The 72,089-nt window shown below is 43.0% G+C and overlaps 1 pseudogene; it reads right to left on the minus strand.

Moving 5' to 3' along the window:
• Positions 1-4,648: 4,648 nt before the first annotated feature.
• LOC119299616 lies at positions 4,649-24,918 on the minus strand (annotated as a pseudogene).
• Positions 24,919-72,089: the final 47,171 nt, after the last annotated feature.

The raw sequence follows: 72,089 nt of genomic DNA on the forward strand, positions 1-72,089 counted from the left end.
CGTCTCTCTCCTTCGCAAATCACAGGCCTTGTGTCGGACGCCTTGCTGCGCAGCAAAACCCCTCTCCCCCCTCCTACACACACATGTATCCAGCAGGAGGGCTAGTTACAGGTGTCAATCCCACCATGAGTTGTAATCACCACTGGACCACAGCGAAGTAGCCATGCATTGCAACCAGTTATCCCCTGCAACATCGGCGATGCTCGTTGAAGCACCCGATGGTCTCACGTATTTTTATCATCGGAGGCGGCTTTGTAGTATTGGTGCTCATCGAAGCCCCCAGTGGTCTTAATTACTCCTTGTAGCTCCAAGAGAGGCTTTGCAACATTGTTGATCCCAGCAATACAAACGCTGCTCGTTCCCTACTAGATATGTAATCTTTGCCGACTATGAAATAAATAGCCCAAGGTCATTGAAGAATTCACAACTAGCTGAGTGTTGCCCAATTTCTGTATAGTTCAAGTCAGAACCAAGGCTATGAGCATTGGCGCTGATGGGCAGGAGAAATAGCCACCAACTTGAAGTGTACACATAGTTCTTCGCCATATTGTTGGATGGTGTTTGTACTTAGCCAACGGGTAGTAAGGAATGCACTGTTATGCCATGTTATACCGACAATGTATTCATAACGCATGCTTATCTTATGAAATAACTGACAACCAAAACACCAATGGGCACAACTAAGTCTAGGTTTGTAGTTATAGGTGAGGATTTTTTGCAATAGTCGACCATGTGGTAACAACACTCGTTTACTTTGACATGATGGCTATAGTTCGTGGAAATAGCCAACCATGAAAATGTGGTAAGGGAAAGCCGATTGGTATTCTACAATGACATCTTCTTGTTTTTACCGGCGGTGTATATTAACTGGCGGCAGGGCCACATATGTACGCGACAATGATCATGAATAGTCTATTGTATTTTTTTCTAGGGGGGGGGGGGGGCTCCCCGGCCTCTGCATTAGAACGATGCATACAACCAACTTTATAAATAAGTAAATATGTTCAACAAGGTCTTAAAGTCTCAAACGAAAGTAAAGGAAAGCTCACAAAGAGCCAAAGGGCCAATAACAAAACTAGCCAAAAAAGCCACAACCGGCTGGCATAAGAAAGATAGGTAAACTAATTGCCTATCCTATTACAAGACCGCCAACCAAACTGGTTGAAAATATCCCGTCCTACCATTTCCCACCGGATAGATCCAGTAACCAAAAGCCCTTGGCCTCCGTCGGAGTGAGTAGCGACCACATACGGATCAACGCAGTGGCTCGGAAAATAACCTGCGAAAAATGAATATTGTTGTTATGTTAAAAACCAAATCATTTCTGCAGTTTCAGACTGCCCATAATAAAGCACATACTCCTACGTGAATGTGTCTCGCTGTTTCGGACTCTATCCCGTTAAGCCACATTCCAAATAACGTACTGACAGAACTCGGAGGAGTAATATTAAAGGCAATGTGGACCGTCCGTCATAGAACTTTGGCCAATGAGCAATCAAGAAAAAAGTGTTTGATGGTTTCATCCCGATCACAGAAACTACACCTAGTAGGTTCTGTCCAGTTACGCTTGGCCAAATTGTTCTTGGTTAAGATGACTTGTTTATGTACAAACCACATAAACACTTTAATTTTCAAAGGAACTTTGATTGCCCAAACATATTTGGAACTGGGAATAGAGCTTGAATTGATAACATCAAGATACATTGATTTAATTGTAAACTCTCCAGACCTAGTAAGCTTCCAGCGTAATTTATCGGGTTGTTGAGACAGCTGAACCTCCATCAGTCTACTCACTAGATGGAGCCACTCTTCCCAACGATTACCGACTAGCGTCCTCCTGAACTGAATATTAAGGGGAATGGATTGAAGTACCGTTGCAACGAAAGCATCACGTCGTTGAACAATATGATACAGAGACGGGTATTGAAGTGCAAGTGGGGTCTCTCCGAGCCAAGTATCCTCCCAGAATCGTGTGGTAGCACCATTGCCGATAATAAACTTTGTCTTATTAAAAAAGACTACTTTTACTCTGATAAGCCCTTTCCAAAAAGGTGAGTCAGTCGGCCTCGCTGTCATCTGGGACAAAGTTTTGGACTGAAGATACATGCTACGAAGGATCTGCGCCCAAGTGGCATCAGTCTCGACAGATAACTTCGACAACCACTTGCTGAGAAGACATCTGTTCTTGACCTCAAAATTCTCAGACCCCCTTGGTCTTTCGGTCGACAGATAATATCCCACTTGGCGAGTTTGTACTTTCTTTTTAGTTCATCGCTCTGCCAGAAGAATCGGGATCGATAAAATTCTAGTCTTTTTCTAACTCCAACTGGGACTTCGGAGAAAGACAAGAGAAACATAGGCATACTCATGAGAACCGAATTTATCAGAATTAATCGGCCTCCGTATGACATAAGCTTTCCCTTCTAGCAACTCAGTTTCTTTTCAAAGCAATCCTCAATACACTTCCACTCTCTGTTTATTAGCTTGCGATGATGAATTGGTATACCTAAATATGTAAAAGGTAAAGTCCCCAATTCGCACCCAAACAATTGTAGATAAGCCTCGTGTTCCTCATTAGCTCTTTCAAAACAGAAAGTTCGCTTTTGTGAAAGTTAATCTTTAACCCAGTCAATTGTTCAAATAAGCATAACACCAGCTTCATATTTTTCGCTTTTGCCAAGTCATGCTCCATAAAGATGATCGCGTCATCAGCGTACTGTAGAATAGACACACCTTCATCAACTAGATGAGGCACCAATCCACCCACCTAACCAGCCTCCTTAGCCCTTCCTATCAGGATTGCCAACATATCAACTAAAATGTTGAACAAAATAGGAGACGTCGGATCCCCTTGTCTCGGGCCCTTATGTGTCTGGAAATAATGACCCATGTCGTCATTCACTTTAATTCCAACACTCCTTTTTTGCGTGAATGATTCGACCTGGAGTCGCCAGGCTTCATCAAACCCTTACACATACGCAAGGCCTGTTGAAGGAAAGGCCATTTGACTTTATCGTACGCTTTCTCGAAATCCATCTTAAAAACAACTCCATCTAGTTTTTTGTGTGAATTTCGTGGAGCGTTTCATGAAGGACCACAACCCCTTCTAGGATGTTTCTGTCCGGCATGAAAGCAGTTTGGTAATGCTGCACCACAGAATGCGCAATCTGTGTGAGCCTATTAGTCCCAACCTTGGTAAAAATTTTGAAACTAACATTAAGAAGATAGATCGGCCTGAACTGCTCAATTCTCACAACCTCTGTTTTCTTAGGAAGCAATGTTATTGTTCCAAAATTCAAGTGAAATAACTGTAGCTGTTCAGAGAAACACAACCTCTGTTTTCTTAGGAAGCAATGTTATTGTTCCAAAATTTAAGTGAAATAACTGAAGCTGTTTAGAGAATAAATCATGGAATATTGGTAGCAAATCCCCCTTAATAATATGCCAATACTTTTTATAGAATTCTGCCGGAAAACCATCCGGCCCTGAAGCCTTATTGTTTTTCATCTGCGTAATGGCTTCAAACACCTCTTTCTCAGAAAACAGGGCAATAAAAATATCATTCTCATCAGCAGTAAGTTGAGGCACATCCTCAATTCTGGACTCATCTAGGGACACACAATTATCCACCGAAGGCCCAAACAACTGCTTGTAGTATTCGGTTATGTATAATTTTAGGTTATCCTGTCCTAAAATCGTTTCTTCATCTTGTTCAAGCTGAAAAATTCTCTTCTTTCTGTGCTTGCCATTAGCGATCAAGTGAAAGAATTGAGTGTTCGCGTCCCCCTGGACAACTTTGCGAACCTTAGCCCGCAGCGCCCACTTTAATTCCTCTTCACGGAGAAGCTCTTTCGACCTCATCTCCGCCTCCAGTTTAGCATGAAGCTCCGTGGCTTGCAGAATTGTGGACTCGGCTTTCAAATCTAGGGACTGAATAAGTGTAAGGAGCCTTTTCTTTTCGACCTTATAAATCCCACTAAGATGCTTAGCCCACCCATGCAAAAAACTTCTCAAATGCCTTATCTTATTCTGCCAGCGCTCAACCGAAGTCCTACCTCCTGCATCCTTAACCCATTCCATGGCTACCAAATCCAAGAAGCTCGTTAGGACTCAATCCAGTTTTTCAAATGTCGGATTTGGCAAAGCATTAGCCCAAGTAAATTCTCTACCCGAAAGCTCTACCTCTCTTAGATCCAAGCTTTCGATAATGATATTAAACATAAACGACCACCTGTCATCGAAATTATCATTGTTCTTTTCCTCTCTCTTCCTAATGATATTCAAATCACCCCCAACCAGAATCGGGAGTTGCTCAGAGCCGCTGTTCCTAACAAGATTCGCCAAGAACTCTGGTTTGAGCTCAGGCTGTATAAACTAACATATGCTTAACAAGGGAAATATGCTAATTAAGATTAAAATTCAGACATGCTTATCCGGTACAAGCATTTATGCTTTTCAATGCAAACAACATTACAACTCTTTTCATAAGCACACGAGGGTTAAAACCACATGACAAATGGCCTGAATATATTTTTATCCATACATCAAAGTTTGTGTGTAACCGATGATTATTCTGAGGATGGAGAGGGAGTCAATCCAACATTAATCAGAACACACAATAAACAAGTAACCGTCCAAATAACACAACTCATTTTGGGATGTCGGCTGGTGGGAGTACGCCCTTGAGGAAAGAGTAGAGAAGAACAAGCGCTCTCTTTGGCTGGTAACTAGGAACCAGATGGCCAGCACCCCTCACTGATGCAAACGTGAAGCCTCCCTTGTACTGCTGAACATAGCCTCCAACCTAAATCCACCACTACCCCATTAATTTCATCACAGGATCAAGCACACATCATATCGAATTTACTTGGCTTTTTCCGATGTCCATTTCTGAACACCCAGCAATTACCTCGCTGTCTGGGGTGTACCAAGGGCGCCATGGCTTCGTGATGGGTAGGTTGAGATCGTTGACGGAGTACCTCGTCGCGGTAATGGGGCACACATCATCCATATCCCCACTGAAGAAATCGTGGTTGTTCTAGTTAGAAACCTGAAGCGTAGCTACTTTATTCTGCTCAATGCTCAATGTGTGCATGCATATATATAGTACCTATAGAGCCATACACTTAACCCACGTTTGACTAGCCTTCTGATGGTTGGCACCATGGAAACTGGGCCGTCGTTATAGTCCAAGTCTGGGCTGAAAGAAATGAAGTTGCGTAGTGCAAATTAGTTAGACCGGGCGTTGCGCTCAAAGGAAAAGAAAAAAAAAAGATTGGGAAGACGTGCTCTGTAGCAGGTATTGTGTGTAATATACAGTACTTTTTTTGCGCGCGGTAAGTACTATACAGTACTTACCTGCAAGCTGTCCAACTTGTGTTGGCCCGGGCGTGCAGAGCTTGTTGCACCTCGCCATTGTTGAGGTAAGCCAGGACGTAGTGGTCGATGCACGGATCGTAGCCAGCCAGCTGATAAACCATAATTTATAAAGACGTACTGTGAATGGTCAAAGATTTTTTTCCTTCATTCTTATAGCTATCTTATGTAGCTGTTCGAGTAGTAGAAATGTTTGCATTGCTGCCCATAGAAATGTTTTATTTTCATTGGGAAAAAATGATCGAGACTAGCCGATCAACGGTGTGATCTTACGTAGCCGGACGAGTGGTACGAGTGGTACGTGCCGTCACGTTCCGACTTGAGGCAGATCGGGGCGTATATGTTGTGGAGATCGATGTTGCCTATCCGGGGCTTGCGCGACGCCACGAAGCACTGCCAGTCGTCTTTCGAGGTGAAGGTGCAGTTTTCACGGATATTGGCCCACCCCTCGTCGGAGATCACCCCGTGGTTCCATAAGAACTCGAGGCTCCCCTTGTCGTTCATGAAATCGTCAAGGTACGGATTGCCGACCTACATATATATAACGTGACGAGAAATGGATATAAGTGTGTAATAAGTTGCGGGACAAAAGGAGGTGAATCAAACTAGGCACTAGTACTTACCAAGATGCCGCGGAGGTTTATGAGAGTGGCGCCGTAGAGCTCGTTCATGTATTCGATCACGGTGGCGAGCTGCGGCACGTAGTGGCCGCCGTAGCTCTCTCCGGCGATGTAGAAGTCGCGGCCCTTGTACTCCGGGAACCGCTCCAGCCATTTGAGCAGGAAGACGAACGCGTCCTTGGCGGTTCTCGGGTCGCCAACGTTGTCGTTATTGTTCGGGTTGTTGCTCGCGTAGGAGAACCCCACGCCGGCCGGTGACTCCAGGAAGATCACGTTAGCCACTGCACATAGTAATCTTCTCAGTTCAGTATAAAACAATGATCAGTGATATCTACTCCGCTCAGAAGACAGTTCGACTTAGACACTTACGGTTGTTCCAGGCATGCTTGTTCCTGCTCAGGGTCTTGCCGTCGGGGTTCACTCGGAACGGGCCGAGCTCCGTCATGGCGCCGTACCCGAGCGACGAGCACCCGGGCCCACCGTTGAGCCAGAGGAGGAGCGGCTTGGAGGCCGCCTCGTAGGGGGCCTCGACGAAGTAGTAAAAGAGCTCCCGGCCGTGCTTCTCGCTCACCGTGACGTAGCCGGAGTACTGGTCGAAGTTGACCCGCGGCGGCTGGCCGGGCAGCGCAGCGATCTTGTCGGCCGCCTTGGCGCCCAGAGGTGGGAACGGAAATTGCGTTGGCAGGTGGCTGAAGCTGCTGGCGTCGGCCCATGGGTCGGTTTCCTCGGGCACGTTCGCACTACTGGCCCTTAAAGCTTGCCTCTTCTTGGCCGTGGACAAGATGAACTTCCTGAGCTGGTCCTCCTGGGAGGCATCTGCAAGTGATGCGCCCAGCAGAACCAGCAGCAGGAAGAAGGTAGTCCCAACCATCTCGCCTGTGACTTTGTGATCTTGTGAAAGATCAATCTGCCTGTCGAGGTGTATATATGGAGTAGGAAAATGCATATTACTCCTAGGTGAGTAACTGAGATCCGATAAACAACGGTCTGAATAGAAGCATGCAGCTCGGATTCTCCAAGGCTGTTGGCTAGCTATACTTGCCGGGTTTGGATTCCCCGATGGTAATTTTTGAGTTTACATGGCGCGAACGGTCAGGTGAGACGATGATAGCTAACCATGGAGTACATCGGAAGGACCCAACTCTAGCGGTGGGTTAAGAATGCCGGCCGGCGGAAGCAAATTTTAACACAATGGGCTTACTGACAATTTACTTCGATTAAGACCAAGATGGAAATGGTAAATGTTCGCTTAGAAAAATGATGTTTTAAGTTCCAGGCTTCCAGATGTGAACGCACTTGATTACGTCATAACATTCCTTTGGACGCATACCATAGCCAAACTGGGAAGAGTAGGTATGTTTAGAGCATTTCTAATCGATGCCCTAAATATCTTTAGAAGAGCAAAATGAGGAGTTCACCACACCTAGCCGAACTCTCAAATGTTTAGGGTATCTTCGACACCGACTCTCAAACCGCCTGCATACGTCTGGATCACGCTGTCCGGGCCATGGAAGCCATTCAATGCGGGCTTATGTTGATCCGCAGGGCGGACCGGACGCATTTTCTCCCACAAACTTGAGACAAATGTGGAGGGCTTTGTGGGCGTCCAGACAGTACCAACATCCGCTTTTTACCACCCCGACCACCCAAACCCCTCCTCCCTTGGCCGCACGCATTTCCGTCCGGCGCCGGGTGCCCGCATTCATGTCGTTGTAGAGCGCACCTGCACATTGAAGACGGCTCAGGGCGGACGCGACCTCTCACCGCTTCCGTCATTGAAGCGGCGCACCGGTCGAGGATGTTGCACGCGACGCGCCTCTGGTGTCCGCGCCTATTCAATGCTGGTGACGTGTTACTAGACAGGACGGATATCTACCACGCCCGCTCAATGCCCCGTTCGTCTGTATGCCGCCGTTAAGCAGGCTCGTCGGCCGAGAAACCAACTCTGACGCTGTGCATTGACGCACCCGGACGCCTGGTCTCACCGAAATCCGGAACTTAAAGGCGGCCACACCTGGCTAACTTCACGCCACAACACAAGCCTCTCCACATCCTTAACCCTTGTGCCGTATCCGCCATGACTGCAGTCAGCGAAGCTCTGTGGGAGACCCCCCTCCACGGAGATGAAGCACGAAGTGGCCGCCCTTTGGGCCGCCTGGCAGAGCGGCCGTGCTAGGCGGATCGAGGCTGACTTGCCTGCCAGCTCGCCTGAGGTCTCCGACGACGAGGATGACCCCACGATGAAGACGGGGTCCAACGACACGGCACCAGAACCCGGGCCTGTGCACGTTGGCTTCACCATGGAGCAGGCGCACGCGCACTACAACGCCGCCAGGGCGCCTATGTCGGCGTTCCAGCAGGCGCAAGAGAAACACTGGTACAACCTGTTTCTCCTGCAGTAGCATCGGCTGGCAGAGGGCCAGATCGATGGCGAGCATGCGAGCGAGGAGGCCGTGGCGGCCTTGGCCCCGGTGAACCCCAACTTCGTCGCGAAGTAGCTTGCGATCAACGAGACCGTCTGCGCTAAAGCCGCAGCTCGCCAGGAAGCAGCCGCCGCGGAGGCGCAACTGCAGGCGATCGCAGAGGAGAACAACGTCAGCTGCGCCTCCTACATGCCGCCAAAGAACTATCAAGCGGCCCGGTGGGACGACGACAACGCTGGCGCCACCATTTCCACCGTGGACCTCACGTCCACCAGTGACGGACAGGGTGTAGACTCCTTCGAGAATAAGTAGGACACGGGAGGTGGCACGCCCTGGTGTACCATGTGGGCCGGTCTGTCTTCGGTGTTCTACTCTTACTTGCCGAAGACCGCACCTTCACTTCATAGTTCTTATCACCGGTGCTCATGAAGACGACAGATGAAGGAGGCGGTCCCAGAAAGAGAATAACAAGGGCTTGGACGCCGGCGCCCATCATAGTTTTTTCTTTGTTCTAAATGTTAGAAGTGTCATGCAAATCCGCCGTGTTTGCATGAATGTCGTCCATTAATATAAATTATATCCGAACTTGAATGAAATCCGATCATGTTTGCACGAATTTCGTCCACTTCGTTTGGATGGTAATTGAAATGTATGCAAGCAGCGTTGGATGATGTTTTTTTGCATCCGTGTCCGTGGACTGGTCCTCTCTATCCAGAAACGGATGTGGAAAGAAATTTGCGGATGCGAACTGTTCCCCTTTTGTGTGTTGTTCGTGCCTGGTGTATTAACCGGATGCGTGTGTGGTCTGCAGCGGCCGGTGTGCATGCGCATTGTCATACACTCAGGCGTGGTGGTGTGTGCTATATGTGCCTCCGTTCCGGCCTCCCATCACCGTCCCAAGCGCCTCTTCTAACCCGTTGTTATCTCTGTCCTAGTCGCTGGAAGGAAGAAGGAAGAAGATGGACAAAAACTTCCATGTAGAGTCAGTTTGTTTGAGGGGTTAAATTTCAGGGTTTAGTTAGGTCTGACCACTATTTAACTCCTTAAATTATAAGGAGTTAAAGTTTAGGGGATTGGTTGAAGATGCTCTTGTGATTCGTGTTATTAGTACAAGTGTTTGTAGATATAATATCGAGAACTAACATATAGTTGGTTGATCCAAAATTTCTTTGTACTCCAACACACTACCCCTATTTTATCATATGTCTCATTAGAGCGGATTATCATTTAAGTAGGAAGTGAAGTTTACATCAATAACGAGGTGTAAGTGGTGGTTTTTTTCAATCTTTATGTCCCGTGACTCTGGTCTTTAGTAGGCACTACCTGAGTGTATAAATGTGTTGGTGGTGGTGTTGTGTGTGGTGTGTCTACCTTCTGCTTGATGTTTCTCAAAGATACTCCCTCTATCCTACGATATAAGACGTTTTTGCAAGCTATGTTAACTTCCATAAACGTGAATATAATGTTGATCAACACATCATATTGTGAACTAAAAAACAACATAAATATCAGCGGTGGCGTCCACAATACATCATTCCTTGATCATGTACATGAGTATAAGTATCTAGTTGGGCAACAAAAGGAACTCGTCGATAGACTTTGATGGCGTATGTGAGTTCAGGCAGGGTGTTTATGTAACTTAAATGTCTTGCTTTAGCTTACTGCATCCCTACTTCTTTTAAGGAGATCAAAAGATTGGGGGTGCCTACCATCCCTCTCTTCCATACAGTTTCATGTGACCTTCATGAACACATATTTTTATTCTTCTTCATAAGAAGAGAAAATTTCTTATTTGGCCCTTCCATTATTTGCCCTAAAATCTTTTTCCTCTTTTTTTGACACTAGAACTTCATTTTGTTCCATCAAAGACATTTTGTCACTTTTGGCCACTAATACCACTAGATGACTTGTTGCGTTGAACACATTTTGTTAGTTTTGGCCACTCATACCACTAGATGACCTGTTGCGTTGAACCCATTTTATTGGAGACCCACTAGGATGTATTTTAATTCACCCTTTTCTCCCAACGATTTCATAATTGGGCGTTGAACCCATTTTATTGGAGACCCACTAGGACGTATTTGCAAATATTTTTCAGGATTCTATCTTTGCCAGTATCCCTCCGTGAATTGGGATGATCTGAACATTTTCCTGGCAAACAAATCTCGGGCAATAAGAAATGTTTCACAATGTTAACAATGAGCACAATAAAAGATGAGGATGGACAAGAATCATGTTTTTTTCACCCGTAGCCACAATGATGACTTTTGTGACTCAGATTCAACAAGACTTCTATTGGGGGGTAATGAAATTCCCTTAGGATCCCACCCAGTCCTATATGGTAGCAACATAGTGAAAATTCATACTAAATCAAATAAACACAATTAGACAAGTCCATGCTAACAGGCATGGTAAAAAAGTAAAAGAATGAGATAATAAATGAAAGACAATGTCAAAGTAGAAGCCCCATGAAGAAAAAAACATTTATGTTGAGGAATTCTTGCTAGTCCACTATGGACCATGTGCCATCTCCTCATCCTTATCCCTCCATGGACTAGTTGGTCTACACGTATAACTATGTACCCCTCTTTCCTATTACCTCATAAGGTAGCATTGGTCTTTTTCAAGGACCGCTGACATATAGAAACCCCTAAGGGTAAGGGGTAGAGGCTCATTCATCTAAAACTCATTACAAGAGGAGGAGGGGGGGGGGCTAGTCTCTTGACATCCGAGAAGTTCCATATAGCCTGGAGTCGAGAATCAAGACTAGCGGTCGCCTCAGAAGGCTCGATCTAATCTCGACATAACATCCTTCATGTCATAGGAGTAGGCCACACTCCAACAAGGTGACCAAACCTATTTAAAACATATCAAACTGTCCATCTTGTCGGTGTATGACGACCTTCACTACAAGTCCATGTACACGCACCCCTAATAATCTTTGTTGTGATTATGTTATTATGATAGCCCCTACTCTCCTATTGTCCCGAGACAACAATACTATATAAACTTGAATATGCCTAACAAATGGAGATACACTATGATTAAAATTCAAACATGTTTACCTGGGACAAGCTATGATATGCTAATACTTTTATTATCTTCAATATGAACAAAATTGCAACTCTTTTCATCATCACACGAGGGTTAAACCCTTAGACATACGCATGGATACATTGTTATCCATATCTTGAAAGGTGTAAGCAACGATTTATTGTGAGGCTGGAGGGAGTCAATCCAACATTAACGAAAATACACTTAGACATGTGAGTATCCAAATAGCCCAATTCAGTTGGGGATATCAGCAGGTGGTAGCGTGCCCTTGAGGAAAGAGTAGAGGAGCAGAAGTGCTCTCTTTGGCTCTTAGTACCATATGTTTCTGCTCATCCATTAATTACCTCATTGTCTGGGGTGTACCAAGGGCGCCATGGCTTCGTGATGGGTAGGTTGCGATCGTTGACAGAGTACCTCATCGAGGTAATCGAGCATATGGAGTCCATATCGCCACTGGAGGAAAGGTGCTCATTCAAGTTAGAAACCTCATGCTTGCTTTATTCTACTCAATGCTCACTTGCTCAGTGTTCAATTCATGCATGAAATTGGAATGGAATATAGATATCACATTTACAGTACCTGAAGATCCATACGCTTAACCCACATTTGACTAGCCTTCTGATGGTTAGCACCATGGAAACTGGGCCGTCGTTATAGCCCAAGTCTAAGCTGAAAGAAAAGAAGGATCGTAGTGCAAATTAGATTGGGGTGTTGCACTGTTGCGCTCAAGAGCAAGAACAAAAATAAAATGGGGTGAAGTGCTCTGTAGCAGCAGAGCATTAGAGTGTGGCGTTGCAAAGACCGGGCTCCATGGAGCTCGTTTTGCCAAAAAATTAAATATATTTAAAAGTTTCAAAAAATGTAAAAAAAATCTGCAAATGCATATGCATATTCTTCAAGTATGTATAAAATTTTATTAAATAATTTGATTATTTGCGTCCTACACACAAAAGACAAATATCTGACACAAATACTGCAAAGAAAAAGCCTATTTTAATCCGTGTATTTGTCTCGTTTGTGTACATCACATATGAATATATACATTCATGAAATTTTATACATGTATACTACAAGTATATATCTACATGAAAACTATTTTTCAGATTTTTTCAAGATGTGGAAAAGATATTTTTACTGAAAAAATAAAGAGCTCAATGGAGCTCGGCCTCTGCGGGCACTTTCCACAGAGCATTATGCATATAGACTACATATAACTTACTTGCAACCTGACCAACTTGTGTTTGTCCGGGCATGCCGAGCTTCTTGCACCTCGCCATTGTTCAGGTAAGCGTCGACGTAGTGGTCCATGCACGGATCGTAGCCAGCCAGCTGACAAATCAAAATGGCAAAAACTGTGACCATGGCCAATTATTATTATTATTATTATTATTATTATTATTATTATTATTATTATTATTATTATTATTATTATTATTATTATTATTATTATTATTATTATCATCATCATTGTTGTTGTTGTTGTTATTATTATTATTATTATTATTATTATTATTATTATTATTATTATTAGCAGCAGCAGCAGCAGTAGTAGTAGTGTTGCGAAAAACTGTGATCTAGTTATCTTATGTAGCTCCTGGAGTGATAGGTGCCGTCACGTTCCGACTGAAGGCAGATCGGGGCGTATATGTGTTGGGGAACGCAGCAGAATTTTAAAATTTTCTATGCATCACAAAGATCAATCTATGGAGTCATCTAGCAAGGAGGGAGAGGGGAGTGCATCTACATACCCTTGTAGATAGCGAGCGGAAGCGTTCAAGAGAACGGGGTTGATGGAGTCGTACTCGTCGTGATCCAAATCACCGATGACCGAGCGCCGAACGGACGACACCTCCGCGTTCAACACACGTACGGTTGGGGAAGACGTCTCCTCCTTCTTGATCCAGCAAGGGGAAGGAGAGGTTGATGGAGATCCAGCAGCACGACGGCATGGTGGTGGAAGCAGCGGTGATCTCGGTAGGGCTTCGCCAAGCTAACGAGAGGGAGAGGTGTTATGAGGGTAGAGGGAGGCGCCAGGGACTTGGGTGTGGCTGCCCTCCCTCCCTTCACTATATATAGGGCCCCTAGGGGGGGCGCCGGCCCTAGGAGATCCCATCTCTAAGGGGGGGGAGGGGGCGGCCAAGGGGGGACTTGCCCCCCCAAGTTAGGTGGGGCGCCCCTACCCCTAGGGTTTCCAACCCTAGGCGCAAGGGGAGGCCCATGGGGGGCGCACCAGCCCACCAGGGGCTGGTTCCCCTCCCACTTCAGCCCATGGGGCCCTCCGGGAGAGATGGCCCCACCCGGTGGACCCCCGGGACCCTTCCGGTGGTCCCGGTACAATACCGATTACCCCCGAAACTTTCCCGATGGCCGAAACTAGACTTCCAATATATAAATCTTCACCTCCGGACCATTCCGGAACTCCTCGTGACGTCCGGGATCTCATCCAGGACTCCGAACAACTTTCGGGTTACCGCATACTAATATCTCTACAACCCTAGCGTCGCTGAACCTTAAGTGTGTAGACCCTACGGGTTCGGGAAACACGCAGACATGACCGAAACGACTCTCCGGTCAATAACCAACAGCGGGATCTGGATACCCATGTTGGCTCCCACATGTTCCATGATGATCTCATCGGATGAACCACGATGTCGAGGATTCAATCAATTCCGTATTCAATTCCCTTTGTCAATCGGTACGTTACTTGCCCGAGATTCAATCATCGGTATCCCAATACCTCGTTCAATCTCGTTACCGGCAAGTCACTTTACTCATACCATAATGCATGATCCCGTGACCAAACACTTGGTCACATTGAGCTCATTATGATGATGCATTATCGAGTGGGCCCAGAGATACCTCTCCGTCATACAGAGTGACAAATTCCAATGTCAATCCGTGTCAACCCAACAGATACTTTCGGGGATACCTGTAGTATACCTTTATAGTCACCCAGTTACGTTGTGACGTTTGGTACACCCAAAGCACTCCTACGGCATCCGGGAGTTACACGATCTCATGGTCTAAGGAAATGATACTTGACATTGAAAAAGCTCTAGCAAACGAACTACATGATCTTGTGCTATGCTTAGGATTGGGTCTTGTCCATCACATCATTCTCCTAATGATGTGATCCCGTTATCAATGACATCCAATGTCCATAGTCAGGAAACCATGACTATCTGTTGATCAACGAGCTATTTAACTAGAGGCTCACTAGGGACATGTTATGGTCTATGTATTCACACATGTATTATGATTTCCGGATAACACAATTATAGCATGAATAATAGACAATTATCATGAACAAGGAAATATAATAATAATCATTTTATTATTGCCTCTAGGGCATATTTCCAACAGTCTCCCACTTGCACTAGAGTCAATAATCTAGTTACATTGTGATGAATCGAACACCCATAGAGTTCTGGTGTTGATCATGTTTTGCTCGTGGAAGAGGTTTAGTTAACGGATCTGCGACATTCAGATCCGTATGTACTTTGCAAATATCTATGTCTCCATCTTGAACATTTTCACGAATGGAGTTGAAGCGACGCTTGATGTGCCTGGTCTTCTTGTGAAACCTGGGCTCCTTGGCAAGGGCAATAGCTCTAGTGTTGTCACAGAAGAGAGTGATCGGCCCCGGCGCATTGGGTATGACTCCTAGGTCGGTGATGAACTCCTTCATCCAGATTGCTTCATGCGCTGCCTCCGAGGCTGCCGTGTACTCCGCTTCACATGTAGATCCCGCCACGACGCTTTGCTTGCAACTGCACCAGCTTACTGCCCCAGCATTCAAAATATACACGTATCCGGTTTGTGACTTAGAGTCATACAGATCTGTGTCGAAGCTAGCGTCGACGTAACCCTTTACGATGAGCTCCTCATCACCTCCATATACGAGAAACATATCCTTAGTCCTTTTCAGGTACTTCAGGATGTTATTGATCGCTGTCCAGTGTTCTATGTCGGGATTACTTTGGTACCTTCCTACCAAACTCACGGCAAGGTTTACATTAGGTCTGGTACACAGCATGGTATACATGATAGACCCTATGGCTGAGGCATAGGGGACGACACTCATCTTTTCTCTATCTTCTGCCGTGGCCGGACATTGAGCGGAGCTCAATTTCACACCTTGCAACACAGGCAAGAACCCCTTCTTGGACTAATCCATATTGAACTTCTTCAACATCTTATCAAGGTATGTGCTTTGTGAAAGACCTATGAGGCGTCTCGATCTATCTCTATAGATCTTGATGCCTAATATGTAAGCAACTTCTCCAAGGTCCTTCATTGAAAAACACTTATTCAAGTAGGCCTTAATACTGTCCAAAAGTTCTATATCATTTCCCATCAAAAGTATGTCATCCACATATAATATGAGAAATGCTACAGAGCTCCCACTCACTTTCTTGTAAACGCAAGCTTCTCCATAAGTCTACATAAACCCAAATGCTTTGATCATTTCGTTAAAGTGAATGTTCCAACTCCGAGATGCTTGCACCAGCCCGTAGATGGAGCGCTGGAGCTTGCATACCTTGTTAGCATTCTTAGGATCGACAAAACCTTCCGGCTGCATCATATACAATTCTTCCTTAAGAAAGCCATTAAGGAATGCCATTTTGACGTCCATTTGCCATATCTCATAATCATAGTATGCGGCAATTGCTAACATGATTCAGACGGACTTCAGCTTCGCTACGGGTGAGAAGGTCTCATCGTAGTCAACCCCTTGAACTTGTCGATAACCCTTAGCGACAAGTCGAGCCTTATAGATGGTAACATTACCATCTGCATCCGTCTTCTTCTTAAAGATCCATTTATTCTCTATCGCTCGCCGATCATCGGCCAAGTCTGTCAAATTCCATACTTTGTTTTCATACATGGATCCTATCTCGGATTGCATGGCTTCAAGCCATTTGTTGGAATCTGGGCCCGCCATTGCTTCTTCATAGCTCGAAGGTTCACCGTTGTTTAACAACATGATTTCCAGGACAGGGTTGCCATACCATTCTGGTGTGGAACGTGTCCTTGTGGACCTTCGAAGTTCAGTAGCAACTTGATCCGAAGTACCTTGATCATCATCACTAACTTCCTCTCTAGTCGGTGCAGGCACCACAGGAACATCTTCCTGAGCTGCGCTACTTTCCGGTTCAAGAGGCAGTACTTCATCGAGTTCTCCTTTCCTCCCACTTACTTCTCTCGAGAGAAACTCTTTCTCCAGAAAGGACCCGTTCTTGGCAAAAAAAGATTTTGCCTTCGGATCTGAGGTAGAAGGTATACCCAATGGTTTCCTTAGGGTATCCTATGAAGAAGCATTTTTTCCTGGTTGAAGTTTCTTGACATAAGCATCGCATCCCCAAACTTTTAGAAATGACAGCTTAGGTTTCTTACCAAACCATAATTCATACGGGGTCGTCTCAACGGATTTAGACGGTGACCTATTTAAAGTGAATGTAGCTGTCTCTAGAGCGTATCCCCAAAATGATAGCGGTAAATCAGTGAGTGACATCATAGATCTCACCATATCCAATAGAGTGCGATTACGATGTTCGGACACACCGTTACGCTGAGGTGTTCCAGGCGGCGTGAGTTGTGAAACGATTCCACATTTCCTTAAGTGCGTACCAAATTCGTGACTTAAATATTCTTCCCCACGATCTGATCGTAAGAATTTTATCTTTCGGTCACGTTGATTCTCTACCTCATTCTGAAATTCCTTGAACTTTTCAAAGGTCTTAGACTTGTGTTTCATCAAATAGACATACCCATATCTACTTAAGTCATTAGTGAGAGTGAGAACATAACGATACCCACCACGAGCCTCAATGCTCATTGGACCGCACACATCAGTATGTATAATTTCCAATAAGTTGGTTGCTCGATACATTGTTCAGGAGAACGGAGTCTTGGTCATTTTACCCATGAGGCATGGTTCGTACGTGTCAAATGATTCGAAATCAAGAGACTCCAAAAGTCCATCTGTATGGAGCTTCTTCATGCGTTTGACACCGATGTGACCAAGGCGGCAGTGCCACAGATATGTGGGACTATCATTATTAATCTTACATCTTTTGGTATTCACACTATGAATATGTGTAACATCACATTCGAGATTCATTAAGAATAAACCATTGACCAGCGGGGCATGACCATAAAACATATCTCTCATATAAATAGAACAACCATTATTCTCGGATTTAAATGAGTAGCCATCTCGTGTTAAACGAGATCCAGATACAATGTTCATGCTCAAAGCTGGCACTAAATAACAATTATTGAGGTTTAAAACTAATCTCATAGGTAAATGTAGAGGTAGCGTGCCGACGGCGATCACATCGACCTTGGAACCATTCCCGACGCGCATCGTCACCTCGTCCTTCGCCAGTCTCCGCTTATTCCATAGCTCCTGTTTTGAGTTACAAATATGAGCAACCGCACCGGTATCAAATACCCAGGAGCTACTACGAGTACTGGTAAGGTACACATCAATTACATGTATATCACATATACCTTTAGTGTTGCCGGCCTTCTTGTCCGCTAAGTATTTGGAGCAGTTCCGCTTCCAGTGTCCCTTTCCCTTGCAATAAAAGCACTCAGTCTCAGGTTTGGGTCCATTCTTTGGCTTCTTCCCGGCAACTGATTTACCGGCCGCGGCAACTCCCTTGCCGTCCTTCTTGAAGTTCTTCTTACCCTTGCCTTTCTTGAAACTAGTGGTTTTATTGACCATCAACACTTGATGTTCCTTTTTATTTCCACCACCGTTGATTTCAGCATTGAAAATACTTCAGGAATAGTTTTCACCATCCCCTACATATTGTAGTTCATCACAAGGCTCTTGTAGCTAGGTGGGAGTGACTGAAGGATTCTTTTAATGACCGCCTCGTCCGGGAGGTTAATGTCTAGCTGGGACAAGCGGTTGTGCAACCCAGGCATTTTGAGTATGTGCTCACTGACAGAACTATTTTCCTCCATCTTACAACTGTAGAACTTGTCAGAGACTTCATATCTCTCGACCTGGGCATGAGCTTGGAAAACCATTTTTAGCTCTTCGAACATCTCATATGCTCCATGTTTCTCAAAACGCCTTTGGAGCCCCGGTTCTAAGCTGTAAAGCATGCTGCACTGAACAAGGGGGTAATCATCAGCAGGCAACTGCCAAGCGTTCATAACGTCTTGGTTCTCTAGGATGGGTGCTGCACCTAGCGGCGCTTCTAGGACATATGCTTGCTTGGCAGCTATGAGGATGATCCTCAGGTTCCGGACCCAGTCCGTATAGTTGCTGCCATCATATTTCAGCTTGGTTTTCTCTAGGAACGCGTTGAAGTTGAGGTTGACATGAGCGTTGGCCATTTGATCTACAAGACATTTTGCAAAGGTTTTTAGACTAAGTTCATGATAATCAAGTTCATCTAATCAAATTATTTAATGAACTCCCACTCAGACAGACATCCCTCTAGTCATCTAAGTGATACATGATCCGAGTCAACTAGGCCGTGTCCGATCATCACGTGAGACGGACTAGTCATCATCGGTGAACATCTTCATGTTGATCGTATCTTCTATACGACTCATGTTCGACCTTTCGGTCTTCCGTGTTCCGAGGCCATGTCTGTACATGCTAGGCTCGTCAAGTCAACCTAAGTGTATTGCGTGTGTAAATTTGGCTTACACCCGTTGTATTCGAACGTTAGAATCTATCACACCCGATCATCACATGGTGCTTCGAAACAACGAACCTTCGCAACGGTGCACGGTTAGGGGGAACACTTTCTTGAAATTATTGTGAGGGATCATCTTATTTAAGCTACCGTCGTTCTAAGCAAATAAGATGTAAAACATGATAAACATCACATGCAATCAAATAGTGACATGATATGGCCAATATCATTTTGCTCCTTTTGATCTCCATCTTCGGGGCGCCATTATCATCATCGTCACCGGCATGACACCATGATCTCCATCATCATGATCTCCATCATCATGTCTTCATGAAGTTGTCTCGTCATCTATTACTTCTACTACTATGGCTAACGGTTTAGCAATAAAGTAAAGTAATTACATGACGTTTATGTTGGCACGCAAGTCATAAATAAATTAAGACAACTCCTATGGCTCCTGCCGGTTGTCATACTCATCGACATGCAAGTCGTGATTCCTATTACAAGAACATGATCAATCTCATACATCACATATATCATTCATCACATCCTTTTGGCCATATCACATCACACGGCACATGCTGCAAAAACAAGTTAGACGTCCTCTAATTGTTGTTGCAAATTTTTTACGTGGCTGCTATAGGTTTCTTAGCAAGAACGTTTCTTACCTACGCCAAAACCACAACGTGATGTGCCTATTTCTATTTACCCTTCATAAGGACCCTTTTCATCGAATCCGATCCGACTAAAGTGGGAGAGACAGACACCCGCTAGCCACCTTATGCAACTAGTGCATGTCAGTCGGTGGAACCTGTCTCACGTAAGCGTACGTGTAAGGTCGGTCCGGGCCGCTTCATCCCACGATGCCGCTGAACCAAGATAAGACTAGTAACGACAAGTAAATTGATAAAATCGACTCCCACAACATCTTGTGTTCTACTCGTGCATAGAAACAACGCATAGACCTAGCTCATGATGCCACTGTTGGGGAACGTAGTAGAATTTTAAAATTTTCTACGCATCACCAAGATCAATCTATGGAGTCATCTAGCAACGAGGGAGAGGGGAGTGCATCTACATACCCTTGTAGATCGCGAGCGGAAGCGTTCAAGAGAACGGGGTTGATGGAGTCGTACTCGTCGTGATCCAAATCACCGATGACCGAGTGCCGAACGGACGGCACCTCCACGTTCAACACACGTACGGTTGGGGAAGACGTCTCCTCCTTCTTGATCCATCAAGGGGAAGGAGAGGTTGATGGAGATCCAGCAACACAACGGCATGGTGGTGGAAGCAGCGGTGATCTCGGCAGGGCTTCGCCAAGCTCCAACGAGAGGGAGAGGTGTTACGAGGGGAGAGGGAGGCGCCAGGGACTTGGGTGCGGCTGCCCTCCCTCCCCCCACTATATATAGGGCCCCTAGGGGGAGCGTCAGCCCTAGGAGATCCCATCTCCAAGGGGGGGGGGCGGCCAAGGGGGGACTTGCCCCCCCCCCCCCCAAGTCAGGTGGGGCGCCCCCACCCCTAGGGTTTCCAACCCTAGGCGCAAGGGGAGGCCCATGGGGGGCGCACCAGCCCACCAAGGGCTTGTTCCCCTCCCACTTCAGCCCATGGGGCCCTCTGGGATTGGCGGCCCCACCCGGTGGACCCCCGGGACCCTTCCGGTGGTCCCGATACAATACCGATTACCCCCGAAACTTTCCCGATGGCCGAAACTGGACTTCCAACATATAAATCTTCACCTCCGGACCATTCCGGAACTCCTCGTGACGTCCGGGATCTCATACGGGACTCCGAACAACTTTCAGGTTACCGCATACTAATACCTCTACAACCCTAGCGTCACCGAACCTTAAGTGTGTAGACCCTACGGGTTTGGGAGACAAGCAGAACCGAGACGACTCTCCGGTCAATAACCAACAGCGGGATCTGGATACCCATGTTGGCTCCCACATGTTCCACGATGATCTCATCGGATGAACCACGATGTCGAGGATTCAATCAATTCCGTATTCAATTCCCTTTGTCAATCGGTACGTTACTTGCCCGAGATTCGATCGTCAGTATCCCAATACCTCGTTCAATCTCGTTACCGGCAAGTCACTTTACTCGTACCATAATGCATGATCCCGTGACCAAACACTTGGTCACATTGAGCTCATTATGATGATGAATTACCGAGTGGGACCAGAGATACCTCTCCGTCATACGGAGTGACAAATTCCAGTCTCGATCCGTGTCAACCCAACAGATACTTTTGGGGATACCTGTAGTATACCTTTATAGTCACCCAGTTACGTTGTGATGTTTGGTACACCCAAAGCACTCCTACGGCATCTGGGAGTTACATGATCTCATGGTCTAAGGAAATGATACTTGACATTGGAAATGCTCTAGCAAATGAACTACACGATCTTGTGCTATGCTTAGGATTGGGTCTTGTCCATCACATCATTCTCCTAATGATGTGATCCCGTTATCAATGACATCCAATGTCCATAGTCAGGAAACCATGACTATCTGTTGATCAACGAGCTAGTTAACTAGAGGCTCACTAGGGACATGTTATGGTCTATGTATTCACACATGTATTATGATTTCCAGATAACACAATTATAGCATGAATAATAGACAATGATCATGAACAAGGAAATATAATAATAATCATTTTATTATTGCCTCTAGGGCATATTTCCAACACTATACATCACATTCCGACTGAAGGTAGATCGGGGCGTATATGTTGTGGCGATCGATGTTACCTCTCTGGGATGCGTGCGCCGCCACGTAGCACTGACAGTCGTCTTTTGGGGAGAAGGTGCTGTTGGCACGGATCCCCGCCCAGATCTCATCGGAGATCACCCCGTGGCTCCATAGGAACTCCAGATTTCCCTCGCCGTTCTTGTAATCGTCAAGGTACGGATTGCCGACATAGATGACACAACCGAAACATGATATGGCCGGTACAACTACAAGCATGTCCCATGCAAAACAAACCAAAATAATTCTGCAAAGGCGCATGCGAAAGGCACTTACGAAGATGCCGCGAAGGTTGATGAGAGTGGCGCCATAGAGCTCGTTCATGGATTCGATGACGGTGGTGAGCTACATGACGTAGTGGCCGCCATAGATCTCTCCGGCGATGTAGAAGTCACGGCCCTTATACTCTGGGAACCGCTCCAGCCGTTCGAGCAGGAAGACAAACACGTCCTCGGTGATTCTGGGGTCGCCAATGTTGTTGTTGTTGTTGTTCGAGTTGTTGCTCGCGTAGGAGAACCCCACGCCGGTAGGCGACTCCAGAAAGATCATGTTAGCCACTGCACACATCCAATCACGTTATCCATTAGTACTCCCTCCGTCCCATAATATAAGAATGTTTTTGACACTAGTGTGGTGTCAAAAACTTTCTTGTACTATGGGTTGTGTTACTTGGGTGATATACTATACTAGTTGTGTACCACTCTAATTTGTAGTTTCACTTACGGTTGTTCCAGTCGTACTTGCACTACAACAGGAACCCCCATATAGCAACACATTTTTCCGTATCTAAGAGTCCATATATTCGTTGCTAGTGTCTTTACCAATGGTTTTGGATGCGTAGCCTTATCCAGTGTTGCTAGCGCATAATGCAACGCTTATATTGTCGTTGGTAAAAGGGACTATTGCAAGACTACAACAGATAAAATGGACTTCTACATCACTTCTATATGTTGGTGGTCAATGCACAGGAATCAAAATCCAATTGCTTGGCAACAGAGAATTTCCAACGCTTCAAGTGTTGAACATATATCGTGTGAATAATACTATTTTATATATTAAATTAATTCTCCACGTAATGGTCATAATTATGTATTTTCAAGTGAAGAAAAACAAGAGAATATACTCCTGAGAGGAAGAAATCATATAATAGATAAAGTTGTTGGATTACAATGGTGGATATTGAAGGTGGAACATCATCCAAATGTTATGCATAACCTAACTATTTTCTTGACAACGAAGCTTAAACTGAAAGCATCCATCAACATCCATACAACTTAACTAAAACATAAATGAGGAACAACATCCAATGGGAATGTCATCCCTACAACTTAACTAAAACGTCACCATGGACCGGAACATCATCATCATCATGGAAGTATACTCGCCATGCACCCATATACTCATCCATTTATCTTCTAAATCTGCAAACAAGAAAAGAAATGAACTGTTAAAACACAATGAGGCAAGATATTACTCACATGCAAAGGTTGAAGGCCACACACTCTTTGTTTTTTATTTATTACCGCGAGTATTGCAGTTTTGCAACTACGTACCATATTTTCAGTTTTCACAAGTGCCATATCAAAATGCCCTGTCCAGAATTCATTTCTAATTTCTGCACCATCAAGTTTAACTCTAGGATAACACCATACACTTGCAGCAAGAGCTACGTCCCTGTTACAATTTTTCAGTCTCTTCAAAAATAATATAGTTCCAGCCTGATAGAGAAGATCAAAGTTACCATTGTCAGAATCATCCTCATCACCCATGAAAAACAGAGTCAAAACAAGGGAACATATGAAATGAATTTCATCACTCTTACAAGTAGTTCGCTCGCACCCAACCAACTCAGCAAACTACCACTTTGAGCACTCTTACTAGCTACATTAGTACCTTTTGTTGTTCTTTTGGTCTGGGCAGCAGTCTGATAGCAAAGAAGTAATAAACAAATAAAAAAGCTACCACTATAGTTTGAACAGTTTGTATGTGATTATGGAAAGATACCAGCTTCTTTACAACAGAAGTTTTTTCTGCCTGACATGCACTCACATTCTCAAGCAAAGTTTCTTTGTTCTAAACAGAATTCTGATAGCAAGATGACCACCAGATACATAAACATCGGAGCAATATATTTTGGACATATTATATATGGTAATGGAAATATACCTTGTGTTTAGCAGAATTTATTTCCCCTTGCCGTGTATTGAAATTCTAATCAAAATTTTCTTGGTTCCGGACAACATTCTCATAGCAGAAAGTAAACACATAAACATAGGAGCACTATAGTTTAGATAATTTTGTATGTGAGACTATGAAGATACCTTGTGTGCAGCAGAACATTTTTCTAGTTGTCATGCACCGCCACCATTATGAATCATAGTTTCTTTGTTCTGGGATAAAAGGATACACATCAAGTTCTGGGTACTGTATATGTAATTGCAAAAGGTGTAAGCGTAACAACTTAATCCTCGGCAATGACATGTTCCAAAGATTATTTAAGTAAATAGACCTCCTTATCTGGAATAGAATGGTTGTTTGATGCTTGCAAATCTGCACTATTTGAACCACTTGGCTTGTTCTGTAAATTATTGGGTCATTTTTTAACTAGTCGGAGTCCATCAACTGAAGGGGCAAGCACTCTCTACAGATAGCATAACAAAGTATTAGTTGAGACCATAATTTTTTGAGTAAAATTTGAGGAATTTTATTGTGTACTTCAACAAGATACATACTTTTATGTTTGAGTTATGTCTATCAACCAAAGGCTCAAGCGCAATTGTAGCCATTGGATCCGAAATTTCCTATCATAGAAATACAGAAAGGTTTGTCCAAAAAATAAATGAAGGTACTAAACTTACCATCTTCATTTTCATATGCATTAGCATCATGACAATATGTGAAGCCTTCTTCATCATTAGTAGCTATTTCTTGGACATCTTTTTCAACAGAATTGTGATGTTTCATTGATTCTTCCGACATATATTCCTCGTTGGATTCAACAAGGTTTGTTATTGTTAGTGACATATCTGCTGCAAAATGAAAATGACAAAAAATTTAAATAAATTATGAAAATACAATATAGGTTGTTTGGGAAACTGCAATATAGAGCACACAGAAACCACGAGTTCAGTGTTTTTCTTTACAGTGTGTTTATGTATCATTTTATAGAGCCTCAAAAAATGTAATTGGCAAGCAAGGATTTAGTAGTTTCTAGTACTCTTACAGTGAATTTTGTATATTATTTACAATGTCACAATAAATGTAACTCTACTGCAAAGCTATAGTAATTCTGAAGTTTAGTCCTAAATGGTTTATTTTTCCTAGTGTTTTTACCTGAATTTTGTTTGCTACTCCTAGTAGGTACTAAACTACTTTATTGAAGGAAATATTCCCTAGAGGCAATAATAAAGTTGTTATTTATATTTCCTTATATCATGATAAATGCTTATTATTCATGCTAGAATTGTATTAACTGGAATCTTAGTACATGTGTGAATACATAGACAAACAGAGTGTTAGTAGGATGGCTCTACTTGACTAGCTCGTTAATCAAAGATGGTTAAGTTTCCTAGCCATGGACAAGAGTTGTCATTTGATGAACGAGATCACATCATTAGAGAATGATGTAATTGACTTGACCCATCTGTTAGCTTAGCATTATGATCGTTTAGTTTATTGCTATTGCTTTCTTCATAACTTATACATGTTCCTATGACTATGAGATTATGCAACTCCCGAATACCGAGGAACACTTAGTGTGTTATCAAACGTCACAACATAACTAGGTGATTATAAAGATGCTCTACAGGTGTCTCCGATGGTGTTTGTTGAGTTGGCATAGATCAAGATTAGGATTTGTCACTTCGATTGTCGGAGAGGTATCTCTGGCCCTCTGGGTAATGCAGGTCACTATAAGCCTTGTGATATGTCTCCAACGTATCTATAATTTTTTATTGTTCCATGCTATTATATTATCTGTTTTGGATGTTAATGGGCTTATTTATACACTTTTATATTATTCTTGGGACTAACCTACTAACCCAAGGCCCAGTGCAAATTGTTGTTTTTTTGCCTATCTTAGTGTTTCGCAGAAAAGGAATATCAAACAGAATCCAAACAGAATGAAACCTTCGGTAGAGTTATTTTTGGAACAAACGTGATCTAGAGGACTTTGAGTGGATGTCAAGAAACCAACGAGGAGGCCACGAGGCAAGGGGCACGCCTACCCCACTAGGTGCGCCATCCACCCTCGTGGCTCCACCGACCTACTTCTTCATCCTATATATATACCCGAAAACATCCGGGAGCACAAAGAAACCCTATTTCCACCACTGCAACCTTCTGTACCCAAGAGATCCCATCTTGGGGCCTTTTTCGGAGCTCCGCCGGAGGGGGAATCAATCATGGAGGGCTTCTACATCAACACCATAGCCTCTCTGATGATGTGTGAGTAGTTTACTTCAGACCTTCGGGTCCATAGTTTTTAGCTAGATGGCTTTCTCTCTCTTTGAATCTCAATACAATGTTCTCCTCTATCTTCTTGGAGATCTATTTGATGTAACTCTTTTTGCGATGTGTTTGTCGAGATCCGATGAATTGTGGGTTTATGATCAAGTTTATCTATGAACAATATTTGATTCTTCTCTGAAATCTTTTATGTATGATCGGTTATCTTTGCAAGTCTCTTCGAGTTATCAGTTTGGTTTGGCCTACTGATTGATCTTTCTTGCAGTGGGAGAAGTGCTTAGCTTTGGTTTCAATCTTGCGGTGTCCTTTCTGTTGGAAATATGCCCTAGAGGCAATAATAAAATGGTTATTATTATATTTCTTTGTTCATGATAATTGTCTATTGTTCATGCTATAATTGTGTTATCCGGAAATCGTAATACATGTGTGAATACATAGACCACAACACGTCCCTAGTGAGCCTCAAGTTGACTAGCTCGTTGATCAAAAGATAGTCATGGTTTCCTGACTATGGACATTGGATGTCATTGATAACGGGATCACATCATTAGGAGAATGATGTGATGGACAAGACCCAATCCTAAGCATAGCTCAAAGATCGTGTAGTTCGTTTGCTGTAGCTTTTCCAAATGTCAAGTATCATTTCCTTAGACCATGAGATTGTGCAACTCCCAGATACCGTAGGAGTGCCTTGGGTGTGCCAAACGTCACAACGTAATTGGGTGACTATAAAGGTACACTACAGGTATCCCCGAAAGTGTCTGTTGGGTTGGAACGAATCGAGACTGGGATTTGTCACTCCGTATGACGGAGAGGTATCTCTGGGCCCACTCGGTAATGCATCATCATAATGAGCTCAATGTGACCAAGTGGTTGATCACGGGATCATGCATTACGGCACGAGTAAAGTGACTTGCCAGTAACGAGATTGAACGAGGTATTGGGATACCGACGATCGAGTCTCGGACAAGTAACATACCGATTGACAAAGGGAATTGAATACGGATTGATTGAATCCTCGACATCGTGGTTCATCCGATGAGATCATCGTGGAGCATGTGGGAGCCAACATGGGTATCCAGATCCCGCTGTTGGTTATTGACCAGAGAGGCGTCTCGGTCATGTCTGCATGTCTCCCGAAACCGTAGGGTCTACACACTTAAGGTTCGGTGACGCTAGGGTTGTAGAGATATTAGTATGCAGTAACCCGAAAGTTGTTCGGAGTCCCGAATGAGATCCCGCACGTCACGAGGAGTTCCGGAATGGTCCGGAGGTAAAGATTTATATATAGGAAGTCTAGTTTCGGCCATCGGGAAGGTTTCGGGGGTCGCCGGTATTGCACCAGGACCACCGAAAGGGTCCCGGGGGTCCACCGGGTGGGGCCACCTATCCCGGAGGGCCCCATGGGCTGAATTGGGAGGGGAACCAGCCCCTAGTGGGCTGGTGCGCCCCCCCTTGGGCCTCCCCTGCGCCTAGGGTTGGGAAACCCTAGGGGTGGGGGCGCCACCCACTTGGCTTGGGGGGGAAGCCACCCCTTGGCCGCCGCCCCCTTGGAGATCCATCTCCCTAGGGCCGGCGCCCCCCCAAGGCCCCTATATAAAGAGGGGGGAGGGAGGGCAGCCCCACCCTTGCTCTTGGCGCCTCCCTCTCCCTCCGTAACACCTCTCCTTCCCGCTTGCGCTTGGCGAAGCCCTGCCGGGATCCTGCTGCATCCACCACCACACCGTCGTGCTGCTGGATCTTCATCAACCTCTCCTTCCCCCTTGATGGATCAATTTGGAGGAGACATCTTCCCAACCGTATGTGTGTTGAACGCGGAGGTGCCGTCCGTTCGACACTTGGTCATCGGTGATTTGGATCACGTCGAGTACGACTCCATCAACCCCGTTCTCTTGAACGCTTCCGCGCGCGATCTACAAGGGTATGTAGATGCACTCCTCTCTCCATTGTTGCTAGATGACTCCATAGATTGATCTTGGTGATGCGTAGAAAATTTTAAAATTCTGCTACGTTCCCCAACAGTGGCATCATGAGCTAGGTCTATGCGTAGTTTCTATGCACGAGTAGAACACAAAGTAGTTGTGGGCGTCGATATTGTCAATTATCTTGCCGTTACTAGTCTTATCTTGATTCGGCGGCATTGTGGGATGAAGCGGTCCGGACCGACCTTACACGTACGCTTACGTGAGACTGGTTCCACCGACTAACATGCACTAGTTGCATAAGGTGGCTGGCGGGTGTCTGTCTCTCCCACTTTAGTCGGATCGGATTCGATGAACAGGGTCCTTATGAAGGGTAAATAGAAATTGGCAATTCACGTTGTGGTCTTGGCGTAGGTAAGAAACGTTCTTGCTAGAAACCTATAGCAGCCACGTAAAAACTTGCAACAACAATTAGAGGACGTCTAACTTGTTTTTGCAGCAAGTGTTTTGTGATGTGATATGGCCAAAGGATGTGATGAATGATATATGTGATGTATGAGATGATCATTTTCTTGTAATAGGAATCACGACTTGCATGTCGATGAGTATGACAACCGGCAGGAGCCATAGGAGTTGTCTTTATTTATTTATGACCTGCGTGTCAACATAAACATCATGTAATTACTTTACTTTATTGCTAAAGCGTTAGCCATATTAGTAGAAGTAATAGATGACGAGACAACTTCAAGAAGACACGATGATGGAGATCATGATGATGGAGATCATGGTGTCATGCCGGTGACAACGATGATCATGGAGCCCCGAAGATGGAGACCAAAAGGAGCAAATGATATTGGCCATATCATGTCACTATTTGATTGCATGTGATGTTTATCATGTTTTACATCTTATTTGCTTAGAACGACAGTAGCTTAAATAAGATGATCCCTCGTAATAATTTCAAGAAAGTGTTCCCCCTAACTGTGCACCATTGCGAAGGTTCGTTGTTTCGAAGCACCACGTGATGATCGGGTGTGATAGATTCTAACGTTCGAATACAACGGGTGTAAGCCAGATTTACACACGCAATACACTTAGGTTGACTTGACGAGCCTAGCATGTACAGACATGGCCTCGGAACACAGAAGACCGAAAGGTCAAGCATGAGTGGTATAGAAGATACGATCAACATGAAGATGTTCATCGATGTTGACTAGTCCGTCTCACGTGATGATCGGACACAGCCTAGTTGACTCGGATCATGTTTCTCTTAGATGACTAGAGGGTTGTCTATCTGAGTGGGAGTTCATTGAGTAATTTGATTAGATGAACTTAATTATCATGAACTTAGTCTAAAATCTTTACAATATGTCTTGTAGATCAAATGGCCCACGTTGTCCTCAACTTCAACGCGTTCCTAGAGAAAACCAAGCTGAAAGATGATGGCAGAAACTATACGGACTGGGTCCGGAACCTGAGGATCATCCTCATAGATGCCAAGAAAGATTATGTCCTAGAAGCACCGCTAGGTAACGCACCTGTCCCAGAGAACCAAGACGTTATGAACGCTTGGTAGTCACATGCCGATGATTACTCCCTCGTTCAGTGCGGCATGCTTTACAGCTTATAACCAGGGCTCTAAAAGCGTTTTGAGAGACACGGAGCATATGAGATGTTCGAAGAGCTGAAAATGGTTTTCCAAGCTCATGCCTGGGTCGAGAGATATGAAGTCTCCGACAAGTTCTTCAGCTGTAAGATGGAGGAAAATAGTTCTGTCAGTGAGCACATACTCAAAATGTCTGGGTTGCATAACCGCTTGACTCAGCTGGGAGTTAATCTCCCGGATGACGCGGTCATTGACAGAATCCTTCAGTCGCTTCCACCGAGCTACAAGAGCTTTGTGATGAACTTCAATATGCAGGGGATGGAAAAGACCATTTCTGAGGTATATTCAATGCTGAAATCAGCGGAGGTGGAAATCAAAAAGGAACATCAAGTGTTGATGGTGAATAAAACCACTAAGTTCAAGAAAGGCAAGGGTAATAAGAACTTCAAGAAGGACGGCAAGTGAGTTGTCGCGCCCGGTAAGCAAGCTGCCGGGAAGAAGCCAAAGAATGGACCCAAACCCGAGACTGAGTGTTTTTATTGCAAGGGAAGTGGTCACTGGAAGCGGAACTGCCCCAAATACTTAGCGGACAAGAAGGCCGGCAACACTAAAGGTATATGTGATATACATGTAATTGATGTGTACCTTACCAGTACTCGTAGTAGCTGCTGGGTATTTGATACCGGTGCGGTTGCTCACATTTGTAACTCAAAGCAGGAGCTGCGGAATAAGCGGAGACTGGCGAAGGACGAGGTGACGATGCGCGTCGGGAATGGTTCCAAGGTCGATGTGATCGCCGTCGGCACGCTACCTCTACATTTACCTACGGGATTAGTTTTAAACCTTAATAATTGTTATTTAGTGCCAGCTTTGAGCATGAACATTGTATCAGGATCTCGTTTAATTCGAGATGGCTACTCATTTAAATCCGAGAATAATGGTTATTCTATTTATATGAGAGATATGTTTTATGGTCATGCTCTGATGGTGAATGGTTTATTCTTAAAGAATCTCGAGCGTAATGTTACACATATTTATAGTGTGAATACCAAAAGATGTAAGGTTGATAATGATAGTCCCACATACTTGTGGCACTGCCGCCTTGGTCACATAGGTGTCAAACGCATGAAGAAGCTCCATGCAGATGGACTTTTGGAGTCTCTTGATTACGAATCATTTGACACGTGCGAACCATGCCTCATGGGTAAAATGACCAAGACTCCGTTCTCAGGAACAATGGAGTGAGCAACCAACTTATTAGAAATCATACATACTGATGTGTGCGGTCCAATGAGTGTTGAGGCTCGTGGTGGCTATCGTTATGTTCTCACCCTCACATATGACTTGAGTAGATATGGGTATGTCTACTTAATGAAACACAAGCCTGAGACCTTTGAAAAGTTCAAGGAATTTCAGAGTGAGGTTGAGAATCAACATGACAAGAAAATCAAGTTCTTGTGATCAGATCATGGGGGAGAATACTTGAGTCACGAATTTGGCACACACTTAAGAAAATGTGGAATAGCTTCACAACTCACGCCCCCTGGAACACCTCAGCGTAAAGGTGTGTCCGAACGTCGTAATCGCACTCTATTGGATATGGTGCGATCTATGATGTCTCTTACCGATCTACCGCTATCATTTTGGGGCTATGCTTTAGAGACTGCCACATTCACTTTAAATAGGGCTCCGTCGAAATCCGTTGAGACGACACCGTATGAATTATGGTTTGGGAAGAAACCTAAGCTGTCGTTTCTAAAAGTTTGGGGATGCGATGCTTATGTCAAGAAACTTCAACCTGAAAAGCTCGAACCCAAATCGGAAAAATGCGTCTTCATAGATACCCTAAAGAAACTATTGGGTATACCTTCTACCTCAGATTCGAAGGCAAGATCTTTGTTGCCAAGAATGGGTCCTTTCTAGAGAAAGAGTTTCTCTCGAAAGAAATAAGTGGGAGGAAAGTAAAACTTGATGAGGTATTACCTCTTGAACCGGTAAGTGGCGTAGCTCAAGAAAATGTTCCTGAGGTGCCTGCACCGACTAGAGAGGAAGTTAATGATGATGATCATGAAACTTTAGATCAAGTTGCTACTGAACTTCGTAGGTCCACAAGGACATGTTCCGCACCAGAGTTGTACGGCAACCCTGTCTTGGAAATCATGTTGTTAGACAACGGTGAACCTTCGAACTATGAAGAAGCGATGGCGGGCCCAGATTCCGACAAATGGCTGAAAGCCATGAAATCCGAGATAGGATCCATGTATGAAAATGAAGTATGGACTTTGACTAACTTGCCCGATGATCGGCGAGCCATAGAAAATAAATGGATCTTTAAGAAGAAGACAGACGCGGATGGTAACGTAACCATCTATAAAGCTCATCTTGTCGCTAAGGGTTATCGACAAGTTCAAGGGGTTGACTACGATGAGACTTTCTCACCCGTAGCGAAGCTGAAGTCCGTCCGAATCATGTTAGCAATTGCCGCATTCTATGACTATGAGATATGGCAAATGGACGTCAAAACGACATTCCTTAATGGTTTCCTTAAGGAAGAATTGTATATGATGCAGCCGGAAGGTTTTGTCGATCCTAAGAATGTTGACAAGGTGTGCAAGCTCCAACGCTCGATTTATGGGCTGGTGCAAGCATCTCGGAGTTGGAACATTCGTTTTGATGAGATGATCAAAGCGTTTGGGTTTACGCAGACTTATGGAGAAGCCTGCATTTACAAGTAAGTGAGTGAGAGCTTTGTAGCATTTCTCATATTATATGTGGATGACATACCGTTGATGGGAAATGATATAGAATTCTTGGAAAGCATAAAGGCCAACTTGAACAAGTGTTTTTCAATGAAGGACCTTGGAGAAGCTGCTTATATATTAGGCATCAAGATCTATAGAGATAGATCGAGACGCCTCATTGGTCTTTCACAGAGTACGTACCTTGACAAGATATTGAAGAAGTTCAAAATGGATCAGTCAAAGAAGGGGTTCTTGCCTGTATTGCAAGGTACGAGATTGAGCACGGCTCAATGCCCGACCAAGGTAGAAGATAGAGAAAAGATGAGTGTCGTCCCCTATGCCTCGGCCATAGGGTCTATCATGTATGCTATGATGTGTACCAGACCTGATGTAAACCTTGCCGTAAGTTTGGTAGGAAGGTACCAAAGTAATCCAGGCATGGAACACTGGACAACGGTCAAGAATATCCTGAAGTACCTAAAAAGGACTAAGGATATGTTTCTCGTTTATGGAGGTGACGAAGAGCTCGTCGTAAAGGGTTACGTCGATGCTAGCTTCGACACAGATCTGGATGACTCTAAGTCACAAACCGGATACGTGTATATTTTGAATGGTGGGGCAGTAAGTTGGTGAAGTTGCAAGCAAGGCGTTGTGGCGGGATCTACATGTGAAGCGGAGTACATGGCGGCCTCGGAGGTAGCACAAGAAGCAGTCTGGGTGAAGGAGTTCATTACCGACCTAGGAGTCATACCCAATGCGTCGGGCCCAATGACTCTCTTCTGTGACAACACTGGAGCTATTGCCCTTGCCAAGGAGCCCAGGTTTCACAGGAAGACCAGGCATATCAAGCGTCGCTTCAACTCCATTCGTGAAAGTGTTCAAAATGGAGACATATAGATTTGTAAAGTACATACGGACCTGAATGTGGCAGATCCATTGACTAAACCTCTCCCTAGAGCAAAACATGATCAGCACCAGAACTGCATGGGTGTTCGATTCATCACAATGTAACTAGACTATTGACTCTAGTGCAAGTGGGAGAGTGTTGGAAATATGCCCTAGAGGCAATAATAAAATGGTTATTATTATATTTCTTTGTTCATGATAATTGTCTATTGTTCATGCTATAATTGTGTTATCCGGAAATCGTAATACATGTGTGAATACATAGACCACAACACGTCCCTAGTGAGCCTCTAGTTGACTAGCTCGTTGATCAAAAGATAGTCATGGTTTCCTGACTATGGACATTGGATGTCATTGATAACGTGATCACATCATTAGGAGAATGATGTGATGGACAAGACCCAATCCTAAGCAAAGCTCAAAGATCGTGTAGTTCGTTTGCTGTAGCTTTTCCGAATGTCAAGTATCATTTCCTTAGACCATGAGATTGTGCAACTCCCGGATACCGTAGGAGTGCCTTGGGTGTGCCAAACGTCACAAGTAACTGGGTGACTATAAAGGTACACTACAGGTATCCCCGAGAGTGTCTATTGGGTTGGCACGAATCGAGACTGGGATTTGTCACTCCGTATGACGGAGAGGTATCTCTGGGCCCACTCGGTAATGCATCATCATAATGAGCTCAACGTGACCAAGTGGTTGATCACGGGATCATGCATTACGGCACGAGTAAAGTGACTTGCCGGTAACGAGATTGAACGAGGTATTGGGATACCGACGATCGAGTCTCGGGCAAGTAACGTACCGATTGACAAAGGGAATTGAATACGGATTGATTGAATCCTCGACATCATGGTTCATCCGATGAGATCATCGTGGAGCATGTGGGAGCCAACATGGGTATCCAGATCCCGCTGTTGGTTATTGACCGGAGAGGCGTCTCGGTCATGTCTGCATGTCTCCCGAACCCGTAGGGTCTACACACTTAAGGTTCAGTGACGCTAGGGTTGTAGAGATATTAGTATGCAGTAACCCGAAAGTTATTCGGAGTCCCGGATGAGATCCTGGACGTCACGAGGAGTTCCGGAATGGTCAGGAGGTAAAGATTTATATAAAGGAAGTCTAGTTTCGGCCATCGGGAAGGTTTCGGGGGTCGCCGGTATTGTACCGGGACCACCGGAAGGGTCCCGGGGGTCCACCGGATGGGGCCACCTATCCCGGAGGGCCCCATGGGCTGAATTGGGAGGGAACCAGCCCCTAGTGGGCTGGTGCGCCCCCCTTGGGCCTCCCCTATGCCTAGGGTTGGGAAACCCTAGGGGTGGGGGCGCCCCCCACTTGGCTTGGGGGGGAAGCCACCCCTTGGCCGCCGCCCCCTTAGAGATCCATCTCCCTAGGGCCGGCCCCCCCAAGGCCCCTATATAAAGAGGGGGAGGGAGGGCAGACGCACCCTTGCTCTTGGCGCCTCCCTCTCCCTCCGTAACACCTCTCCTCCCCGCTTGCGCTTGGCGAAGCCCTGCTGGGATCCTGCTGCATCCACCACCACGCCGTCGTGCTGCTGGATCTTCATCAACCTCTCCTTCCCACTTGCTGGATCAAGTTGGAGGAGACGTCTTCCCAACCGTACGTGTGTTGAACGCGGAGGTGCCGTCCGTTCGACACTTGGTCATCGGTGATTTGGATCACGTCGAGTACGACTCCATCAACCCCGTTCTCTTGAACGCTTCCGCGCGCGATCTACAAGGGTATGTAGATGGACTCCTCTCTCCCTTGTTGCTAGATGACTCCATAGATTGATCTTGGTGATGGGTAGAAAATTTTAAAATTCTGCTACGTTCCCCAACACTTTCCCAGTGATAGCAGGGGCAGCAAGGCACGTATTGTATTGTTGCCATCGAGGATAAAAAGATGGGGTTTATATCATATTGCTTGAGTTTATCCCTCTACATCATGTCATCTTGCCTAATGTGTTACTCTTTTCTTATGAACTTAATACTCTAGATGCATGCTGGATAGCGGTCGATGTGTGGAGTAATAGTAGTAGATGCAGAATCGTTTCGGTCTACTTGTTGCGGACGTGATGCCTTTATACATGATCATGCCTAGATATTCTCATAATTATTCACTTTTCTATCAATTGCTCGACAGTGATTTGTTCACCCACCGTAATACTTATGCTATCTTGAGAGAAGCCACTAGTGAAACCTATGGCCCCCGGGTCTATCTTTTATCATATAAGTTTCCAATCTATTTTACTTTGCAATCTTTACTTTCAATCTATATCATAAAAATACCAAAAAAAATCTTATTATTATTATCTCTATCAGATCTCACTCTCGTAAATGACCGTGAAGGGATTGACAACCCCTTTATCGTGTTGGTTGCGAGGTTATTATTTGTTTGTGTAGGTACGAGGGACTTGTGTGTAGTCTCCTACTGGATTGATACCTTGGTTCTCAAAAACTAAGGGAAGTACTTATGCTACTTTGCTGCATCACCTTTTTCTGTTCAAGGGAAAACCAACGCAGTGCTCAAGAGGTAGCAAGAAGGATTTCTGGCGCTGGTGCCGGGGAGATCTACGCACAAGTCAAGACATACCAAGTACCCATCACAAACTCATATCCCTCGTATTACATTATTTGCCATTTGCCTCTCATTTTCCTCTCCCCCACTTCACCCTTGCCATTTTATTCGCCCTCTTTATCCGTTCCCCTTCTCTTTTCCGTTCGTCTCTTTTCGCTTGCCTCTTGTGTGCTTGTGTGTTGGATTGTTTGTCATGATGGCTCAAGATAGTACTAAATTGTGTGACTTTTCTAATACCAACAATAATGATTTTGAAATCACTTTAGGAGAAGCTACCAAACTCCTAGATAATATTATGGTTAATTATTCTCAATGGCACACTGAAAGATCTACTAGTAAAAAGGTGCATGCAATAGAAGAAATTAATGTTTTGAGTGGAAAGATGGATGAACTTATGAAATTGTTTGCTAATAAGAGTGTTTCTTCTGATCCTAATGATATGCCTTTGTCTACCTTGATTGAGAATAATAATGGATCTATGGATGTGAATTTTGTTGGTAGGAACAATTTTGGTAACAACGCGTATAGAGGTTACTTTAATCCTAGGCCTTTTCCTAGTAATTCCTCCAATAATTATGGTAATTCCTACAATAATTCTTATGGAAATTATAATAAGATTCCCTCTGATTTTGAATCTAATATTAAAGAATTTATTAGTTCACAAAAGAGTTCCAATGCTTTGATTGTAGAAAAATTGTCTAAGATTGATGAGTTGGCTAGGAACGTGGATAGAATTTCTCTTGATGTTGATTCTTTGAAACTTAGATCTATTCCACCTAAGCATGATATCAATGAGTCTCTCAAAGCTATGAGAATTTCCATTGATGAGTGCAAAGAAAGAACCGCTAGGATGCGTGCTAAAAAATTTGCTTCATAAAAACGTGTTCTTCTAGTTTTGATGATAATAAGGATGAAGATCTAAAAGTGATTGATGTGTCTCCTATTATATCTTTGTTTTTCAATATGAATCTTGATATTGATGGGACTGGAGATGAGTTAACTTTAGTTAAAAGGAGTCCCAATGATTCGGAGTTTTTAGATCTTGATGCAAAAATTGGTAAAAGTGGGATTGATGAGGTCAAAACTTTACATAGCAATGAACCCACTATTTTGGATTTCAAGGAATTTAATTATGATAATTGTTCTTTAATAGATTGTATTTCCTTGTTGCAATCCATGCTAAATTCTCCGCATGCTTATAATCAAAATAAAGCTTTTACTAAACATATCGTTGATGCTTTAATGCAATCTTATGAAGAAAATCTTGAATTGGAAGTTTCTATCCCTAGAAAACTTTATGATGAGTGGGAACCTACTATTAAAATTAAGATTAAATATCATGAATGCTATGCTTTATGTGATTTGGGTGCTAGTGTTTCCATGATTCCAAAAACTTTGGGTGATGTGTTAGGTTTTCGTGAATTTGATGATTGATCTTTAAATTTGCATCTTGCGGATTCCACTATTAAGAAACCTATTGGAAAGATTAATGATGTTCTTATTGTTGCAAATAGGAATTATGTGCCCGTAGATTTCATTGTTCTTGATATAGATTGCAATCCTACATGTCCTATTATTCTTGGTAGACCATTCCTTAGAACAATTGGTGCAATTATTGATATGAAGGAAGGGACTATTAGATTCCAATTTCCATTAAGGAAAGGCATGGAACACTTTCCTAGAAATAAAATTAAATTACCTATGAATCTATTATGAGAGCCACTTATGGATTGCATACCAAAGATGATAATACTTAGATCTATTCTTGTTTTTATGTCTAGCTAGGGGCGTTAAACGATAGCGCTTGTTGGGAGGCAACCCAATTTTATTTTTGTTCCTTGCTTTTTGGTTCTGTTTAATAATAAATAATTCATCTAGCCTCTGTTTAGAGAGGGAGTCTATCTCGCGCGCGCTGCGACGCGCGAATTTCAATATGCCACACTCGCCCATTTTAGCAAGTCTTGGGCTATTGTTTAAAGTAAATCTGGGCCCCACCCCAGGCCCCACCCGTTGAAATCAAGGGGCCGGTGAGATTAAGTTTTACGGGAGAGAGAGAGAGTAGGAGGGTCCAGCGCACATGTGGGTTGATGCGTCTTCGTGGGTGGGCCCATCTGTCGTCCGCTTCCGGCAGTGCGAGGAAACGAGATCGCTCGTTGTGATGCTCACTCGCAAAGGAGTGTTTCCACTTCTTAGATGTGGTTTTATGCTTTTAATTAGTGTTTGTGCCAAGTAGAACCTTTGGGAAGACTTGGGGAAAGTCTTTGCGATCTTGCTGTAAAAATAGAAACTTTAGCGCTCACTAGATTTGGTGCCATTTTTACTAGAGAGTGCGATTAGGTTTATTCTTTTTGCAGATGATTAATGTATAAATTCATCACGTCCAGAAATTTGTTTTAGAATTTGTGGGGTTAGAGAAGTATTCGAAACCTACAGATTACTACAGACTATTCTATTTTTGACAGATTCTGTTTTTCGTGTGTTGTTTGCTTATTTCGATAAATCTATGGCTAGTATTGGAGGTTATGAACCATAGAGAAGTTGGAATACAGTAGGTTTACCACCAAAATAAATAAATAATGAGTTCATTACAGTATCTTAAGTGGTGGTTTGTTTTCTTATACTAACGGAGCTCATGAGATTTTCTGTTGAGTTTTGTGTTGTGAAGTTTTCAAGTTTTGGGTAAAGATTTGATGGATTATGGAATAAGGAGTGGCAAGAGCCTAAGCTTGGGGATGCCCAAGGAACCCCGAGGTAAAATTCAAGGACAACCAAAAGCCTAAGCTTGGGGATGCCCCGGAAGGCATCCCCTCTTTCGTCTTCTTCTATCGGTAACTTTACTTGAGGCTATATTTTTATTCACCACATGATATGTGTTTTGCTTGGAGCGTCTTGTATGATTTGAGTCTTTGCTTTTTAGTTTACCACAATCATCCTTGCTGTACACACCTTTTGGGAGATATAGACACGAATTGGAATTTATTAGAATACTCTATGTGCTTCACTTATATCTTTTGAGCTAAATAATTTTGGTCTAGTGCATCACTTATATCTTTTAGAGCACGGTGGTGGTTTTATTTTATAGAAATTATTGATCTCTCATGCTTCATTTATATTATTTTGAGAGTCCTTTAGAACATCATGGTAATTTGCTTCGGTTATAAGATTAGTTCTAATATGATAGGCATCCAAGACGGGTATAATAAAAACTATCATAAAAAGTGCATTGAATACTATTAGAAGTTTGATACTTGATGATTGTTTTGAGATATGAAGATGGTGATATTAGAGTCATGCTAGTTGAGTAGTTGTGAATTTGAGAAATACTTGTTCCAAAGTCTGTGATTCCCGTAGCATGCACGTATGGTGAACCGTTATGTGATGAAGTCGGAGCATGATTTATTTATTCATTGTCTTCCTTATGAGTGGCGGTTGGGGACGAGCGATGGTCTTTTCCTACCAATCTATCCCCCTAGGAGCATGCGTGTAGTACTTTGTTTCGGTAGCTAATAAATTTTTCCAATAAGTATGTGAGTTCTTTATGACTAATGTTGAGTCCATGGATTATACGCACTCTCACCCTTCCACCGTTGCTAGCCTCTCTAGTACCGCACAACTTTCATCGGTACCATAAACCCACCATATACCTTCCTCAAAGCAGCCACCATACCTACCTATTATGGCACTACCATAGCCATTCCGAGATATATTGCCATGCAACTTTCCACCGTTATGTTTTTATGACACGCTTCATCATTGTCATATTGCTTCGCATGATCATGTAGTTGACATAGTATTTGTGGCAAAGCCACCGTTCATAATTATTTCATACATGTCACTCATGAGTCATCGCACATCCCGGTACACCACCGGAGGCATTCCCATAGAGTCATATTTTGTTCTAAGAATTGAGTTGTAATTTTTGAGTTGTAAGTAAATAAAGTGTGATGATCATCATTATTAGAGCATTGTCCCATGTGAGGAAAGGATGATGGAGACTATGATTCCCCCACAAGTCGGGATGAGACTCCGGACGAAAAATGAAAAAAGGAGAAAAAAATAGAGAGGCCATAAAAAAGGAGAAAAGGACCAAATAAAAAAATGAATAATGAGAGAAAAAGAGAGAAGGGAAAATGTTACTATCCTTGCACCACACTTGTGCTTCAAAGTAGCACCATGATCTTCAGGATAGAGAGTCTCCTATGTTTATCACTTTTATATACTAGTGGGAATTTTACATTAAAGAACTTGGCTTGTATATTCTAATGATGGGATTCCTCAAATGCCCTAGGTCTCCGTGAGCGAGCAAGTTGGATGCACACCCACTTAGTTCTTTTTGAGCTTTCATACACTTATAGCTCTAGTGCATCCGTTGCATGGCAATCCCTACTCACTCACATTGATATCTATTGATGGACATCTCCATAGCCCGTTGATACGCCTAGTTGATGTGAGACTATCTTCTCCTTTTTGTCTTCTCCACAACCACTGTTCTATTCCACCTATAGTGCTATGTCCATGGCTCACGCTCATGTATTGCGTGAAGATTGAAAAAGTTTGAGAACATCAAAAGTATGAAACAATTGCTTGGCCCGTCATCGGGTTTGTGCATGATTTAAATATTTTGCATGGTGAAGATGGAGCATAGCCAGACTATATGATTTTGTAGGGATAGCTTTCTTTGCCCATGTTATTTTGAGAAGACATAATTGCTTTGTTAGTATGCTTGAAGTATTATTATTTTTATGTCAATATTAAAATTTTGTCTTGAATCTTTCGGATCTGAACAGTAATGCCACAATAAAGAAAATTACATTGAGAATTATTCTACGTAGCATCACATCAAAAATTCTGTTTTTATCATTTACCTACTCGATGACGAGCAGGAATTAAGCCTAGGGATGCTTGATACGTCTCCAACGTATCTATAATTTTTTATTGTTCCATGCTATTATATTATCTGTTTTGGATGTTAATGGGCTTATTTATACACTTTTATATTATTTTTGGGACTAACCTACTAACCCAAGGCCCAGTGCAAATTGCTGTTTTTTTGCCTATTTCAGTATTTCGTAGAAAACGAATATCAAACGGAATGAAACCTTCGGGAGAGTTATTTTTGGAACAAATGTAATCCAGAGGACTTGGAGTGGACGTCAAGAAACCAACGAGGAGGCCACGAGGCAGGGGGTGCGCCTACCCCCTGGGTGCGCTCTCCACCCTCGTGGGCCCCTCGTAGCTCTACCGACCTACTTCCTCCTATATATTCGTATACCCCGAAAACATCCGGGAGCACCACGAAACCCTATTTCCACCGCCGCAACCTTCTGTACCCAAGAGATCCCATCTTGGGGCCTTTTCTGGAGCTCCGCTGGAGGGGGAATCAATCACGGAGGGCTTCTACATCAACACCATAGCCTCTCCGATGATCTGTGAGTAGTTTACTTCAGACCATCGGGTCCATAGTTATTAGCTAGATGGCTTCTTCTCTCTCTTTGGATCTCTATACAATGTTCTCCTCGATCTTCTTGGAGATCTATTTGATGTAACTCTTTTTGCGGTGTGTTTGTCGAGATCCGATGAATTGTGGGTTTATGATCAAGTTTATCTATGAACAATATTTGATTCTTCTCTGAAATATTTTATGTATGATTGGTTATCTTTGCAAGTCTCTTCGAATTATCAGTTTGGTTTGGCCTACTAGATTGATCTTTCTTGCAATGGGAGAAGTGCTTAGCTTTGGGTTCAATCTTGCGGTGTCCTTTCCCAGTGACAGCAGGGGCAGCAAGGCACGTATTGTATTGTTGCCATTGAGGATAAAAAGATGGGGTTTATATCATATTGCTTGAGTTTATCCCTCTACACCATGTCATCTTGCCTAATGCGTTACTCTGTTCTTATGAACTTAATACTCTAGATGCATGCTGGATAACGGTCGATGTGTGGAGTAATAGTAGTAGATGCAGAATCGTTTCGGTCTACTTGTCACGGACGTGATTCCTATATACATGATCATGCCTAGATATTCTCATAATTATGCACTTTTCTATCAATTGCTCGACAGTAATTTGTTCACCCACCGTAATACTTATGCTATCTTGAGAGAAGCCACTAGTGAAACCTATGGCCCCCGGGTCTATCTTTTATCATATAAGTTTCCAATCTATTTTACTTTGCAATCTTTACTTTCTATCTATATCATAAAATACCAAAAATATTTATCTTATTATTATTATCTCTATCGGATCTCACTCTCGTAAGTGACCGTGAAGGGATTGACAACCCCTTTATCACGTTGGTTGCGAGGTTCTTATTTGTTTGTGTAGTTACGAGGGACTTGCGTGTAGTCTCCTACTGGATTGATACCTTGGTTCTCAAAAACTGAGGGAAACACTTACGCTACTTTGCTGCATCACCCTTTTCTCTTCAAGGGAAAACCAACGTAGTGCTCAAGAGGGAGCACCTTGCAAGCAATGTGACTAATGAGTTAGTTACGGTATGATGCATTACGGAATGAGTAAAGAGACTTTCCGGTAACGAGATTGAACTAGGTATAATGATACCGACGATTGAATCTCGGGCAAGTAACATACCGATGACAAAGGGAACAACGTATGTTGTTATGCGGTTTGACCGATAAAGATCTTCGTAGAATATGTGGGAGCCAATATGAGCATGCAGGTTCTGCTTTTGGTTATTGACCGGAAATGAGTCTCGATCATGTCTACATATTTCTCGAACCCGTAGGGTCTGCACGCTTAATGTTCGATGACGATCGGTATTATTATTTTATGTGTTTTGATGTACCGAAGGTTGTTCGGAGTCCCAGATATGATCACAGATATGACGAGGAGTCTCGAAATGGTCGAGGCATAAAGATTGATATATTGGATGACTATATTCAGACACCGGATGAGTTCCGAGGGTCACCGGATATATATCAGAGTGCCGGAAGGGTTATTGGAACCACCGGAGAAGTAATGGGCCTTGTTGGGCATAGGGGAGAGAGAGGGGCTGCCAAGGGCCGGCCGTGCGCCTCCCATAGGCCTAGTCCGAATTGGACTAGGGGGAGGAGTGGCGCCTGCTCCTTCCTTCTCTCCCCCTCCTTCCTTCTTCTCCTAATGGGACTATGAAAGGGGGGAGTCCTACTCCTACTAGGAGGAGGATTCCTCCCCCTTGGCACGCCTATGAGGGCGGGCCGGCCTCCCCCTCCCTCCTTTATATATGTGGGGAGGGGGGCACCCTAGAACACATCAAAGTTTATCTTAACTGTGTGCTCTGCCCCCCTCCACAGATTTCCACCTCGGTCATATTGTTGTAGTGCTTAGGCAAAGCCCTCTGCATCGGTAACTTCGTCATCACCGTCACCACGCCGTCGTGCTGAAGAAACTCTCCCTCGGCCTTAGCTGAATCAAGAGTACGAGGGACGTCACCGAGCTGAACGTGTGCAGATCGCGGAGGTGCCGTGTGTTCGGTACTTGATCAGTTGGATCGCAAAGACGTTCGACTACATCAACCTCGTTACTTAACGCTTCTGCTTTAGGTCTACGAGGGTACGTAGACGCACTCTCCCCCTCTCGTTGCTATGCATCTCCTAGATAGATCTTGCATGATCATAGGATTTTTTTTGAAATACTGTGTTCCCCAACAGTGGCATCAGAGCTAGGTCTATGCGTAGATGTTATATGCATGAGTAGAACACAAAGGAGTTGTGGGTGTGGTATACATATTGTTTGCCTTCACTAGTTGATTCTTAATTTAGCAGTATTGTTGGATGAAGCGGCTCAGACCGACATTATGCGTACGCTTACGCGAGACTGGTTCTACCGTAGTGCTTCGCACACAGGTGGCTAGTGGGTGTCTGTTTCTCCAACTTTAGCTGAATTGGTTTCAATGAACAGGGTTCTTTCTGAAGATCAAAAAGCAATCACTATACTACGTTGTAGTTTTGATGTGTAGATAAGAACAGTTCTTGCTAGAAGCCCGTAGCGGCCACGTAAAACTTGCAACAACAAAGTAGATGACGTCTAACTTGTTTTTGCAGGGCATGTTGTGATGCTATATGGTCAAGACGTGATTATATAAATTGTTGTATGAGATGATCATGGTTTGTAACACAGTTATCAGCAACTGGCAGGAGCCATATGGTTGTCGCTTTATTGTATGAATTGCAATCGTCATGTAATTGGTTTACTTTATCACTAAGCGGTAGCGATAGTCATGGAAGCAATAGTTGGCGAGACGATAACGATGCTTCAATGGAGACCAAGGTGTCAAGCCGGTGACGATGGTGATCATGACGGTGCTTTGGAGACGGAGATCAAAGGCACAAGATGACGATGGCCATATCATATCACTTATATTAATAACATGTGATGTTTATCCTTTATGTATATTATTTTGCTTAGTACAGCGGTAGCATTATAAGATGATCTCTCACTAAATTTCAAGGTATAAGTGTTCTCCCTGAGTATGCACCGTCGCTACAGTTCGTCGTGCCGAGACACCACATGATGATCGGGTGTGATAAGCTCTACGTTCACATACAACGGGTGCAAGCCAGTTTTGCACACGCAGAGTACTTGGGTTAAACTTGACGAGCCTAGCATATTCAAATATGGCCTCAGAACACTGAGACCGAAAGGTTGAGCGTGAATCATATAGTAGATATGATCAACATAGTGATGTTCACCACTGAAAACTACTCCATCTCACGTGATGATCGGACATGGTTTAGTTGATATGGATCACGTGATCACTTAGATGATTAGAGGGATGTCTATCTAAGTGGGAGTTCTTAAGTAATATGATTAAATTGAACTTTAATTTATCATGAAATCAGTACCTGATAGTATTTTGCATGTCTATCTTATTGTAGATAAATGGCCCGTGCTGTTATTAAGTTGAATTTTAATGCGTTCCTAGAGAAAGCTAAGTTGAAAGATGATGGTAGCAACTAGACGGACTGGGTCCGTAACTTGAGGATTATCCTCATTGCTGCACAGAAGAATTACGTCCTGGAAGTACCCCCAGGTGCGAAACCCGCTGCAGGAGCAACCTTAGATGTTATGAACACCTGGCAGAGCAAAGCTGATGACTACTCGATAGTTCAGTGTGCCATGCTTTACGGCTTAGAACCGGTACTTCAACGACGTTTTGAACGTCATGGAGCATATGAGATATTCCAGGAGTTGAAGTTAATATTTCAAGCAAATGCAAGGATTGAGAGATATGAAGTATCCAATAAGTTCTATAGCTGCAAGATGGAGGAGAATAGTTTTGTCAGTGAACATATACTAAGAATGTCTGGGTACCACAATCACTTGACTCAGCTGGGAGTTCATCTTCCGGTTGATAGTGTCATTGACAGAGTTCTTCAATCACTACCACCAAGGTACAAAAGCTTCCTGATGAACTATAATATGCAAGGGATGCATAAGACGATTCCCGAGCTCTTCGCGATGCTAAAGGCTGGGGAGGTAGAAATCAAGAAGGAGCATCAAGTGTTGATGGTCAGCAAGATCACCAATTTCAAGAAAAAAGGCAAAGGGAAGAAGGGGAACTTCAAGAAGAACGGCAAGCAAGTTGCTGCTCAAGTGAAGAAGCCCAAGTCTAGCCCTAAGCCCGAGACTGAGTCCTTCTACTACAAAGGGACTGGTCACTGGAAGCGGAACTGCCTCAAGTATTTGTTGGATAAGAAGGATGGCAAAGTGAAAGGTCGTATATTTGATATACATGTTATTGATGTGTACCTTACTAATGCTCGCGGTAGCACCTGGGTATTTGATACTGGTTATGTTGCTAATATTTGCAACTCGAAATAGGGGCTACGAATTAAGCGAAGATTGGCTAAGGACAAGGTGACGATGCGCGTGGGAAATGGTTCCAAAGTCGATGTGATCGCCGTCAGCACACTACCTCTACATCTACCTTCGGGATTAGTTTTAGACCTGAATAATTGTTATTTGGTGCCAGTGTTGAGCATGAACATTATATCTGGATCTTCTTTGATGCGAGATGGTTATTCATTTAAATCAAAGAATAATGTTTTTTCTATTTATATGAGTAATATCTTTTATGGTCATGCACCCTTGATGAGTGGTCTATTTTTACTAAATCTTGATAGTAGTGATACACATATTCATAGTATTGAAGCCAAAAGATGAGTTTAATAATGATAGTGCAACTTATTTGTGGCACTGCCGTTTAGGTCATATTGGTGTAAAGCACATGAAGAAACTCCATGCTGATGGGCTTTTGGATCACTTGATTATGAATCACTTGATGCTTGCGAACCATGCCTCATGGGCAAGCTGACTAAGGCTCCGTTCTCTGAAACAATGGAACGAGCAACAGACTTATTGGAAATAATACATACTAATGTATGCGGTCCAATGAGTGTTGATGCTCGTGGCGGGTATCGTTATTTTCTGAACTTCACAGATGATTTGAGCAGATATGGGTATATCTATACTTGATGACGCATAAGTCTGAAACATTTGAGGAGTTCAAAGAATTTCATACTGAAGTGGAAAACCATCGTAACAAGAAAATTAAGTTTCTACGATCTGATCGTGGAGGTGAATATTTGAGTTATGAGTTTGGTCTTCATTTGAAACAATGCAGAACAGTTTCGCAACTCACGCCACCTGGAACACCACAGTGTAATGGTGTGTCTGAACATCATAACCGCACTTTATTAGATATGGTGCAATCTATAATGTCTCTTACTGATTTACCGCTATCGTTTTGGGGTTATGCTTTAGAGACGGCTGCATTCACGTTAAATAGGGCACCATCGAAATCCGTTGAGACGACACCATATGAACTGTGGTTTGGCAAGAAACCCAAGTTGTCATTTCTTAAAGTTTGGGGCTGCGATGCTTATGTGAAAAAGCTTTGACCTGATAAGCTCGAACCCAAATCGGAGAAATGTGTCTTCATAGGATTCCCAAAGGAGACTGTTGGGTACACCTTCTATCACAGATCTGAAGGCAAGATATTCTTTGCTAATGATGAATCCTTTCTAGAGAAGGAGTTTCTCTCGGAAGAAGTGAGTGGGAGGAAAGTAGAACTTGATGAGGTATTTATACTTGCTCCCTTATTGGAAAGTAGTTCATCACAAAATCAGTTCCAGTGATCCCTACTCCAATTAGTGAGGAAGCTAATGATGATGATCATGAAACTTCTGATCAAGTTACTGTCGAACCTCGTAGCTCAACCAGAGCAAGATCCGCACCAGAGTGGTACAGTAATCCTGTTCTAGAGGTCATGTTACTTGACCATGATGAACCTACAAACTATGAGGAAGCGATGATGAGCCCAGATTCCGCGAAATGGCTTGAGGCCATGAAATCTGGGATGGGATCCATGTATGAGAACAAAGTGTGGACTTTGGTTGACTTGCCCGATGATCGGCAAGCCATAGAGAATAAATGGATCTTCAAGAAGAAGACTGACGCTGACGGTAATGTTACTATCTACAAAGCTCGACTTGTTGCGAAAGGTTTTCGACAAGTTCAAGGAGTTGACTACGATGAGACCTTTTCACCCATAGCAATGCTTAAGTCCATCTGAATCATGTTAGCAATTGCCGCATTTTATGATTATGAAATTTGGCAAATGGATGTCAAAACTGCATTCCTTAATGGATATCTTAAAGAAGAGTTGTATACAATGCAACCAGAAGGTTTTGTCGATACAAAAGGTGCTAACAAAGTGTGTAAGCTCCAGCGATCCATTTATGGACTGGTGCAAGCATCTCGGAGTTGGAATATACGCTTTGATAGTGTAATCAAAGCATATAGTTTTATACAGACTTTTGGAGAAGCCTGTATTTACAAGAAAGTGAGTGGGAGCTCTGTAGCATTTCTGATATTATATGTGGATGACATATTGTTGATCGGAAATGATACTGAATTTCTGAATAGCATAAACGGATACTTGAATAAGAATTTTTCAATGAAAGACCTCGGTGAAGCTGCTTATATATTGGGCATCAAGATCTATAGATAGATCAAGACACTTAATTGGACTTTCACAAAGCACATACCTTGATAAAGTTTTGAAGAAGTTCAAAATGGATCAAGCAAAGAATAGGTTCTTGCCTGTGTTACAAGGTGTGAAGTTGAGTCAGACTCAATGCCCGACCACTGCAGAAAATAGAGAGAAAATGAAAGTCATTCCCTATGGTTCAGCCATAGGTTCTATCATGTATGCAATGTTGTGTACCAGACCTGATGTGTGCCTTTCTATTAGTTTAGCAGGGAGGTACCAAAGTAATCCAGGAGTGGATCACTGGATGTATGCAATGCTGTGTACCATACCTGATGTGTGCCTTGTTGTGTACCATATGTATTATTTCAAATAAGTCTGTTGCTCGTTCCATTGTTTCGGAGAACGGAGACTTAGTCATCTTTCCCATGAGGCATGGTTCGCAAGCATCAAGTGATCATAATCAAGTGATTCCAAAAGCCCATCAACATGGAGTTTCTTCATGCGCTTTACACCAATATGACCTAAACGGCAGTGCCACAAATAAGTTCCACTATCATTATTAAACTTATATCTTTTGGCTTCAATACTATGAATATGTGTATCACTACTATCAAAATTTAGTAAAAATAGACCACTCATCAAGGGTGTATGACCATAAAAGATATTACTCATATAAATAGAACAACCATTATTCTCTAATTTAAATGAATAATCGTCTCGCATCAAACAATATCCAAATATAATGTTCATGCTTAACACTGGCGCCAAATAACAATTATTCAGGTCTAAAACTAATCCCGAAGGTAGACGTAGAGGTAGCGTGCCGACGGCGATCACATCGACTTTGGAACCATTTCTTACGCACATCGTCACCTCATCCTTAGCCATTCTTCGCTTAATCCGTAGCTCCTATTTCGAGTTGCAAATATTAGCTATAGAACCAGTATCAAATACCCAGGCGCTACTGCGAGCATTAGTAAGGTAGATATCAATAACATGTATATCAAATATACCTTTCACTTTGCCATCCTTCTTATCCACCCAATACTTGGGGCTGTTCCACTTCCAGTGACCAGTACCTTTGTAGTAGAAGCACTCAGTCTCAGGCTTAGGTCCAGACTTGGGCTTCTTCACTTGAGCAACAACTTGCTTGTCGTTCGTTTTGAAGTTCCCCTTCTTCCCTTTGTCCTTCTTCTTGAAACTAGTGGTCCTGTTGACCATCAACACTTGATGCTCCTTCTTGATTTCTACCTCCGCAGCTTTTAGCATCACGAAGAGCTAGGGAATTGTCTTATCCATCCTTTTCATATTATAGTTCATCATGGAGCTTTTGTAGCTTGGTGGCAGTGATTAAAGAACTCTGTCAATGACACTATCATCCGGAAGACTAACTCCCAGTTGAGTCAAGTGGTTGTGGTATCCAGACATTCTGAGTATATGTTCACTGACAGAACTATTCTCCTCCATCGTGCAGCTGTAGAACTTATTGGAGACTCCATATCTCTCAATCCGGACATTTGCTTGAAATATTTACTTCAACTCCTGGAACATCTCATATGCTCCATGACATTCAGAACGTCATTGAAGTCCCGGTTCTAAGCCGTAAAGCATGACACACTGAACTATCGAGTAGTCATCAGCTTTGCTCTGCGAGGTGTTCATAAAATCTGGAGTTGCTTCTACAACGGGTTTGGCACCTAGCGGTGCTTCCAGGAGGTAATTTTTCTGTGCAGTAATGAGGATAATCCTCAAGTTACGGACCCAGTTCGTGTAGTTTCTAGCATCATCTTTCAACTTAGCTCTCTCTAGGAATGCATTAAAATTGAACGGAACAACAACACGGGCCATTTATCTACAACAACATAGACATGCAAAATACTACCAGGTACTAAGTTCATTATAAATTAAAGTTCAATTAATCATATTACTTAATAACTCCCACTTAGATAGACATCCCTCTAGTCATCTAAATGATCACGTGATCCATATCAACTAAACCATGTCCGATCATCACGTGAGATGGAGTAGTTTTCAATGGTGAACATCACTATGTTGATCATATCTACTATATGATTCACGCTCGACCTTTCGGTATCAGTGTTCCGAGGCCATATCAGTATTCTGCTTGTGCAAAACCGGCTTCCACCCATTGTATGTGAACGTAGAGCTTATCGCACCCGATCATCACGTGGTATCTCGGCACGACGAACTGTAGCAATGGTGCATACTCAGGGAGAACACTTACACCTTGAAATTTAGTGAGGGATCATCTTATAATGCTACCACTGTACTAAGCAAAATAAGATGTATAAAGGATAAACATCACATGCAATCAATATAAGTGATATGATATGGCCAACATCATCTTGTGCCTTTGATCTCCATCTCCAAAGCATCGTTATGATCACCATCGTCACCGGCTTGACACCTTGATCTCCATCATAGTATCGTTGTCATCTCGCCAACTATTGCTTCCACGACTATTGCTACCGCTTAGTGATAAAGTAAAGCAATTACATGGCGATTGCAATTCATACAATAAAGTGGCAACCATATGGCTCCTGCCAGTTGCCGATAACTGTGTTGCAAAACATGATCATCTCATACAACAATTTATATAATCATGTCTTGACCATATCACATCACAACATGCCCTACAGAAACAAGTTAGACGTCCTCTACATTATTGTTGCAAGTTTTACGTGGCTGCTATGGGCTTAGCAAGAACTGTTCTTACCTACGCATCAAAACCACAATGTGGTATAGTGATTGCTTTTTGATCTTCAGAAAGAACCTTGTCCGTTGAATCTGATTCAACTAAAGTTGGAGAAACAGACACCCACCAGCCACCTGTGTGCAAAGCACGTCGGTGGAACCAGTCTCATGAACGCGCTCATGTAATGTCAGTCCAGGCCGCTTCATCCAACTATACTGCCTAATCAAGAAACAACTGGTGACGGCAAGCAATATGTATATACCCACGCCCACAACTCCTTTGTGTTCTACTCATGCATATAACATCTACGCATAGACCTGGCTTGGATACCAATGTTGGGGAAAGCAGTATTTCAAAAAAATTCCTATGATCACGCAAGATCTATCTAGGAGATGCATAGCAAAGAGAGGGCAGAGTGTGTCTACGTACCCTCGTAGACCAAAAGCGGAAGCGTTGAGTAACGCGGTTGATGTAGTCGAATGTCTTCGCGATCCAACCGATCAAGTACCAAATGCACAAAACCTCCGCGATCTGCACACGTTCATCTCGGTGACGTCCCTCGAACTCTAGATCCAGCTGAGGCCGAGGGAGAGTTTTGTCAGCACGATGGCGTGTTGACAGTGATGATGAACTTACCGACGCATGGCTTCCCCTAAGCACTACAATAATATGATCGAGCTGGAAATCTGTGGAGAGGGGCACCGCACATGGCTAAGAAATCAACTTGTGTGTCTATGGGGTGCCCCCTCCCCCGTATATAAAGGAGTTGAGGAGGGGGCCGTCCGGCCTCATGGGGTGCGCCCCAAGGGGGAAATCCTACTCCTACTAGGAGTAGGTTCCCCTTTTCCTAGTCCAACTAGGAGGGGAAGGAAAGGGAAGAGGCAGAGAAGGAAAGAGGGGTCGGCCTGTTGTGGTTCTAAGTCTGACAGTAGAATGGGGGGTAGGGATGTAGAGGCAAGATCCTAGCTATGGAGGAGTTGTGCATGCGAGTTTTACGAGTTCAGGCCCTTCTCGGAGGAACTAACAGCCCTACGTCTCGGAGCCCGGAGGCGGTCGACTGGATTATATGCGTGTGTGTTACAAGGGGTGCGAACCCTTGTCCCTGAGGAGGGGGGTGGCTTATATAGAGTTCGCCACACCCCTCCTGCCCTCAGCTACAAAGGGTTTAAGGTACATAAAGATGGGGACATTACTGGTAACGCCTGCAATAAAGATACATAATGACCATTAATTAAAGCTATGACTTAATGCCCGACCGTTGCAGAGTGGAGTGGCTCTAGATCTTCTGGTAGTCGAGTGATTGTCCATACGGTCGAGTGTCCTCGAGACTGTTGAGTGGAACATAGCTTAATGGTCAAGTGGATGATGATTTTTCTTCGAATGCTTCTGGTTCTTTTAGAGATGTCCTTGGGGAGGGTATCTTGGATAGATCCATGACCCTACCCTAGGTACATAGCTTCATCATTATCCCCCGAATGGATTAGGGTTTGAGTGAGGAAGGAGTTGAGAACACTTCTGACTCATTTTTCGTGCTATTAGTATATCTTGTTCTGGACCAATGAACTGAGGTGACGACACCAACTTCTTTTTCAGTCGCCTTGATCCATTCTTAGTTTTTGTCGAGTGAACTTTTACTGAAGAGTTCCGAGTGATGATGTGGAGGATCTCTTCCGTCTGATAAGTTGTTCCGCTGTCCGCGGATTTCGCGGGATTCAAATTTTGGGAAGCGCGCCAGACGGGGGAGGCCATGGTAATCGGGATGGATTAGGCAGGTCGCCTCGATCCCAGTGCCACCTTTTCTGCCACGTATTGCGCACGCGACTGTTGCGGGATTTGATAAGATCGTCCGGGCCTACAAGTCAGTCACTCGGGAGTGTCCTTATAAAAGGCACCGGACCGGGCTTTTGAACAGTGCGCCCTCATTCTCCTTCTTCTTTCTCATATTTCTCCGCTGCGCCTGCTTCCGCTCTCGGCGTCGTAGCCCCGCTCAGAATCGATTCACTGCCATGAGGAAGGAGAAGACGGTGGCGTTGGAGCGTGCAAAGAAGGCGACGGCGAAGGCGAAAGGAAAGAGGACCAGCCGGGGTGGATCCTCGTCAAGGTCCGGCCTGCCGCCGGGCTAGATCCAGGGCGACTGGATCCACTCAACGATAAGCCAAGACAACATCGACGATCTGGTTGAGGGGGGACTGATCCCCCACGAATCGGCGCGGCTCCCGGGGAACGAGACCGAGCCGCGGCCGCAGGAGGGTGAGTGCGTTCTCCTCGCCACTCATGTCGACCGCGGGTTTTCTTTGCCTCCCCACCCTTTCTTTCGTGGTTTTTTGAACTTCTTCGGGGCTCAACTCCACCACTTCACTCCAAACACCATCGTGTACCTTGCTGCCTTCGTGTCAATGTGCGAGAATTTCTTGGGTTGCCGACCGCACTGGGGTCTCTTCAAGCACATATTCACATGTCGCTCCTAGACAGTTAAGAAGGCCAACTCGAGTGACGAGTGGACACATGTGATACAGATGTGCGGGGGCCTTGGAATTCAAATGAGGAACAAGAGCACCTTCCTAGCTATGATCCTTCTCGTCTCGGTCCGGGGCTAGCAGTCGACCTGGTTTTACTACAAGGATCAGCCGACCCCGGGTCAGTCGACTGGACTTCCCCCCCTTTTCCCTGGCTCGAGTGGAGAATCCCTCCTCCTTGAGGGTGATCCCGGAAGAGAAGGCGTAGGTGAAGGTGTTGGTCGAGCGGGTCGTCCAACTTGTCCGTGATGGAGTGACTGGTATGAACCTACTGGAGGTCTTTCTCAGTCGACGCATCCAACCACTCCAAGTCCGTGACCATCCGATGTGGATGTACTCAGGACTCGAGGATTCCACTCGGATCCATCCGGAGGACGTCAGTGAGGACACGGTGGAGAAGAGGCTGAGAGGAATCACCGGCAACAAAGATAATCCCCGGGGGTCCAGGAGGGTGATTCCATTCGACCATTTGCGCCAGCCGGAACAGGTATGATTCTGCATTGTCGATTGTCTTCTTGATTCACTATGTAACATCTTGTTGACGGTCGACTGTATTTATTTTGTTCATTGTCTTTTCAGGCTCTTATTGATATGTACTTGATGCCCAATGGAGTGCAGGAGCAAAATGTCGAGGAAGGGGCGAGCGGGGGAGAGAGTGGCGAGTGGCACTCGGATGCAGAGGAGGATGAGGAGAGCGACGACTCGAGTGATGAAGAAGAGGTCGACTCGCCTCCTCACAGAGAGAGGAGGTCCAAGCATGCTCACGACCTGACGAGCACCCCTGACCTGGCGGCCGCACCAACCGGGCATTCTTCGAAGCGCCCTCGAACGTCTTCTCCGGTGTCGACTGAGAAGGTATCGAAACAACTCAAGACTGTGCTGCTGATACGTCCATTTTGCATCATGCTTTTATATCGATATTTATTGCATTATGGACTGTTATTTCACTTTATGTCACAATACTTATGGCTATTCTCTCATATTTTACAAGGTTTACATAAGGAGGGAGAATGCCGGCAGCTGGAATTCTGGGCTAGAAAAGGAGCAAATATTAGAGACCTATTATGCGCAACTCCAAAAGTCCTGAAACTCCACGGAACATCTTAAAATAAATAAATAAAAATACTCACCAATGATGAAGGCCAGGGGGCCCACACCCTGCTCACAAGGGTGGGGGCGCGCGCCCCGTCCTAGGGTGCGCCCCCTACCTCGTGGGCCCCCTGATGGGTCTCCGACGTCCATCTTCTGCTATATGAAGTCTTCCGATGAGAAAAAATAAGGAGGAACCTTTTGGTACGAAACTCCGCCGCCACGAGGCGGAACCTTGGCGGATCCAATCTAGAGCTCCGGCAGAGCTGTTCTGCCGGGGAAACTTCCCTCCGGGAGGGGGAAATCATCACCATCGTCATCACCAACGCTCCTCTCATCGGGAGAGGGCAATCTCCATCAACATCTTCACCAGCACCATCTCATCTCCAAACCCTAGTTCATCTCTTGTATCCAATTCTTGTCTCAAAGTCCGGGATTGGTGCTAGTAGGTTGCTAGTAGTGTTGATTACTCCTTGTAGTTGATGCTAGTTGGTTTATTTGGTGGAAGATCATATGTTCAGATCCTATATGCATATTATTACCCCTCTGATTATGAACATGAATATGCTTTGTGAGTAATTACCTTTGTTCCTGAGGACAAGGGAGAAGTCTTGCTATTAGTAGTCATGTGAATTTGGTATTCGTTTGATATTTTGATAAGATGTATGTTGTCTAGCCTCTAGTGGTGTTATGTGAACGTCAACTACATAACACTTCACCATTATTTGGGCCTAGAGGAAGGCATTGGGAAGTAATAAGTAGATGATGGGTTGCTAGAGTGACAGAAGCTTAAACCCTAGTTTATGTGTTGCTTCGTAAGGGGCTGATTTGGATCCATATGTTTCATGCTATGGTTAGGTCTACCTTAATACTTTTGTTGTAGTTGCGGATGCTTGCAATAGAGGTTAATCATAAGTGGGATGCTTGTTCAAGTAAGAACAGCACCCAAGCACCGGTCCACCCAGATATCAAATTATCAAAGTACCGAACGCGAATCATATGAACGTGATGACAACTAGCTTGACGATATTCCCATGTGTCCTCGGGAGTGCCTTTCCTATTATAAGAGTTTGTTCCGGCTTGTCCTTTGTTATAAAAAGGATTGGGCCACCTTGCTGCACTTTATTTACTTTTGTTACTTGTTGCTCGTTACAATTTATCTTATCACAAAACTATCTGTTACCACTTATTTCAGTACTTGCAGAGAATACCTTGCTGAAAACCGCTTATCATTTCCTTCTGCTCCTCATTGGGTTCGACACTCTTACTTATCGAAAGGACTATGATAGATCCCCTATACTTGTGGGTCATCAAGACTCTTTTCTGGCGTTGTTTCCGGGGAGTGTAGCGCCTTTGGTAGGTGGAATTTGGTAAGGAAAAATTTATATACTGTGCTGAAATTTACTGTCACTTGTTACTGTGGAAAGTAATTCTCTGAGGGGCTTGTTCGGGGTATCTTCACCCCGTCTAGTAGAGCAAAGAGTTGCTCCTCAACCTACTGAACCTATTGAAAATGAAACTCCTTTTGAATTTCCTTCGGGTATGATGGAAAAACTGCTAGCTAACCCTTTTACAGGAGATGGAACAAAGCATCCTAATGAGCACTTAATATATGTGGATGAAGTTTGTGGATTATTTAAGCTTGCAGGTATACCCGATGATGTTGCTAAGAAGAAGGTCTTCCCTTTATCTTTGAAGGGAGACGCATTTATATGGTATAGGCTATGTGATGATATGAGATCATGGAACTATAAAAGATTGAAATTGGAATTTCATCAAAAGTATTACCCTATGCATCTTGTTCATCGTGATCGCAATTATATATATAATTTCTGGCCTCGCGAAGGAGAAAGCATTGCTCAAGCTTGGGGAGGCTTAAATCAGTGTTATATTCATGCCCCAATCATGAGCTCTCGAGAGAAATAATTATGCAAAGTTTTTATGCTCGGCTTTCTCATAATAATCAAACCATGCTCGATACTTCTTGTGCTGGCTCTTTTATGACGAAGACTATTGAATTCAGATGGAATTTATTGGATAGAATTAAACGCAACTCTGAAGATTGGGACCTCGACGAAGGTAAGGAGTCAGGTATGACACCTAAGTTTGATTGTGTTTAATCTTTTATGGACACCGATATTTTCTGTAAGTTTAGCACTAAATATGGACTTGACTCTGAGATAGTAGCTTCTTTATGTGAATCTTTTGCTACTTATGTTGATCTCCCTAAGGAGAAGTGGTTTAAATATCAACCTCCCATAGAAGTAAAAGTAGCTGCACCTATTAAAGTTGAAGAAAAGACTGTCACTTATAATGATCCTATTGTTCCTACTTCTTATGTTGAGAAACCACCTTTCCATGTTAGAGTAAAGGATCATGCTAAAGCTTCAACTGTTGTTCGTAAAAGCAATATTAGAACTTATACACCTCCTGAGCAAGTTAAAGTAGAACCTAATATTGCTATTGTTAAAGATCTCTTGTCTGATAATATTGATGGGCATGTTATTCAGTTCGAAGGTGAAACTGCTAGAATTGCTAAACCTTGTGATAAAGATAAACATAGACCTGTGGTAGGCATGCGTGTTATTTTTGTTAAAATAGGAGATCATTGTTATCATGGCTTATGTGATATGGGTGCTAGTGCTAGTGTTATACCTCATGACTTGTATAAAGAAATCAAGCGTGAAATTGCACCTGCTGAATTAGAAGATATTGATGTCACAATTAAACTTGCCAATAGAGATACTATTTCAGCGATGGGAATTGTTAGAGATGTTGAAGTCTTGTGTGGGAAAACTAAATATCCTGCTGATTTTCTTGTTCTTACTTCTCCACAAGATAGCTTTTGTCCCATTATATTTGGTAGACCCTTCTTGAACACTGTTAATGCTAGGATAGATTGCGAAAAGAATGTTGTTACTATTGGCTTGGATGATTTGGTTCATGAGTTTAATTTTTCTAAATTTAGTAAACAACATCGTGAGGAAGAATTACCTAGTAAGGATGAAATTATTGGTCTTGCTTCTATTGCCGTACCTCCTAGTGATCCTTTAGAACACTATTTGCTAGACCATGAAAATGATATGTTCATGAATGAAAGAAGGGAAATAGATGAAGTAATCTTTAAACAGGAACCTATTCTGCAACACAATTTGCCTGTTGAAATTTTAGGGGATCCTCCTCCACCCATGGGTGATCCCGTGTTTGAGCTTAAACCTTTGCCTGATAATCTTAAATATGCTTATCTTGATTAAAAGAAGATATATCATGTTATTATTAGTGCTAACCTTTCAGAGCATGAAGAAGAAAGATTATTGAAAACTCTGAAGAAGCATCGTGCTGCTATTGGATATACTCTCGATGATCTTAAGGGCATTAGTCCCACTCTATGTCAACATAAAATAAATTTGGAAGCAGATGCCAAACCAGTTCGTGATCCTCAACGACGTCTGAATCCTAAAATGAAAGAAGTGGTAAGAAAAGAAATACTCAAGCTTCTGGAGGCAGGTATAATTTATCCCGTTGCTGATAGTTAGTGGGTAAGTCCTATCCATTGTGTCCCTAAGAAGGGAGGTATTACTGTTGTTCCTAATGATAAAGATGAATTGATTCCACAAAGAATTATCACAGGTTATAGGATGGTAATTGATTTCTGCAAATTAAATAAAGCTACTAAGAAAGATCATTACCCCTTACCTTTTATTGATCAAATGCTAGAAAGATTACGCAAACATACACATTACTGCTTTCTAGATGGTTATTCTGGTTTCTCTCAAATATCTGTGTCGGCTAGAGATCAATCAAAGACTACTTTTACATGCCCTTTCGGTACTTTTGCTTATAGACGTATGCCTTTTGGTCTATGTAATGCACCTGCTACCTTTCAAAGATGCATGATGGCTATATTCTCTGACTTTTGTGAAAAGATTTGTGAGGTTTTCATGGACGATTTTTCCGTCTATGGTTCCTCTTTTGATTATTGCTTGAGCAATCTTGATCGAGTTTTGCAGAGATGTGAAGAAACTAATCTTGTGTTGAATTGGGAAAAATGCCACTTTATGGTTGATGAAGGTATTGTCTTGGGGCATAAAGTTTCTGAAAGAGGTATTGAAGTTGATAAAGCCAAGGTCGATGCTATTGAAAAGATGCCATGTCCCAAGGACATCAAAGGTATAAGAAGTTTCCTTGGTCACGCCGGATTTTACAGGAGGTTCATTAAGGACTTCTCAAAAATTTCTCAGCCTCTGACTAATTTATTGCAAAAAGATATACCATTTGTCTTTGATGATGATTGTGTAGAAGCATTTGAAATACTTAAGAAAGCATTAGTCTCTGCACCTGTTGTTCAGCCACCTGATTGGAATTTACCCTTTGAAATTATGTGTGATGCTAGTGATTATGTTGTAGGTGTTGTTCTAGGGCAAAGAGTTGATAAGAAATTAAATGTTATTCATTATGCTAGTAAGACTCTAGACAATGCTCAAAGAAATTATGCTACTACTCAAAAAGAGCTTTTAGCAGTTGTATTTTCTTGTGATAAGTTCAGACCTTATATTGTTGATTCTAAAGTAACTATTCACACTGATCATGCTGCTATTAAATACCTTATGGAAAAGAAAGATGCTAAACCTAGACTTATTAGATGGGTTCTCTTGCTACAAGAATTTGATTTGCATATTGTTGATAGAAAGGGAGCTGAGAACCCCGTTGCAGACAACTTGTCTAGGTTAGAGAATGTTCTTGATGACCCACTACCTATTAATGATAGCTTTCCTGATGAACAATTAAATGTTATAAGTACTTCTCGTAGTACTCCATGGTATGCTGATTATGCTAATTATATTGTTGCTAAGTTTATACCACCTAGCTTCACATACCAGCAAAAGAAAATGTTTTTCTATGACTTGAGACATTACTTTTGGGATGACCCACATCTTTATAAAGGAGTAGATGGTGTTATTAGACGTTGTGTACCTGAGCATGAACAAGAACAGATCCTACGCAAGTGTCATTCCGAGGCTTATGGAGGACACCACGCTGGAGATAGAACTACACATAAGGTATTGCAATCTGGTTTTTATTGGCCTACTCTCTTCAAGGATGCCCATAAGTTTGTCTTGTCTTGTGATGAATGTCAAAGAATTGGTAATATTAGTAGACGTCAAGAAATGCCTACGAATTATTTTCTTGTTATTGAACCGTTTGATGTTTGGAGCTTTGATTATATGGGACCTTTTCCTGCCTCTAATGGATACACACATATTTTAGTTGTTGTTGATTACGTTACTAAGTGGATAGAAGCTATTCCAACTAGTAGTGCTGATCATAACACTTCTATTAAAATGCTTAAAGAAGTTATTTTTCCGAGGTTTGGAGTCCCTAGATATTTAATGACTGATGGTGGTTCACACTTTATTCATGGTGCTTTCCGTAAAATGCTTGCTAAGTATGATGTTAATCATAGAATTGCTTCTCCTTATCACCCACAGTCTAGTGGTCAAGAGTTGAGCAATAGAGAGATCAAATTAATTTTGCAAAAGACTGTTAATAGGTCTAGAAAGAATTGGTCCAAGAAACTTGATGATGCATTATGGGCTTATAGAATTGCATACAAAAATCCTATGGGTATGTCTCCGTATAAAATGGTTTATGGAAAAGCATGTCACTTACCTCTCGAACTAGAACATAAGGCATATTGGGCTATTAAAGAGCTCAACTATGATTTCAAACTTGCCGGTGAAAAGAGGTTATTTGATATTATCTCACTTGATGAATGGAGAACCCAAGCTTATGAAAATGCTAAGTTGTTTAAAGAAAAAGTTAAAAGATGGCATGACAAAAGGATACAAAAGCTTGAGTTTAATGTAGGCGATTATGTATTGCTATACAACTCTCGTTTAAGATTTTTTGCAGGAAAACTTCTCTCTAAATGGGAAGGCCCCTATGTTATCGAAGAGGTCTATCGTTCCGGTGCCATAAAAATCAACAACTTTGAGGGCACAAATCCGAAGGTGGTAAACGGTCAAAGAATCAAACATTATATCTCAGGTAATCCCATAAATGTTGAAACCAATATTATTGAAACCGTAACCCCGGAGGAATACATAAGGGACACCTTCCAGACCGTTTCAGACTCCGAAAAGGAATAGGTATGTGGTACGGTAAGTAAACCGACTCCAAAAGAATTTTTAAGGCAATATTTCTCCGTTTAGGAATATTTAGAAAAATATAAAAATAAGTAGCAGTCCGGGAAGGACACGAGGGTGGTGGGCGCGCCCCCCTACCTTGTGAGCACCTCGTGTGCCTTCCGGACTCCGTTTTCTTGCACGATATGTATTTTGGTCGGTAAAAATTCATTATATAACCTCCCGAAGGTTTTTACTCCCGTATCACGCAAATATCCTCTGTTTTCGTTTTGAGCTGTCCTGTTGCAGATTAAATCAACATGTCTTCCCAGGATTCGGAAGAAGAAAGCTATGTGTATGATTACTTAGCAAATCCAAAGGTTTATGGAGATGTGGGACACGATGGATGGACCACGGAGGAAGAAGAGGACTATGGACCCAAGGGGAATGAGGAGACAAGCTCAGATGAAGATGAAGCACCATTACCTCAACCTGGGGACATGCATGTGGAGTTCAAAAAGTCAAGTCTCCCTGATAGGGTAAAGAAACCCAAGTTCGAGTTTATCCCTTTTCGTCTCTTGCAGGAAAATAAGCAGGACCTATGCAAAAAGATATTAACCCTGGAGTGGGAGATTGATGATCTAAGGGATCAAAATGCCGTCCTCAAGCGCAAATTAAGGGAGAAGCCTAAGCCATCAACTAAGCCAACATCACCACCACCTTCTTCACTGACAAAGGAGACACAATCACATGGGTATGGGTACTCCCCTTAGCAACTGCCAAGCTTGGGGGAGGTGCCCCGGTATCGTATCACCATCAAAACTCCTATCTTTATCGATTTTCTTAGTTTGATCCTATTAGTAGTATCTTGATCTAGTAGAATAAAGTTTATGGCATGATCTAGTTTTGAGTTTTGCTTTATGATCTCTCTTTGTAATCAAGTCCGTGAGCTACATATAATAAAGATTAGTATTGAGTCAAGGGCTTGATTATTTTGCCATGATCTTGGGTGAATAAAAGAAAGAAGAAAAGAATAAAAAGAAACAAAAAGTTCATATTGATCTTATTGAGAGTAATGACTTCACATAGAAAGAGTATGATGATTAAAAGTTGTTGGGAGTTGGCAGACATAGCTTTGGTCATTGTTGCAATTAATAGGAAGTAATAAGGAAAGAGAGGTTTTCACATATAGATATATTATCATTGACATCTTTTATGATTGGGAGCACTCATTAAAATATGACATGCTGAAGAGTTGATGTTGGACAAGGAAGACAACGTAATGAGTTATGTCTTTCTTATATCCGAGATAAAGTATGTTGTCATGGATCCTCTAACTTGTTGAGCTTGCCTTTCCCCCTCATGCTAGCCAAATTCTCATCAAGTAGAAATACTACTTGTGCTTCCAAAATCCCTAAACCAGTTTTGCCATGAGAGTCCACCATATCCACCTATGGATTGAGTAAGATCCTTCAAGTAAGTTGTCATTGGTGCAAAGCAATAAAAATTGCTCTAAATATGTATGATTGATTGGTGTGGGAGAAATAAGCTTTATACGATCTTGTGATGTGGAAGTAATAAAAGCGACGGACTACATAATAAAGGTTCATATCACAAGGGGCAATATAAAGTGACGTTCTTTCGCATTGAGATTTTGTGCATCCAACCATAAAAGCGCATGGCAACCTCTGCTTCCCTCTGCGAAGGGCCTATCTTTTATTATTATCTTCTACCTTATGCAAGAGTCACAGTGATCTTCACCTTTCCTTTTTCATTTCATCCTTTGGCAAGCTCAGCATGTTGGAAAGAACATGATATATATATCTAATTGGATATAGGGGAGCATGAATTATTATTGTTGACATTACCCTTGAGGTAAAAGGTTGTGGGGCAAAACTATAAGCCCCTATCTTTCTCTCTGTCCGATTAAAACTTCATAACCACAAGTATTGCATGAGTGTTAGCAATTATGAAGGACTAAATGATAGTTGAGTATGTGGACTTGCTTTTTAGCTCTGACATAGACTCTTTCCGATGTTATGATAAATTGCAATTGCTTCAATGACTGAGATTATAGTTTGTCGGAGCCTAATCAGGTTTATGATTTATACTTTTGCATTGTGAATAGATCATCACTTGGACAAAAGTAATCATATGACAAAATCTATATATGTTGTTGTTATGAGAATAATCATGATGCCTTCATGTCCGTATTTTATTTTTATCGACGCCTCTACCTCTAAACATGAGGACATATTTATTGTTATCGGCTTTTTGCTTGAGGACAAGCGAGGTCTAAGCTTGGGGGAGTTGATACGTCCAATTTGCATCATGCTTTTATATCGATATTTTTTGCATTATGGACTGTTATTTCACTTTATGTCACAATACTTATGGCTATTCTCTCTTATTTTACAAGGTTTACATAAGGAGGGAGAATGCCGGCAGCTGGAATTCTGGGCTGGAAAAGGAGCAAATATTAGAGACCTATTATGCGCAACTCCAAAAGTCCTAAAACTCCACGAAACATCTTAAAATAAATAAAGAAAAATCCTCGCCAAAGATGAAGGCCAGGGGGCCCACACCCTGCTCACGAGGGTGGGGGCGCCCCCCTGGGGGGGACGCCTACCTCATGGGCCCCCTGATGGGTCTCCGACGTCCATCTTCTGCTATATGAAGTCTTTCAATGAGAAAAAAATAAGGAGGAACCTTTCGGGACGAAACTCCGCCGCCACGAGGCGGAACCTTGGCGGATCCAATCTAGAGCTCTGGCAGAGCTGTTCTGCCAGGGAAACTTCCCTCTGGGAGGGGGAAATCATCACCATCGTCATCACCAACGCTCCTCTCATCGGTAGATGGCAATCTCCATCAACATCTTCACCAGCACCATCTCATCTCCAAACCCTAGTTCATCTCTTGTATCCAATTCTTGTCTCAGAGTCTAGGATTGGTGCTAGTAGGTTGCTAGTAGTGTTGATTACTCCTTGTAGTTGATGCTTGTTGGTTTATTTGGTGGAAGATCATATGTTCAGATCCTATATGCATATTATTACCCCTCTGATTATGAACATGAATATGCTTTATGAGTAATTACGTTTGTTCCCGAGGACAAGGGAGAAGTCTTGCTATTAGTAGTCATGTGAATTTGGTATTCGTTTGATATTTTGATAAGATGTATGTTGTCTAGCGTCTAGTGGTGTTATGTGAACGTTGAATACATAACACTTCACCATTATTTTGGCCTAGAGGAAGGCATTGGGAAGTAATAAGTAGATGATGGGTTGCTAGAGTGATAGAAGCTTAAAGCCTAGTTTATGCGTTGCTTCGTAAGGGGCTGATTTGGATCCATATGTTTCATGCTATGGTTAGGTCTACCTTAACAATTTTGTTGTTGTTGTGGATGCTTGCAATAGAGGTTAATCATAAGTGGGATGCTTGTTCAAGTAAGAACAGCACCCAAGCACCGGTCCTCCCACATATCAAATTATCAAAGTACCAAACGCGAATCATATGAACGTGATGAAAACTAGCTTGACGATATTCCCATGTGTCCTCGGGAGCGCTTTTCCTATTATAAGAGTTTGTTCCGGCTTGTCCTTTGCTACAAAAAGGATTGGGCCACCTTTCTGCACTTTATTTACTTTTGTTACTTGTTGCTCGTTACAATTTATCTTATCACAAAAACTATCTGTTACCACTTTTTTCAGTACTTGCAGAGAATACCTTGCTGAAAACCGCTTATCATTTCCTTCTGCTCCTCGTTGGGTTCGACACTCTTACTTATCGAAAGGACTATGATAGATCCCCTATACTTGTGGGTCATCAGCCGCCTCCTGCGCCGAAAGCATCAAAGGCCACATCCTCCAAACCACCGAAGGCTTTGCCCAGGATCAAAGTTACCATCCCCACCATCTTCGAGTAATTATCTGACCCAATCTTTTCTATGACTCAAGCATTAGAACATAACCAACTGAATGTTGACATTTGTAGTGCTGCTTCATCTAGAACTTCTTCCTTCCAATATCAAGACGACAAAATGGAAGACGCGGTTACCTCCAACCCAGGTAAAACTCTCATGATCTTGTTTTTGATTATTTGGTCGATTAAATTCTGGCGGTTCACTTGGTTTTGACTAATTTATTTGCAGCCCCACCCAACGTCATCGAGCTTCCATATGATGAATAAGATGTGGCCCTATGCCCAGAAAGAACAAAAAAGTAGCAGCTGGCAAGACGTCTCAGCAGGGATCGATGACAACACCAACCGTTCGGCAATCTGAAGACGTAGGTGGGGCCTCTGTAACTTTTGCTGTCCCATTGTCGAGTGAGCGCCCGGCACCGTCGATTGTACCGGTGTTTCCTTCAGTCGTCCAACCTCATGCTTTGGAGCTCCAAGCTGCCACACCTGGGTCGTCTGACCCCTTCTTCACCAACTACCATATTCCGGAAAACCAGTCGGACGCGGCTGCGGAGGCCATCCGTCAGGCTAACGTGATGATGGAGCGGATGAAGACAGTGCACGAGAACAGCCAGGCTGCTTACGATGCCAGCGCGGTTCTTCGGGCCAATGTCTAGGTAAGTAGGCTTTCGACTGGCCTTGTTCTATTAGGATATGCTACCTGAAATATTTTCTTTCATACAATCTTTTATTGTTTGCGTCGAATCTGTACACCCACTGGGTGTTTTGTTGTCTTTAACATTTGCGCTCTTTCACTCGGCCTGGGCGAGTGGGATCTAAACCGGTGGGGGCACGCTAAGTGCACCCACTGGGTGTAGTCCCCGAGACCACGGTCGACTGCGGGTAGTTGATAACCCACAAGTATAGGGGATCACAACAGCTTTCGAGGGTAGAATATTCAACCCAAATTTATTGATTTGACACAAGGGGAGCCAAAGAATATTCTCAAGTATTAGCAGTTGAGTTGTCAATTCAACCACACCTGGAAACTTAGTATCTGCAGCAAAGTGTTTAGTAGCATAGTAATATGATAGTGGTGGTAGCAGCAACAAAAGTAAAGACAGCAAAAGTAATGTTTTTGGTATTTTGTGGTGATTGTAACAGTAGCAGCGGGAAAGTAAATAAGCGAGAAACAGTATATGGAAAACTCATAGGCACCGGATCATTGATGGATAACTATGTGGGTGCGGTTCATCATGTAACAGTCATAACATAGGGTGACACAGAACTAGCTCCAATTCATCAATGTAATGTAGGCATGTATTCCGTATATAGTCATACGTGCTTATGGAAAAGAACTTGCATGACATCTTTTGTCCTACCCTCCCGTGGCAGCGGGGTCCTATTGGAAACTAAGGGATATTAAGGCCTCCTTTTAATAGAGAACCGGAACAAAGCATTAGCACATAGTGAATACATGAACTCCTCAAACTATGGTCATCACCGGGAGTGGTCCCGATTATTGTCACTTCGGGGTTGCCGGATCATAACACATAGTAGGTGACTATAGACTTGCAAGATAGGATCAAGAACTCACATATATTCATGAAAACATAATAGGTTCAAATCTGAAATCATGGCACTCGGGCCCTAGTGACAAGCATTAAGCATAGCAAAGTCATAGCAACATCAATCTCAGAACATAGTGGATACTAGGGATCAAACCCTAACAAAACTAACTCGATTACATGATAGATCTCATCCAACCCATCACCCTCCAGCAAGCCTACGATGGAATTACTCACGCACGGCGGTGAGCATCATGAAATTGGTGATGGAGGATGGTTGATGATGACGACGGCGACGAATCCCCCTCTCCAGAGCCCCGAACGGACTCCAGATCAGCCCTCCCGAGAGGTTTTAGGGCTTGGCGGCGGCTCTGTATCGTAAAACGCGATGATTTCTTCTCTCTGATTTTTTCTCTCCGAAAGCAAATATATAGAGTTGGAGTTGGCGTCGGAGGGCATCCAGGGGGGCCACGAGGGAGGGGGCACGCCCCCAACCCTCGTGGACAGGGTGTGGGCCCCCTGGTCTTCATCTTTGGCGAGGATTTTTTATTATTTTTTCTAAGATGTTCCGTGGAGTTTCAGGTCATTACAAGAATATTTGTTTTCTGCACATAAAATAACATCATGGCAATTCTGCTGAAAACAACGTCAGTCCGGGTTAGTTCCATTCAAATCATACAAGTTAGAGTCCAAAACAAGGGCAAAAGTGTTTGGAAAAGTAGATACGACGGAGACGTATCAACTACCCCAAGCTTAAACCCTTGCTTGTCCTTAAGCAGTTCAGTTGACAAACTGAAAGAAAGAAAAAAACTTGTACAAACTCTGTTTGCTCTTGTTATTGTAACTATGTCAAGCCAGCATTCAAGTTTTCAGCATAGATCATTACTAACCACATTTGCAATAATTCTCAGGTCTCATAATTACTCATATCAATAGCATAATCAACTAGCAAGTCATAATAATAAATATCGGATGACAACACTTTCTCAAAACAATCATAATATGATATAACAAGGTGGCGTCTTGCTAGCCCTTTCTGAGACCGCAAAACATAAATGCAGAGGACCTTTAAAGATCAAGGACTCACTAGACATTGTAATTCATGGTAAAAGAGATCCAATCATAGTCACACCCAATATAAATTAATAGTGATGAATGCAAATGACAGCTGTGCTCTCCAGCTAGTGCTTTTTAATAAGAGGGTGATGACTCAACATAAAAGTAAATGGATAGGCCCTTCGCAGAGGGAAGCAGGGATTTGTAGAGGTGCCAGAGCTCGGTTTTGCAATAGAGATAAATTGTATTTTGAGCGGTATCCTTTCATTGTCAACATAGCAACCAAGAGATGGCGATATCTTCCATCCTAAACACATTATAGGCGGTTCCCAAACAGAATGGTAAAGTTTATACTCCCCCTCCACCAACAAGCATCAATCCATGACTTGCTCGAAACAACGAGTGTCTCCAACATACATCAGGTCCCAGGGGGAGTTTTGTTTGCAATTAATTTTGATTTAGTTTGCATAAGGCATGGGACTGGGCATCCCGGTGACCAGCCATTTTATCGTGAGTGAGGAGCGGAGTCCACTCCTCTTGAGAACAACCCGCCTAACACGGAAGATAAGGACAACCTTGGTTGATACATGAGCTATTCGAGCATACAAAACAGAATGTTCATTTCAAGGTTTAGAGTTTGGCACATACAAATTTACTTGGAACGGCAGGTAGATACCGCATATAGGAAGGTATAGTGGACTCATCTGGAATAACTTTGGGGTTTAAGGGATTGGATGCATAAGCAGTATTCCTGCTTAGTATAAGTGAAGGCTAGCAAAAGACTGGGAAGCGACCAACTAGAGAGCGACAACAGCCATGTACATGCATTAAAATTAATAAACATTGGATGCAAGCATGAGTAGGATATAATCCACCATGAACATAAATATCGTGAAGGCTATGTTGATTTGTTTCAACTACATGCGTGAACATGTGCCAAGTCAAGTCACTTAAATCATTCAAAGGAGGATACCACCCCATCATACCACATCATAACCATCTCAATAGCATGTTGGCACACAAGGTAAATCATTATAACTCATAGCTAATAAAGCATGGCACAAGCAACTACGATCTCTAATTGTCATTGCAAACATGTTTATTCATAATAAGCTGAATCAAGAACGAGGGGCTCATCATATTTACAAAAACAAAAGAGGTCGAGTTCATACCAGCTTTTCTCATCTCAGTCAGTCCATCATATATCATCATAATTGCCTTTCACTTGCATGACCGAACGGTGTGAATAATAATAAGAGTGTACGTGCATTGGACTAAGATGGAATCTGTGAGCATTCCATAAACAGAAGAAGACAAGGCAATATGGGCTCTAGGTTAAATCAACAATAATGCATATAAGAGCCACTTCAACAATTTAATTATGGTCTTCTCCTACTGACCCCCAAAGAAAAGAAAAGAAATAAAACTATTTACACGGGAAAGCTCCCACCAAGCAAAAGAAGAACGGGAAATATTTTTGGGTTTTCTTTTTAATTATTACTACTACAGCAGAAAAATAAACTACTACTAATTTTTTTGGTTTTTCTTAAGGTTTAACAAACACACAAGAAGAAAGTAGGAAAAGGAAAATAAACTAGCATGGATATTACAGTGAAAGAGTATGAGCACCGACATCTAGCAATGAGTGTGTGTGAACATAAATGTAATGTCGGTGAGAAATACGTACTCCCCCAAGCTTAGGCTTTTGGCCTAAGTTGGTCTATTGCCAGGGATAGCCTGGCGGGTACCCGTAGGTGTAGCTGGGGTCGTACTGCGACGAAGAATAGTTGGGATCATACTGTGATGAAGAAGAAGACTCTGACTGCCACTGGCTGAATGTCATCTCTGGATCCGAAGAATAAACAGATTGTCGTGGAGGATCATCTTGTGGTTCCTGTTCCGGGGCTGGTACAGGATTCTTGTAAGCTTGGACGGCAGCCCACGTAACGAGGTAGGGTCCTACAAAATTAAACAAAGAAGGATCAGGCAACATAATAGTTTCAGGATAATGTTTACCAAAGTATAACTTATATTTGAGCTCTCCATTCTTGTCCTTAACAAGAAAATAATGAGCTATCATGCTCTTATAGTCTAGATAAGCATTAGGCAGTAATTTTTCTTCTTTCTCATAATGCCTAATAGCTATGTTAAAGTGTGCAGCAAGGCGAGAAGCATAAATGCCTCCAAAGATGGGGCCTTTAGTACGGTTCAGACTCAACCGCCTAGCAATAATTCCGCCCATACTGACAGTGTTGTCGCGGTATAAACCATGGAATAGAATAATAATATCAGGAACACTAAGGTTCCCACAGTTCCCACGACCAATCAAGCATCGACTAGCAAATAAAGCAAAATAGCGTAACACAGGAAAATGTATGCTAGTGATTCTTGCATCAGAAACATTCCTGGTTTCTCCCATAGAGATACGGTTAATAAATGGTTCCAACTCTTTACGAGGTGGTTCCTCTAAGATACCATCAGGAGGTATGTTGCAGACTGCGCAAAATTCAGATAATGGCATTTTCTTCACAATGTCATATAAATGAAACTCTACTGAAGGAGGTGAGTCTTTAGGGAAAAAGTAGAAGTTTTGCACAAAAGTATTTGTGAGTAAGAGATACCGTGGACGTTGGTCGTGGATGAAATCGGTGAGGCCAGCATTCTTAATCAATGAATAGAAATCCTCATAAATCCTGGCCTCTCTCAAGAAATTATCAGAAGGCCATTCACACGGCCGGATCTCCGCGGTACGAGGCAAATTATATTTGGGCCTCTAAGCTTCTTCATTTTGTTTATCCTTTGAGCTTCGTCTCGATGAACCCCTCAAAAGTCTCCTCATTATTTTTCTGAAATAATCTGAAATTTTTAGTAAATTCAAAGAAAAGTGAACCAACTTCAATAAAACTGATAGCAACTACTCCTACAAGTGCCTAGAGCCTAAATCAAGCATTAGAACTACTTGGAACCATATAAATTTGACATGCAAGCTCAAGAACATGGTCACCTATGCAGCAAAAATTTGCAAAGAATAAAGCACTAGAACAAAAACTAATTGGACCAATGGAGGAGTCACATACCAAGGAATAATCTCCACAAGCAGTTTTGCGAGAGGTGCTTTGAGCAAGGAGATCGAAAATCACAGCAAAAGTGGCTAGAACTCGTGCTTGAGTTGGTTTTTCGGGTTTGTGTGAGACAGAGGAAGAAGATGGGTGCTGGGATAAGTGGGGGAGGGCCACCATGGGCCCACGAGGCAGGGGGCGCGCCCTAGAGGGGGGGCGCGCCCACCACCCTCGTGGCCAGGTGGCAGCTCCTCCCGCGGTAATTTTTTCACAGTAAATCCTCAAATATTCCCGAAAAAATCATATTAAATTGGCATGGCATTCTGAGGACTTTTATTTTCGGGATATTTTTATATTACACGGATAAGCCAGGAAACAGACGGAAAATACTATTTTTACTTTATTTCTACTAATTAACAGAAAATATAGAGAGGGTACAGAAGGTTGTGCTTCTAGTTTCATCCATCTCATGCTCATCAAAAAGAATCCACTAACAAGGTTGATCAAGTCTTGTTAACAAACTCATTCCGATAATCATGAAACCAAAGAAATTTCGAATAACACTAAGTTACCTCAACGGGGATATGCACATCCCCTATAATAAGTATATCATATTTCTTTTTGACAGTAGGAAGAGGAAATTCAAAACCTCCAATTATAATCGATGGAATTTTTCCAATGGAGTTGATACTACGAACTTGAGGTTGTTTCCTCGGAAAGTGTACCGTATGCTCATTACCATTAACATGAAAAGTGACATTGCCTTTGTTGCAATCAATAACAGCCCCTATAGTATTAAGAAAAGGTCTTCCAAGAATACTAGACATACTATCATCCTTGGGAATATCAAGTATAACAAAGTCTGTTAAAATAGTAACGTTTGCAACCACAACAGGCACATCCTCACAAATACCGACAGGTATAGCAGTTGATTTGTCAGCCATTTGCAAAGATATTTCAGTAGGTGTCAGCTTATTCAAGTCAAGTCTACGATATAAAGAGAGAGGCATAACACTAACACCGACTCCAAGATCACATAAAGCAGTTTTAATATAATTTCTTTTAATGGAGCAAGGTATAGTAGGTACTCCGGGGTCTCCAAGTTTCTTTGGTATTCTACCCTTAAAAGTATAATTAGCAAGCATGGTGGAAATTTCAGCTTCCGGTATCTTTCTTTTATTAGTAATGATATCCTTCATATATTTAGCATAAGGATTTGTTTTGAGCATATCAGTTAATCGCATACGCAAAAAGATAGGCCTAATCATTTCACCGAAGCGCTCAAAATCCTCATCATCCTTTTTCTTGGATGGTTTTGGAGGAAAAGGCATGGGTTTCTGAACCCAAGGTTCCCTTTCTTTACCATGTTTCCTAGCAACAAAGTCTCTTTTATCATAACGTTGATTCTTTGATTGTGGGTTATCAAGATCAACAGCAGGTTCAATTTCTACATCATTGTCATTACTAGGTTGAGCATCATCATGAACATCATCATTAATATTTTCATTAGGTTCATGTTCATTACCAGATTGTGTTTCAGCATCAGACATAGATATATCATTTGGATTATCAGGTGGTTCAGCAGTAAGTTCACTAGAAGTTTGCACAGTTCTATCATTTTTCTTTTTCTTCTTTTTTGAAGAACTAGAAACATCAATATTATTTCTCTCAGAATCTTGCTCGATTCTCTTAAGGTGGCCTTTAGGATACAAAGGTTCCTGAGTCATTCTACCAGTTCTAGTAGCCACTCTAACAGCATAATCATTTTTCTTACTATTCATTTCATCAAGCACTTCTTTTTGAGCTTTAAGCACTTGTTCTACTTGCGTGGTAACCATAGAAGCATGTTTGCTAACAAGTTTAAGCTCACCTTTAATATTAGCCATATAATCACCCAAGCGTCTAATCATATAAGCATTTTCTTTTAATTGTCTACCAAAATAAGAATTGAAG

The sequence above is a fragment of the Triticum dicoccoides genome, chromosome 5A, assembly GCF_002162155.2.
Source record: "Triticum dicoccoides isolate Atlit2015 ecotype Zavitan chromosome 5A, WEW_v2.0, whole genome shotgun sequence".
NCBI lineage: Eukaryota > Viridiplantae > Streptophyta > Magnoliopsida > Poales > Poaceae > Triticum > Triticum dicoccoides.